The sequence below is a fragment of the Equus caballus genome, chromosome 14, assembly GCF_041296265.1.
Source record: "Equus caballus isolate H_3958 breed thoroughbred chromosome 14, TB-T2T, whole genome shotgun sequence".
In the NCBI taxonomy this organism is placed as follows: Eukaryota; Metazoa; Chordata; class Mammalia; order Perissodactyla; family Equidae; genus Equus; species Equus caballus.
Genome location: NC_091697.1, coordinates 37,305,827 through 37,362,786, shown reverse-complemented (window position 1 = coordinate 37,362,786; position 56,960 = coordinate 37,305,827). Strand labels below are relative to the sequence as shown.

Below are 56,960 nucleotides of genomic sequence, written 5' to 3'. Positions count from 1 at the left end.
TCACTGCTGTAGATATCTTGAAAGTGCATCTGGCTCAGGGATGGTCACCAGGGACCACTTAAGCCCATCATTTCCTCCCTGCCTCTTGAAGCTTATTGATCAGTATCAGTTGCAAAGCCCTTCCCACATGTTCTCTGTAACCAACGTTCTCTAAGTAAACAGCCAAGCCAAGGAAAAAACTTTAAAAGGTGCAGTTTGCCCAAAGATTAGCAATGCTAACTGGCGCTGAGCAATGACTTCCTCCCAGTGTCAATAATCCTGCAAAGTTTAAGGACTCAGATCTCATTTGAAGAAGGGCTTGTCAGAAGAAATAATGATTTCCTGTCTTTTTCAAAGAGCCAGAAACCTTCATGATGGATGAAGTCGTCATTAAGGATCTTTAGTTCAGGATTGCTCTAACTGTTTAACAGTTATAGATGACTGGCGGGGGGCGGGGGGGAGGTGGTGGAATTTCCAATACCAATCACACTGAGACTTTTTCATTCAACAAGCAAGCTGAGAATTAAGACCATGTTCTAAAGAGTCCTTAGGGTTCAAGATTAAGGGACTTTGGGAACACACAGACCTGGGCTGGATTCCAGTCTCTTCCCTGTGCCTTTTAAGTAATCACTTTGGTCATGTGAGCCTCAAATTCCTAAGCTATAAAATTTCAAAATAAAATTTCTGAAGATTAGAAAAAAAATATGGAAAAGAATTTAGCACTGTACCTGGCACATCGTAAGTGTTGAATAAATAGTTGCAGTGGTGGTGATGATAATGACGATGATGATGGTGATAATCCTTATTATTATTTTGCTTTAAAGAAACATAAGCTCAGGTTCATATTCCAAATCCAGTTGATGAGTTGGATTCCCAAATAATCACAATGCTAAGCCGTATTTGAGAATGACTAGTACATTCCTATCCTCTAGCCTTTGTCTAAGCTGTTCCATCTACTGGAAAAGACCTCTCACACCATGCTCACCTTCTCAAATACAGCCAGACTTAATTTCAAGTGCTGTTATTCTACTGGGCTCCCCTTGGTTGCTTAAGTCAAGCAAGTTGTCCTGCAAACCCTCTGCCCCCCACCCCCACCCTTTGTTTGTGTAAGTCCCCCTGTAGCCTTTCAATAAACACTGCTGTCTACTTGAGCTAATTTGAGTGAGTTTGTGCTTCTTGCAAACCAAAACAGGTTTGATTCAGGTACCACCAATGCATGTGTTTTTAAACATAGTAAGTGTGATGCTGTTGGAAACACAAAACAGGATGGAAGCAAGCCAGGAAGAGGGTGAGATGTGAGTCACAGACTGATTACCCAGAGACCTCTGTGGAGAGAAAGAGAAATGAGAGAAAAGACTGGAAACATGACCAATTTCAAGAACTTAGATAAGTTCTTCTTTCATTAAAAGAAACCGCACTACTGTTGAGCATCCGGTGTGTGTGGCCAGGCACTATGGAGGCTTTGAGAGAGGATACAAAGAAGAACAAACACAACCTCCGCCCTTTGGGAAATTACGGTTCCACCTAATCGACTATTGAGTACAGATTAAGTGCAAGGACGATTATCTTGCAGTTCTTTCTCTCAGGGGTCCTAAAGCCTAAGATGAATGAGTCACACAAGATCAGATCAAATAACATATTCAAAAGTGCTTGGTAAATGGAAAATAGCTTTGTAAATATAATTGACATTAGTATTCAGACCAGAAATAATAACAGTCTACAATTATGGAGAAACTACTGTACCAATCAAAGTAGCAAATCTTTTATATGTATTTATTCTTTGAAAGAAAGTAGGTACTATTATCCCATTTTACAGATAAAGAAATGGAGCCTCAGAGCAACCAAGTATTTGTGCAAAGTCATGAAGCTAGTAGCAGAACCAGGAGTAAACCCGCATTTATGTTTAGCAGATTTTTGACAGAAGTGTGAAGTTAATTCAATGGGTAAAAGATGATCTTTTCAGTCAATAGTAATGAAATAACTGGATATCTAAATAAAAAAGCAATCTTGACCTCTACTTCACATCATACACAAAAAGTACCTTGAAATAAATCAAAGAGTTAAAAGTAAAAGCTAAAACTACAAACTTCTAGAAGAAATCATAGGAGAAAATATTCATGACCTCGAGATAGCCAAAGATTTCATGGACAGAACACAAAAGCATATACCATAAGAGAAAAAAACTGATAAATTAGACTTTGTAAAAAAAAAAACAAAAACCAAACTTCGGAACTTCAAAAGACGCTTTTAAGAAACTGAAACAACAAACCACAATCTGTAATATTTGTAATGCAAATACTAGATAAAGGGCTTTTAACTAGAATGTATAAAGAACTCTGAAAATTCAAGAAAAAGAAAGTAACTCAATAAAAAATCAATGGACTGAAGCTTTGAACGGACCCTTCAAAAAAGATGCCAACAAGCATATGAAAAGATGTCCAACATGATTAGTTATCAGAGAAATACAAATTAAAACCACTGTGAGAGACCATTTTGCTCTGAGAATGACTAAACTCAAACTACTGACGATACCAAATATCAGTGAGGAGGTGAAGCAACTGGAACTTTCAGATATTCCACTTTAGGAAATGGTTTGGCAGTTTCTTATTAACTTAAACATACACTTATTCTACGTCCTTTCACTTGTAGGTATTTGCCCAAGAGAAATGCAGGCAGATGTCCACAAAAAGATTTTTACATGAATGCGCACAGCCACTTTATTCATAATAATCAAAAACCACTAAACTCAAATGTCTAGACAGATTGTGGGACATGCATACAGTAGCACATTACTCTGCAGTAAAAAAGAGCTATTAATATGTGCAGCAACACTGATGAATCTCAAAAACTTTAGAATGAGTGAAGGAAGTCAGGAACAAAATACTATATACTCTATGATTCAATCTATATGAAATTCTGGAAAAGGCAAAACTAAGTTGTAGTGACAGTAGGTAGATCAGCAGTGGCTCAGGGTGGGGTGGGGGAAGATGATTGGCTGGAATGGGGAGGTAAGAATTTTTACAGTGATGGAAGTGTTCTAAATCTTGATTGTGGCGGTGGTTGTATGATGGTTGTATGGGTGTACACATATGTCAAAATTTATCGAGCTGCGTGTACTCTTAAAATGGGTGCATATTAGTACATGTAACTCACACCTCCAAAAGTGATTTAAAGTAGAAAAAGAACCTTGAAGCATGGTGAATTTTTCCACAGGTGCTGTGGCAGAGAGGGCCTCCTTGGGTAGACATACTGTGGAAGACGTGGAAGTAGGCAAGGGCTGGAAACCTTCAGGGAACAATTTAGTTTATAAAGTCACTCTCCACTTTGCAAAGACCATTCACGCACTTAGAGTTTGCAATCCGTCCTCAGGTCCCCTGTCAATATGAAGTGCTGGCCTGGCAGGAAGAGAGCTGTCCAAAGGACAACAATGTGGAGAAAGAGGCCTTTTTTTCCCACTCGCTCCCTGGAACCCAGGACAGATAATTTGATTTAGTTCTGAGTTCTCCATAAAAACCTTCATGGCCTCTCTCCTCCTGCCTCACGTCCCTACCTCCCTTCCTTAGGAGTCTGTCTCTTTGGCTCTCACTCAGATGCCAGGGGCCCCTCCCCAGGTTGCTGGGCTGCACAGAGACTGTAACAGCCATCCAAGTGCTGCGCCTTCTTCTTCAGCGAGGCCATAGGAAACACTGGATGGAATGAATCTTGCCAGTCACAAGTGGTCAGACATTGTCATAACTACTGTTCTTTTAAAAAGCTGGAAAGTTAGGTTGAGGAGTTTGGGGCTATTATTAGCACCAAACACTATAAAAAGGAAATGCCACTGACAATCTTAGATGTCTGTATTTTTATATGGGATAAATCAAGCTCGTTTCTTAGAATTCCCAGTCATAAGAAATCCTTTATAAAAATACTACCTCACATCATACCCTCAAGCCCAGCTTAACATTGCTGAAATCCTTTGGGATTATTCAAGTCAGGACTGACTGGGACAACTAAGATTGTATATTTAGCCCATTCTTATGGCTGCCCCCTTCTGAATTGCTCAAGTCTGTCCTACCAGAGGAAAATAATCAGTTATTCAAACTACATGCAAATATTTATTTGTAGTCACTATGTGGAGGCAGCTTGGCAAAGGGGTTGGTATGCAGGCTCTTAGACTTAGTCAAGGCTGGTCCCTGTGTGGCATCAGGCAAGTTGCTCAACCCTTCTGAGCTTCCCCTACAAAATGGGTTGTTGTGAAACCTTTGAGCTAATGCCTGATGTCTGGCACTTAGTAAATTTTCAGTAAATGTTAATTCATTATTACTACGTGTTTAGTCACGTCTCATCATGGGGACTGCAAAAGTGTGGTTTTGTCTTGGGGAATTCTACACTTTATCTTCATACACAAAGCATGCAGACAGGAAAATAAAACAACAGAAATAATGAGATCTTGTGTTGGTGGAGGTGCTAAAAACCCTGCACTTTAGTCTTTCAGACGCCGCTGGCCCAGAGCTTCGAGCTGTATTGGTGAGCAATTTGTCAGTGTGTGTCAAAAGTCTTTAAAATATGTTTGCTCTTAAGGAAATAATTAAGCTTGTGAACAAAGATTTAGCCTAGATATTACTTAGAGTAGCAAAAATTTGATAACAGTCTAAATATCTAGCAACAGAAGTTCACTGCACATTTAGACATTACAATTGATGAAGATTTACACAGAGCAGGTCACAAAACAATATGCACAATACGGGTCCATTTCAAGGGCATCACCTGATGTAGTGTTTTGATGAAGAATTTCTTGTGACCGAGAAGGTTGAATTATTCCCATATAAAAATACAGATATACAGGTATCTGTATACATATATAGAGAAAAGATCTATAGACTTTGGCTTAACACAATGGTTTCACATGTGTGTGGCACTTTTGAGTTGCTTTTTTTTTTTTTAAAGATTTTATTTTTTCCTTTTTCTCCCCAAAGCCCCCCAGTACATAGTTTTATATTCTTCGTTATGGGTCCTTCTAGTTGTGGCATGTGGGATGCCGCCTCAGCATGGTTTGATGAGCAGTGCCATGTCCGCGCCCAGGATTCAAACCAACGAAACACTGTGCCGCCTGCAGCGGAGCGCGCGAACTTAACCACTAGGCCACGGGGCCAGCCCCTTGAGTTGCTTTTTTGTTTCGCTTATTTGTATTTATATGGAGGCCCATTGCTTTCATAAAAGAAAAAAATCCCCCGAAATTAGAAAAATAAGCAGATCCACCAATTTAGAAAACAGAAAGAGAGAACAAATACAGCACAATAGTTAAGTAAGAAGTGACCGATTTTTTATTTGACATTTCTGAGAATTTTGTGCCTTCCCACAAATACACTGATTCACTGGGGCAGGCTTTTCTCCTCTCTACTCTCAGTTTTCCTTCTGTAAAATGCATGAGTTGGGCTAGGTCAGGGGTGGCAAATGACATTTACCTTGAGTGTCAACTTCATATTGTTGCTAGGAACTGCCAGGACCACCTCTGTGATGAGAAGGCATGTCTGAAAGAAGGCAAGAGCTCTGCAACTAACAATATCTGCCATGGACAAAAGAATGAGGAATAACAGAGGAGAACCACGCAGTTCATACATGGAGACTAGAAAACTTTAAGATCTCTTAGAATTCTATGAGTCTGGGGTTCTGAAAGCAAAAATATTAATCTGAATATGTAAAGTCATAGGGGTTGGGGCTACCTCACTCCATGTATTCATTTTCTTTAGGTTGTACCAGATCACTAATTTTCCATCTTATTTCATAGAATTCAACTTGGGATTTACTGAAGGAGAAAATAGTCATGGCAGTTGTGTCTCCATTGTATTTCACCCATCACCTTCCATCCCAAGAACAAGGAATAAATCTGCAGTTGTTATTTCAACTTCTTCAATCTGAAACAATTTGAAAATGACAGCTGTTAGAGGCATAAACCTGATCCCAGCTTTGTCCTTGGTCCATGTCTCACGTTTCGTGGAATTCTCTAAAAGCCACACTTCTGGGGGTTGAGTTAGAGAAAGCCACTTCTCCTAATCATCACGCTCCCAGGAAGCAGAAATGCTGCGTGCTCATTCCCAAGGGGACTTCCCAGGGTGAAGTACAGCCTGTTCATGTCTTGAGTCAATGGAACCAAGCCCCTAAGAGGGGTGCTGACATTCCTAAAGTCATACAGTAAGTTCAACTACTATCCAGCTTCAACCACTGCCAAGCAGACATGGATACTTTGGCAAATACCAGCATCTGGCTCCAAGCAGCTTGGCTATTTGGAGGAAGGGGCAGTCTGGGAGGCTTTACTGCATCTCAAGTTAACTAAGCTAATCTCCCCAAGCTTCCACAGAGGACAGCAGGCTGTATTCAGGGATCTCAGCAACAGCTGTGCCTTCCAAACCAAGACTGTTCGGAAAGATGAGCCAATTGTGGGCTGTGTGTTTCAGCAGGATTTGGTGGGCCTTTCCTAGTCAAATGGCCCTTTGTGTGCTTCTAAAAGGCAGGGCATTAACCTCACACGAGGCTAAAGCATGATGGATGACTTGGAGTTCTCAATTTACATTTGGCTGGTGGTCAGAACTGAACTGTCAAAATGCCTGGATATCTGATGGACAGTGCCCAGCTTGTTCAGACTTGTTTCTGATGGAGTGGGTTGATCTTGGGGTTTTTGCTCCATCCAGGTTTGAAAAGAGAAACAAGGCTGGACTGTTACAAAGCCTGACTCCAGAGTTCCTCTTGGGGCAGCAGAATTCAGTGTCCTGAATTGGTAGCCTCTATTATTATCTTCATTTATCTTCAGCATATTTTCCTACTTCTGGGTCTACTCCCACATCTACCCATCTGTTGCAAGGTGTGGTCCTGCCCAAGACTGGGGCATCCGGAGCACAGGGCCTGTGCTCAAGTCACTGCTAGCCAGCTTCATAAAGTCATCTTCTTGGTCCTGTTGCCTTCTCAGTAAGATACTTTCTAAGTGTGAAGTGCTTCTGGATTCTATCTGTGCTCTGGACTGTCTTCTCAGGCTAAGGGGAATCAGAAGTTGACCTGCTGTCATCCTGACTGTCACTGGCTTGTGCCATTATATGAGAGAGTTCAACACTCCCAAGCTGGAGCTAAGGGGTGTCTCACCCCATCCCTTCTCCCTCAAACCGGAGTGGAGAAGGGGCTGCTTCACCTTCTGGTGAAGAACTGAGCTTTGAGAGATTACAGAATGCTGCAGGAGTCTTGGTTCCCAACAAATGCTGTGGAGGAGACTCAGGGTGGCCTGCTGCACTCACCCCTTGACTAAGCCCAATGGGAAAACAAGTTATCACATGGGAGGAGCTAAGCTAAGTACCTGTGGTGTCACAAGAGGTTATGAGCCAAGAATCTAGGCATTATAAACCTAACAAAGGATCCAAGGGAACGAGCCCATATGGGTTCCCCTGGCCTGGCAGACCCTTCACTCCATCTGGGTGTTAAACCTGAGATGTTGTAGGCAGCCTCCCAAAGAAGGGAGGCCTGGGGTGGGGTGGAGTGTGGCTGCATCTGCCATCATGGATCCCCAATTCTATGTGCAGCCTTTGCACTGCTTGTGGACTTAGACAATAGTAAATCAAAGTGAGAGCAACCCCACTAGAGTGAGATATCCTCTCACTTATCCTCAGACCCAACCAGCCTTTGTGCTCTGGCCTAACTCAGAGTAACCAAGAGAACCTCTTAGAAAGTTTAACTCATTGGAATCTTTTAAAAGATTCATGTCTTTTGAGCTCTGGCAGTGAATTTACTTGCAGAAATCTATCCTAAAGAAAAAAACTTGTCTTGGCTGTAAGGATGTCAGTGTTGGTAGTCACAATACATGTCAGAAACAATTCAAATCCCAATAGTAAGAGATTGGTTAAAGAAATTATAGTGTATCTATATAAGTAAACCATTAAAAGTTGAATTCTAGATTAATACTTCCTCGTGGAAGTACAACCCACCACCTAGGAAGTGTTCTGATCAAACCTGTAGATTTAACTAGCAATTTATAGGAAATTTAGAGGCCAGAGGAACACGTTAAATGACACCAAGGGAGTGTGATCAGGAAAATCACAATCAGAATATAAGTATTCCACAAAACAGACCTAGGTTCACCTTTAGCAACAAAAAAATACAAGAAAAAAAAAAGACCTAGTAGGAACACATAGAGAAAAAGAGACTTAGGATACATCTGAACCAAATGCAATGAGCAGAACTTGCTTGAATCCTGATTCAAACATACAATTGTAAACAAAAAGGTCATCTATGAGACAATCGGGAAAGTTGAACGCTGGATATTTGATGATATTAATGAATGGTTGCAATTTTTGGTTATTTTTTAAAAGAGTCCTAATCTTTCAGAGATATATACTGAAATATTTATGGATAAAATGATATAATATTTGCAATTTTATTTAAAAAATCCATTGAGTGGTGGAGTAGGGCATATAGAATTGGTAATTCTTGAATGTAGGTGATAGGTACAGAAAGTTTATTAGAGTATTCCTGCTACTTTTATATGGTTGGAAGTTTTTCATAATAAAAATTTTTTTAAATTATGTTGTAGAGGAAAATCTAGTGTCATGGAAAAGTGTTTATGACATATTACATAAAAAGAAAGAGAGGGAGTCTACAAGGGAGTCATAGCTTAAGTCCCCCTGTGACCCCATTTTTGTAACTGTCTGGGTAGATATGTGAAAAAGCCTGTAAAATATGAATCAAAATGACTGATGAACTATGATTAATTCTGAATGACTGAATTACAGTGACATACTTTTTTATGGTGTTCACTTCTATGAATTTTTTACAATAATCATTGTTACTCTTATAAGCAGAAAACAACAAAAAGTCTATTTACAATCAGAAAAAATATATGCATAACTATATTTGCATAGAAAAAGTTACAGAAGGATAGTGCTTCTGGGTGACGGGATTTGGGGCATTTCTTTGTTTTCCTATTGCAAAGAGTACAATTTGTCGCAAAAAGAAATTTAGAAGAGAGAAAACAGCTTTAAATCATTTTAAGAAAGTGTTTAAATACTTCATAACTACAGATTTGTACATTCCATCTCTGTGCAAAATCAAGCTCTGCTCTGGCAGACCTGAGTTCTACTTTTCCAACAAGGAGAAGCTGCTGATGTGGGACAAGTCAATTGCTCCTTTCTAGGTCTCAGTTTCTTCACCTTTCACCTAAGTTTTTTGTGAAGTTCAAAGGAGAAAGCAAAGTGTTCTGAAAGACTTTATCAAATGTGAGGAGTGGTAGTAGCTAGTCTTCTGCTGACCATTGTACCATCACATCTTAAGGAGAGAAAGAGAAGCTAAACCCTGGGGCAGGTGGACACTTGAGTGCAAACTTATTTCCCTCCCAACCATTTTCTCAAGGTTGGCCTTGTCCTAGCAACTTGGAGGATTTAAAATGGGTGTCCCAGAGACATTATAAAGTAGAGTGGGGAGGGGATGATGTGTGCTGTTGCTAAAAACATAAGAGGGAAACACGAGGACATAACTACTGCTCATAACATGCACCCAACACTGTGTATAATGGTTAATCCTCCTCAACAATTCAATAGGTTATGTACGATTATTATTATTATTGTTCAGAAAAGAGAACTGAGGCTCAGAGAGATGAAGTTACTTGTCCAATGTCACACAACTCCAAAGTGATGGAGCCAGGACTATTTCCCAGTTATTCTTGACCCTAAAATTGATAGAAATTTCTAAACATTATTCTATACAGCATCACTAGAGGTGAAAAATGTGCAGTGTAAAGAGTATTCACTGGGTTTCAAGATGTTGGCTGGCTCCTTGCACCACATGAAGGGGTCTTTTCATATGTCCCTGTGTTTGTCCAGAGTAATTTGTAAGAAATAAAAACACACTACCACAGCAAAAAATGCTTCCACTAGCTAACTGGCTCAAGGACCAGTGTAGATGTGAAGTTGAGCTCTGTGGTGAATGGAATCAGAGACTCAACGTCTGGATTCTCTGTCTGTCTTCCTGTCTCTGCTTCTGTGTTGGCATCATTTGCTCCTACGAAAGATGAGCTTTGCCCAAAAGAGAGGGAACATGGCCATAGGCAGCTCCAATGTCACATTCTTAGAGAATCATTTTCTATAAGGAAAGCAAAGTTGCACCACCATGTGTACTTAGAAAAATCCTTGTGAAGGTTCTGATCAGCCTGAAGAATAGTGCACCCAACCCTGGAAACTTCACTGTGTACAGAGCTAATGTGTACAGAACCCCAGAACTAATGGCTGCAAAGGATCCCCAAAAGGAACAGGTGGGGAGTGGTGGTCACAATAGAGGGAAAATGTAGGGGGCCCCCCATTATGCTCTGGAAGTAGTGACAAAATTAGGAATAAGTTGATGGTCCCTTTAACCTTGCAGATTCCTTTTATGTTTTCTTCCATCCTAAGCTAGCTCAGCCTTCTATATCTGATGCAAGAAAATCTATCAATCTTAGAGTTCCAGTTGAGGTGGATTTTACCCCAGAATTGTTTGTCAGCAAGGGCAATGTGGTGAAGCAGAAAAAGTGCTGAGTTTGGAGGCAGAGAGACTTGAGTTCAACTGTCAACTCTTCTGCTCACTTTCTGGTGGCCTTGGATGAGTAACTTCTTTAGGTCTCCAGTTTTTTCATTGGTTAAGTAGAGATGATAACCCCTATTTACAAGCTTTTTATGAGGATTGAGTGGAATAATCACTTAAAATATCAGATACAGGGGCACACAGTAGGAGCTCAACAAAGTGTAGCTTCTATCTATTAATAAATCCAACAAATATTTATTGAGCATGTAATACACTGCAGGCACAGTGCTAGGTGTTAGGGTCCATACACCAAGCAAGAAAGACAATGTTCCTATTCTCTTGGAGCTTCTAGCAGTGGGGATTGTTGGGGAGAAAATAAACAAGGAAACAAACAAGATGACCGTGATAAGCACTTTGGAAAAGTGAAATTATTTCTATGCTTATATTTATTATTAGTATAAAAACTCTCCTGTTCAATCTCTCTCCACCCCTTCATCTGTGTGTTGGGAGCCACTCTCAAAGAGAGTTCAGTAATTACATTATGCTTGAGCTTGGAAACGCATTGAGCTGTTGGCTGTTATGGTGATAGAAGAAGAAAGAGAGAGGAAAGGAAAATGGGATGTTGGTGGGAGGAAAATTCTGACACTGTCCTTTGGGACATCCACATGCCATTTTGTGAATCATTGCCTGATGGGCTTCAGACTCAACTGCGGAGCCTTTAAAAGATCTAGACTCCCAGTTCCCATCCTTGAATATTCAAATTCTGGAGGCCCAGGCTGTTTTTTTTTTTAAGTTCCCTAGTAATTCTTATGGGCAATCAGACATGGGAAGCACTGCTTGTCAGCCAGCCTGTAAATTCCATTACTCACTGAGGCTGAGAATACAGGGCTGAGTCTCTTATTCGGCCGGCACTATATGTTTATTTTTCCAGTTTCTAGGATATTTGCCCCAGTTGGCCCTCAAAAAGTTTAGAATCTAGTGGGAGACATAAATGAAGGTACTGTGGGAATATAAAGCAGGAAAACTAACTTAGTCTTTGAAGGTTAGAGAAAACTTTCTGTAAGGGAAGAATTCTGGATGAGTTAGAATTCAGTTCAGCTGCATGTGACAGAAAACACAAAATTATAGTGAATTAAACTAGATAGAAATTTGTCTGTCATATGAGATTCTTGAGGAAAGTAATCTCATGCTGGTATGGTGCTTTAGACTCCTCTCTTGTTTTTTTTGCCATCCTCAGCATGAGGCCTATGTGGTCCAAGATGGTTGCTCAGATTCCAGTCATCATTTCTATATTCCTGCCAGTAGCAAGGACAAGGGGCATAACTTCTCCTTTTAAGGGTACATACTTTCTGGAAGCTGCACATGAAGCTTCCTTTGACATTCTACAATCTAGAACTTAAGTATTTGGCCACACCTTGCTTCAAGAGATGAAGTGTAGCTGAAAATCTACAGTCCTATTACCAGAAAAGAAAAGGAAAACAGCCATTGGAAGACTACTGGCAGATCTCTAAGCTGAGATATGAAGAATAACTAGCAATCAGGCAGGGGAAGTTACAAAGCAAAGACTGTCGAGAATGGGGACTGGTGTGTCCCCTTCAGCAGGAAGGGACACAATGCAGCACTTTTCTTTCTAAATGCTCTGCTCATCGTCCTTCATATTGTGTCCCAAAGTCCACCTAGAAGGAGTCTGCCTGCCCTAGCTATTCAGCGATCAGATCTAAAATGACCTCTAAAATGACATCAAAACCCATCATGTTGCTGAAATTACGGCTGCTCAGAGATACTCCCTTCCTTCTAGTCTGTAAGAGAGCTCACTCTGAAATCTTGTCATTGAAATTTACTAAGACAAATTACTGACAGCAATCTGGAAGAAACTAGAATCCTAACACTTTCATATGATTAATTATGGCACATTTGTCTGAAGCAATATTATGCAAACATGAAAGATGGTCAGTTGTGAAGCTGTAGACTATGAAAAACAGCTCATTTAAAAATACTGAAGATATGCACAATTGTGTATATACAAAATTGTGCAAGTGTTGTGTTTATAATCATGCGGAAAAAAATGTATATGGACAAATACTAGAAAGACCACAAAATAAAAACAATTATTGGATGGATTAAAGGTTTTTCTTCTCTGAAAACCAGTGTATTATACTGTTTTCATAACATAAAATTTCTAATAAGTCTCACAAACTTTACTTACTGTGAAAAGGTAGGTGTGCCTAACAATCACCTGAGAAGCTTATTAAAAATGGAGATTTTCAGACTCTAGCCAAAGAGGGTGTGATTCTATGATTCTATAGGCCTGGGGAATGGTGGCGTTTGTAGCAAGCACCCCAGGTCATTTTGTTGGAAGTAGTGCAGTGACCACATTTGAAAAACACCACTGTCACTAGTGTTTCGGAGACACCTAAAAAAGCATAGAACGTGGAAATTATTTGTGTCAAAGCAGCCTAGCTTTGTGTTGGGCTAAAGACTATGGCCAATATTCCTCTACCATTGTTAGGGAAAACAGTACGAAAGTTTAAAACAAAGACTCTATATTAACAAGAATGCTTTCTCTCCTTGGCTTGTAAAGTGAAATATCACTAAAAGGTACAGATTTGATCATTTTTCTTTTAGTCTTCCAAGTAAACTTGAAACACTCCAGGTATTGACAGTTAATGTACGTCCAGTTCTCTTACAGTCCCTGCATGTCTGTAACTTAACCCAAGCCCTTCTGATAGGACTGACACAAGTTCAGCGATAATCTGCCTTTGTGAGTGAAGAATGACGATTTCAAACTCTATATCTGGATGACAAAGTCTGCATAAGCCAGCCCTCTGGATGATTCTATACTAGTTTTATTTGCTAGGGTGACCAGCTTGTCTTGGTTTGCCCAGGAATTTTCTGATTTTAGCACTGAGAGTCCCATGTCCTGAGACTCCTTGCCCCTCAGTACTGGGCAAATCAGGACAGTTGGTCACACTACACCTTTCCTTTGCCTATGACCCACGTAATTATGTATAGCTTAAAAGAGACAACATTCTCCAGGAAGGGTTCTCAGCCTCCATAGACAGTGTCCCAGAGAACACAGGCAAAAACTTAGCTTTCTGAAGATCTTCCTTTGAAAAGATCACATGTAAGATGCTGTTCATTATTTTTAGAAATAAAACATTTCCCTGAAGTGGTTTCAGAGCCAGAGATATAAAGATGTAGCAAACAGCCCTCTCCCAATTTCCCTTTTTTCCTATAATCATCCATTACCTAGTGAAAAGTTTACTAAGATTTGCGTGTGTTTTAACATCCAAAAGGACACATGTAAGGTTGGTTCAGGTAGTTAGAATGCAGAACATAGAGATAAAGGGTAAATATGTCTAGAGGATATGGAATTTTTCATCAAGCAGAATTAGATAGAAAGTAACTCCTTCTACACCTGTTTTTAGAGAAGCGGTTTTATTGTGAAGCCTTTGAGATTTCTCTAAAATCCTAAAATGTTAAGATGATTCAGAAGACTAAAAAAGGATATGCCTCAGCAGAGTCTGTTCCAAAACATAGGACAGAAATTTCTCAGAATTACCCTGCCCACAGCAAAATTATATGGCTTTAAAATATTGCAAGTAGTTCATAGGATCCCCAGAATTTAATTTCAAAATCAGTTTCAAACTACAACTTTCCAAAGTAGCTTACAATTTTGGTTTAGGAATAATCTTACTGACAGCTGGCTTACAGTTAGAAAAGTATACTTCTATGGGAATTTAGCACATTTGCCCACTTGAACTCTTGGGTGGAATATCAACTTTCATTAAAAGGCCAGTTTTGTAAAGAATGGCAATTCACAAGGGCTATAAGTTCCAGTTCTTCAATCTTTTAAGACCATCAGGTATTTAACACAGAAAACAGTTTATTTAGCCACTGCCCTCTTTCAGTAAAGGCTTTAAGGTGATCAATGTAGAAAACAGTATGTGAAGTCAACAATTGAAAACCAAAGCCACCAGCTATGATTGTATTAGCATTTTCCAAAGTGGGTTCTGTGAGATGTTAGTGGACATCATGTTAAAACAAAATGGAGGGGGCCAGTCTCAAACTAAATATGTTTGGGGAGCACTGCAATAAGCAGAGTTCCACACCTTTCTTCACTGCAAGACTTTTGAGAACCTTTACAATGATAATGGGCACTAACAGTGTCCAAGTTCGGGGCATAGCATGTGTTTCCCAAACTTATTTGACCAAATATTGTCAGAATATCTAGAAGGCTTGGGTTCCAACTAACATACTTAGAGAAATACTGCTCTTGCCTTTCTAAATTTGATAACTTAGCTACTTGAAAGTTGGAACCAAATCTATTTTTAGTTTATTTGCAATGAAAACAGTTTTTATTTACAAATAGCCAAAGCAGCTTTGTCCAAAACACAGAACAGTTTGACATTCTAAAGACATTAACATTTCAACATACTTTTAAAGGGGGCTATTGTTATTACAAATATCATTACTTCCAATTTATAATAAGAACAAACAGGGCAGTGAGACTATTAGAAAGTGATTATGGCTTCAAGCTTAGAGAATTTCACTTTGATGACTTGGAGAGGCAGATGAATCAGTGCCAATGGGGCAGGGTTTTGTTTAGTCTGTGGATCTCTAGTCAAAGCCAACAGTGGTTTGAAGAGCTATAAATGAGCACGCTTGTCTGCAATTGGGTCCTTTTCTACATAAGAGCTACCCATATATCCCAGCCCAAATTATACTGTATCTGTAAAGCAATTTAAACTTCTGACTTCTGATCCCAGCACTGAGGAAGAAGATTAAAGGAGCTGCCCACTCTCAAAAGCCATTGAAAAGATGATTTGGGAAGGAATTGGTGGTGCAAGGCTAGACTGAAGATAGTTAGGAAACACTGACCTTTGGTCTATATCGTTCCACTTTCTTACACAGGGATCCCCCAACCAAATTGTCTAAAAGAATAAGGTCTGTGATCAAAACCCAGTTTAGCCACTAAAGTGTTATTAAATTGAGACAGAGTAAAATAGGTCAAATTGTCGCATACTTTTTTCCTTCGTGGTGTAAACATTAAATGTGAAGACAATCAATGTTGCTTTAATTCCAATGTGAAGTTAGGTGTTTGCTCTTCACCAAGAAATTCAAGTGTTGCTCTATAACTACATTGAAATGACATTGCACAGAGTAATATGGAATATGAAATATGAAAATAAAATTTTTATTGGGAAGAGGAAATGTTATGTACATTTAAGTATAGGATTGATGAAATTACATTAACAACTTTTACTTAAGGAATAAATGTAGATTTAGTAAAGGAAGAAGTTGGAAGCTTAGAACAGGTTTTCATACACAATTTCCAAGCAGTTTTAAGTAACAAAATCTCAATTTGCATAAATTATACAGATCATGAAAGGAAAAGTGTATTGGTTTGTGGCTATTTCCCGTCATCAATTCACTTCATGCCTTGCAGATCTCTTTTACCCTGATCTTAACTCTGCTGGTCCTGATCCTGCTGTAAAAAGTTCTCTCCATCAAGAAGTGGGCACTTACCAAGAGGTCATTTCACAAACAGGATTTTTTTGCTCATTGTGAATTAAGTAAATTCCACCTGCTTTTATACGAACTCCACGGTTTTAAAGACAGCTGCTTGAAGCACATCTGGAAGAGCTCTTCCATTTTGGAAAGTGCCTATGTCACATGTACACATGTGTAAAGAGTGTGGAAATTGCATTGGAATATGTGCACAACATCTTTGTTGACAGTTTTAAGTCTCATGTAAGCTAATATGATCTGTGCAGTTCTGCAGACTATTAGGTAAAAATAAATACCTGCATGTGGCATGAAAACCACTCTCATTTTAACAATATTCGTTTTGCTTATTTCTATGCCCCAAACAGAAAACATCCAACAAGAACAGTTTTCTCTATGTTTATTTAATTAAAGCAAAAGTAGAACAAAGCATACCAAACGGAAAAAGATATCCAAAAAAGATGATGAAAATGTTTAGGAACAGAAATGACTAATTTAGCTGAAGGAATTACCCAGGTGCCATTAAAACACATATGCAACTTATAATTGTTATTAGTGTGAATTAAATTTAGTCACTGAGTCCAAATTCACTAATAAAAGTTATCAAAATATTTTCAAAATGTTACAACTGATAACATCTATAAGTATTACATAAAAAACACACAAAAAATCATGTAATAAAATAAATAAATGTATCTTGAGATAAAATACAAGTGAGGATTCTGTATTTTGCACGTTCCAAGGTAAAGTAATGATAATATATGTTGATGCAAATTTCAGCCATAAAAATAAACTACTTCATATCTTAAATATTCCTATGATGAAACATCAGGACTCCAGTTTCACTAATCAAAAGTTTATGAAGGCATAAATTGCAATTGGTTTGACTCCTCAAATCATGGCTGAAAACTCTCAGCGAAGCATTCTAGGCTTTTTTTTCTCACACCAACTGACCCAGAATATATTTTAAGAAATGTTTATTTTCTGTGCATATTTGTTTTAAAATTATAAATTCCTGAGCACTTTTTCTTCTTCCTCCTCATCACTGTCAGTGACGTGGACTTGCTGGATGCTGGAGGGAGTTGATGTTGGGGCTGTGAAGACGTTTTCCAAGGCTCCAATGTCCAGCTGAGGTACGGGATTTAAGTACTCCTCCCCACCGTGGCTATGACTGTTATAGTAAGAGGTCCCATCCACGCTCTCACAACTTCGAGAATCTTCGCTGTGCGTGCGTTCATCCGGGTAGTCTCTAAAAGGATAGTCTCTATTTAAAGCTGAAAACATAGCCTCGTGTTTTTGGTACCTGTCTTCATAATAACCAAGGCATTCTGGCATTGAACTTGGAAAGTTTCCATAGCCAAAAGGAGGCCGACTATAAGGGCACGTGCTGCAGCAGAAAGACAAAAAGGAATTAGATCATACCTTGTCCACATGTTGCCTTGCACACAGACTAACAGAGCAAGTTTAACTGCATCCTCTTTGGGGCCTGCAAAGTTCCCAAGATAACTTTCTGCAAACACTTCATGTATTCATCTGCTCTTCTCCTACTACGTAATCCTGACATAAAATAAGTGGCAGAGTAAGCTTGTGACTGGAATACTCACCAGCACTATTATTCCATTAGCACAGTCCATTCCAGCACATTACTCCACCCCAGCCTTAGGCTTCTTACCTTTTGATAGCCTTGATAAAGAAAAATTGCTTATCTGGGCCTTTCTCTCACTATGCCTTACACCATGTAAGGTTTTAGAAACGCAGGCATATGTTGTTCTAAGCTAACAATGGACAAAGTAAGCAGTACAGCAATTGTTCTTACTAGTATTTGAAATAAAGCTTATGAGGAGGAAACTGGGTTGAGATCAAGAGCTCCTGGCGGGGGCACTGGAACAGAAAATAACCACCTAACTTTTTAATTGACACTAATAACAAAGTAAATTAAAAACACACTAACTACTAGAAAGATTTAGAACTGATACTAAACTGTAGTTTTTAAAAGATCTTTTCCAAAAAACTTTTGGAGGGCAGGATTGTGAAAAACTGAAAAGATTATTTTGCTGTTTTAAAAACTGATGATTTTTTTAAGGGAAGTCTAAAAATCCTGGCTTTCAAACCCACTTGTCAATTTTTTAAAATATTATCCTCTCTTTGAAAGGCACAGAACAGGAATCATAGGAACAGGTATATAGAAAAAGTCCAACCAAGAGTTCCCTGGGCTCACGGACTCCATCTAGTGACAGATAACATAAAGATAATGACCGCACTCATTAGCAAAACCCATTACAAGTCGGGTATTCTATTTCATGCTCCCACATTTTTTTTAAAAAAGGTCAATTTCACTTCCTCCTCTTTAAAAACATAAGTATGATCGACACGGTAGACCATACTGTCCCAAACTCTTTGAAAATATGGGGTGTATCTTTGTGGTTTAATGCCCCAGCCCCAAATCTCCAAGTGCTAGGGACCTTGCCAATGTTAAATATCAAATATGAGGAAAGGTTTCTAAAATGTTTCAGGTTTCCATTCCTACTGTCACATTCTCTTCCAGGCATTTTTAATTTAATACATATGTCCTGAATACATTGTACCTTCAGCTACGACTTTGCTCCTGTAGGTCCTTCACCTTCAGGGCGCTCCATCCATTAAATTCCACAGATGCTTTAAAGAGGTGCTCAAATCTACCTCCTCCACAAAGCCCTCCCTTCAGCTACAAACAACTCACCCAATAACTGTTTTTTTCAGGACTCAGTGTAGGCAAGACACTCTGCAAGGCTTGGTGGAGAATTAAAAAAAAAAAAAAAAGATCTAAAATCTAGGTATATCTTAGGCATGTGCTAAAGCCTACAAAGCAAACACCACACAGCTACTATATTGGTGTGGTAAAGGCAAGTTAGTGTCATATCCAGAGAACAAAAAGCTCAGTTAAGACAATGGTCACCCTAGAAGGTTACGTGGATGAAAATGAATAACTACAAAAGCATTATGGTGTAGTGAGAAAAGCATCAATTAAAATTATTAGAATAATAATATTAGGTAACATATAATAAACATTTACTATGTTTTCCAGGTGTTGGTGAAGGAGTTTATAACATATCTCAATTATTCCTTAGAACAACCCTATGAGATAGATACTATAATATCTCCACTTTACAGAAAAGCAAACAGAGACTTAAAGAGACTAAATAACTTGCTCAAAGTCACATGATTAGTAAGTAGTAGAACAGAATCAGGCAATCTGACTCTAGAACTTGTTCTCCTAACTACCATGCCATGCTACCTGGGCACTAGATCTAGCTGTGCCACTTACAAACTTGATAACCTAAGTGAATCTTAATTTATCTCAGCCTTAGGTCCTTCTTACATGAAATAGGGATAATATTGCCTGTTCTGCCGACTTAAAAGGTCTGTCATGAGGAACCTGGAAAAGGATGTATACAAGTGCTTTGGAAACTAGAAACGTTTTCAATGTATGATTAGTCCTACAAGAAGTTACATTTAATAATATATTCATAAATACACACATACATGTACATTTTGCTTTTATTTTTAAAAAGAAAGAATACAGGGGCTGGCCCCGTGGCCGAGTGGTTGAGTTCGCGCGCTCCGCTGCACGCGGCCCAGTGTTTCCTTAGTTCGAATCTTGGGCGCGGACATGGCACTGCTCATCAAGCCACGCTGAGGCAGCGTCCCACATGCCACAACTAGAAGAACCCACAACGAAGAATACACAACTATGTACCGGGGGGGCTTTGGGGAGAAAAAGGAAAAAATTAAAAAAAAAAATCTTTAAAAAAAAAAGAAAGAAAGAATACAAATATAGAACAAAATCTAATTAAAATGGTTATTTATAGGAGGAGAGAAGGCAGAGAGGAGGAGAGAAAAGAAGCTAGACTTCTCAGAATGTACTTTGTATTATGGTTTTGACTTTGAAACCATGTAAATATTTTACATAACTTTAAAACAAATTTGATTTCTTAAAAAGTAATCCCTAAAAATTGAAAGCAAATGAAAATAAATGAACCCAAGTTTATATCAAGTTGTAGTTGCCTTAACTAGACAGAGAAAAATTACTTCAAGATCATTTAAATCCTTCCTGATAAGATATACCCGAAAGAGAAAGAGAATCACAAACAAGTCTTAAACTGCATTCAGTAATTTTATTGTTTGTGATATTGCTGCACTGAAACTATTGATATCATTGTTTTGAAACTATACTCTCTCTCTCTTCATATTTATATACATGTATGTATATCAGAAACAAAACATGTTTAGTAGGATTAAGCAAATAAGTAATTATGTTATTATCATTAGGAACCAAGATTTTTAGGAGGAAAAGATACTAGAACATAAAATCAAAGATCTCCATTTGAAACTCTATAATATCACAATTTATTTTGGAAATACTAACAGACACACAAACTATTTTTCTCATTCAAAAAAACACATATTATCTCATATTTTCCACTGAAAAGGTCTAGATAACTCCATTAACTCAGTAGCAGTAAGCACTCCTATTGTCCAAATTGTGATTTCTAAACACCACCTTTAGTAAAAGGAACTTGGACTTTTGGGTAAAACGGCTGATTCCAGCTTGGCATAGATAATGAACAAGACGAGCCTGGGACATATTGTGCCAGAAAGCAAAAAAACCATCAAAGATTAAGGACATAGTAGCCAACTTGTAGCAAATTGGACAAAAAAGGGGAAAATTTGAGCATCAAGTGATATAATAAACAATGACTACAATGTATCAAAACATACCAAATATGTAAAAATCCACTTCTTCATAATGATATTCCCAAAACAAAACAAGACTCACTGATATGGGCAAAGACTCAAGAGTTTACCCTGCCCTTCCCGTATTTTAGAGTAACCAAATAGTTGATGAGGGAAAGTTTTCCTTCGTGAAAGAATTCCAGCTAATGAATGAAAGCACATCAAATCAGAAAATTACCATTTTGCAATCTCGTGGATCTAGGCAACAATAACTATAGCTACTAAAATCATTACGCTGGTATTTCTCAACCTTAGCTGACCTTTAGAATCACATGGGGAAACTTTTAAAGAATACTGCTGCCCAGGTCCTAACCCCCCTACAGATTCTGATTTATTTGGTCTGAGCTCTTCAAGTGATGCTACTGTACCACAAAGAATTGAGGAGAAACACTGCTTTAGATGAAAGGTTGATGGGGAAACTTATAATCAGACTGATAATACCTGAACCTCCAGACCATTCTTAACATCACTAATAGAGAAAAACAGACTTACGTACCTCTTGATGTGATACAATACAAAGTACACAACACCACCTGTCAGGTATCATTGCCAAAAAAAGAAAGAAAATAAAGAAGAAAAAACAAATCGAACCTGACTCTAATCAAGTTGCAAGATCTAACTACCATTTTACAGGAAAGTTGGGTGATAGGGAACCATGTTAAACAATACCCAAGAATGTAATACGCCAAATCCAGGATGTGGATAATTTCTTGTTCCTTCAATAAATACATAGCATTAAAAAAATAAGAGTCTAGAACACTATTGTAGCATAAAAGAGGCTTACAGACATAACCACATCCAATGTGTCCTTGGATCCTGTTTTACACAAACCAATTGTGCAAAGACAGTTTTGAGGCAATGGAGGAAAATTAAACAGACTAATTGTTGAACAACAATAAGAAATTATTAATTTTTCAGGTATGAAAATGGTAGGAGGTTTGTTCTCAAGTCCATAAGTAGTAAGTATATATACTGATATATTTGCAGGTGAAATTAAACGACATCTGTGATTCACTTTAAAATAATTAAGACACTTCCCCTCAAAAAGTAGTGAACCAAGAATAGCTAAAATGTTGACAATTATTGAAGCTGGGTGATGGGTACATGGCAATTCATTATACTATTCCATCTGCTTTGCATATGAAAATATCTATAATAAAATGGTAAATAAGGCAAAAATAAAATACTATTTATGGTTTCTCTCACTTAGTGATATGCATGTAAGGTTCCTCCACGTCTTTTCACTGCTTTATAGCTCATCTCTTTTCAGCTGAATAATATTCCATTGTTTAGATGTACCACAGTTTAACTACTCACCTACTGAAGGACATCTTGATTGCTTCTAAGATTTGGCAATTACGAATAAAGCTACTATAAAGATCCATGTTCAAGTTTTTGCGTGGACACAAGTTTTCAATTCACTCTGGTGAACACCAAGGAGTGTGATTGCTGGATCATATGATGAGTATTTTTAGTTTTGTAAGAAACCACCAAACTGTCTTCCAAAGTGGTTGTACCATTGTGCATTCCTGCCAGCAACTAATTCAAGTTTCCTTTGTTCCACGTCACTGTCAGGATTTGGTGGTGTCAGTGTTTTGGATTTTGGCAATTCTGATAGGAATGTAGTAGTATCTCATTGTTGCTTAAATTTGCAATTCCCTAATGATACATGAAGTGGAGCATCTTTTCATATGCTCAATTGCCATATGTACATCTTATTTGGTGAGGTGTCTGTTCAGGTCTTTTGTCTATTTTTAATTGGGTTGTTCATTTTCTTATTGTTGAGTTTTAAGAGTTCTTTGTGTATTTTGAATAATGGTCTTTGATCAGATATATCTTTTGCAAATATTTTCTCCCAATCTGTGGCTTGTCTTCTCATTCTCTCGATACCCCATTGTTTAACATAGTAATTTTGTAGTAAGTTTGAAATCAGGAATTGTGAGCCCTTCAACTTTGTTCTTTGTCAAGTTTGTTTTAACTATTCCAGGTCACAATTCATTACGAATTGTAGGATTAGCTTTTCCATTACTGCAAAAAAAAAAAACCACTGGAATTTTGAGAGGGATTGTATTGATTCTGTAAATCAGTTTGGGAGGTATTGACATCTCAACAATATTTTCTTCCACTGAATGAAAACAGATACCTTTCCATTTATTTTGGTCTTCTTAAATTTCTTTCAGCAAACTTTGTAGTTTTCAGTTCGCATGTCTTATACCTCCTTGGTTAGATTTACTCTAAGTATTTTATTCTTTTTGATGCTTTTGTAAATGGAATTGTTTTCTCAATTTCCTTCTTGGATTACTCATTGCTAGTATATAGAAATACAAGTGATTTTTGTATATTGATCTTATACCCTGCAACTTTGCTGAATTCATTCATTAGCTCCAACAAAGTTTTGTGTATTCTTTATGATTTCCTATATATAGGATCATGTGCTAATAAAAATAATTTTATTTCTTTTCTATGTTGGATGTCTTTTTTTTTCTTGCCAAATTGCTCTGGCTAGAACTTCTGGTACAATGTTGAACAGCAGTGGTGAAAGCAAGCATCCTTGTCTTGTTCCTGATCTTAGGGAGAAAAGTTTTTGGTCCTTCATCGAGTATGATTTTAACTGTGGGTTGTGATAAATGCCCTTTACCACATTGAGGAAGTTCCCTTCTATTCCTTGTTTGCTGAGTAAGCTTTGAAATCAGGAATTGACTTTTATCATGAAAAGGTGTTGGATTTTCTCAAACGCTTTTCTGCATCAATTGAGATGATCAGGTGGTTTTGTTCCTTCATTCTATTAGCAAGGTGTATTATGCTGATTGATTTTCAAATGTTGAACCACCTTTACATTCCTGGGGTAAATTCCACTTGGTCTTGGTGTATAATCCTTCGAATACACTGCTGGATTCAGTGTGCTAGTATTTTGTTAGTATATTTCACATCTATATTCATAAGATATATTGGTCCGTAACACTCTTTCTTGTGATATCTTTGTCTGGTTTTGGTGACAGAGTAATGCTGGCCTTAGAAGAATTCCCTCATATTTTTTGGAAGAGTTTGAGAAGGACTGGTGTTAATTCCTCTTTAAACGTTTTGTAGAATTCACCAGTGAAGCTATCTAGTCCAGGGTTTTCTTTTTGGGGAGGTTTTTGATTGCTGATTCAATCTCTTGATATAGGTCTCTCTTCTTGAGTCAGTTTTGGTAATTCATGTATTTTTCCATTTCACCTAGGTTATCTAACCTTTTGGTGTACAAAGATTCATTGTATTCTCCTATAATCATTTTTATTTTTGTAAGGTCAGCAGTAATATACCCAATTTCATATCTGATTTTAGTAATTTATGTCTTCTCCCTTTTCTCTTAGTCAGTCTAGCTGAAGGTTTATCCATTTTGTTGATTTTTTCAAAAAGTCAACTTTTGTTCACTTGGTTTTCTCTATTTCATTAAACTGTCTATTGTTTTTCTATTTTTATGTCATTTATCTCTACTCTAATCTTTATTATTTCCTTCCTTCTTCTAGCTTTGGGTTTTGTTTGTCCTTCTTTTTCTGGTTTCGTAAGGTCTAAAGTTAGGTTGTTGCTTTGAGATCTTTCTTTTTAAATGTAGGCCATTGCAGCTATAAATTTCTCTATCACACTGCTTTTGCTACAAAATCCCTTAAGTTTTGGTATGCTGTGTTTTCATTTTCATTCATCTCAAAGTATTTTCTAATTTCCCTTGTGAAGTGTTATTTGACCCATTGGTCATTTAAGAGTACACTGTTTAATTTCCATATACTTGTGAATTTTCTAGTTTTCTTTCTGTTATTGATTACCAGTTTCATTCCATCATGGTTGGAGAAGAAACTTTGCATAATTTCAGTCTTTTAAAGTTTTTTGAGATTTGTTTTATGATCTAACATATGGTCTATCCTACAGAATATACCATGTACACTTGAGAAAAATCTATATTCTGGTTTTGGGTGGAATATTATATATGTGTATTAGATCTAGTTGATTTACAGTGTTGCACAGTCTATTTTCTTATCGATCTTCATCCATTTTTGGATGGGTATATTCACAGCTAACATTATACTAAATGGTGAAAAGCAGAAAGCTTTTCCTCTAAGATCCAGAACAAGCCAAGAATACCCACTCTTGCCACTTTTATTCAACATAGTACTTGGAAGTTCTAAGCAGAGCAATTAGGCAAGAAAAAAACAATAAAAGATATTCAAGTTGGAAAGGAAAAAGTAAAACTATCTCTAGTTATAGACGGTATGATATTATATATAGAAAACCCTAAAGACTCTACCAAAAAATCTATTAGAACTAATCAACAAATTCAGTAAAGTTGCAGGATACAAAATCAATACACAAAAATCAGTTACATTTGTATACACTAACAACAAACTCCCAGAAAAAAAAATTAAGAAAACAATCCCATTTATAATGCATCAAAAGAATAAAATAACTAGGAATAAATTTAACCAAGGAGGTGAAAGACCTATACACTGAAAACTATATGACATTGATTAAAGAAACTGAAGAAAACACAAATAAATGGAAATATATTCTGTGCTCATGGACTGGAAGAAATAACATTGTTAAAATTTCCATATTACTCAAAGAAATCCACAGATTCAATGCAATCCCTATGAATTCCAATGGCATTTTTCACAGAGAAAGAACAAACAATCCTAAAATTTGTATGGAACCACAAAAGATCCTGAATAGCCAAAACAATCTTTATAAAGAAGAACAAAGCTGAAGACATTATGATCCTTGATTTCAAACAATATTACAAAGCCACAGTAATCAAAACAGTATGATATTGGCAAAAAACAGACATATAGATAAATCAACAGAATAGAGAGCCCAGAAATAAACCCACACATAAATAGCTAATTAATTTACAACCAAGGAGTCAAGAATATACAGCAGGGAAAGGATAGCATCTTCAATAAGTGGTATGGAGAAAACTGGCCAACCACAAGCAAAAGAGTGAAACTGGACCCCTATCTTACATCATAACACACAAGTTTACTCAAAATAGATTAAAGACTTAAGCATAAGACCTGAAACCATAAAATCCCTAGAAGAAAATATAGGCAGTATACTCCTCGATATCAGTCTTGGCAATGATATTGTGGATTTGACACCAAAAGCAAAGACAGAAAAGCAAAAATAAACAAGTGGGATTACATCAAACTGAAAAGCTTCTCCACAGCAAAGGAAAACATCAACATGAAAAGGCAATTTACTGAATGGGAGAAAATGCTTGCAAATCACGTATCTGATAAGTGGTTAATATCCAAAATATATAAAGAACTCATATAATTCAATAGCAAAACCCAAACAATCTGATTAAAAAATGGGCCGAACATCTGAATAGACATTTTTACAAAGAAGACATACAGATGGCCAACAAGTATGTGAAAAAGTGCTCAATATCACAAATAATCAGAGAAATGCACATCAAAACCACAATGAGATACCACTTCACCCCTGTTAGAATGGGTATTATGAATAAGACAAGAGATAATAAGTGTTGGTGAGGATGTGGAGAAAAGGGAACCCTCGTGCACTACTGGTAGGAATGTAAATTGGTGTAGCCACTATGGAAAATAGTATGGAGGCTTTCTAAAAAATTAAAAACGGAACTACCACATGATCCAGCAATTCCATTTCTGGCTCTTTATCTAAAGGAAATGAAAACACTAACTTGAAAAAATATTTGCATCCCCACATTCACTGCAGAATTATTTACAATAGCCAAGACAGAGAAGCTACCTGAGGGTCCATTGACGGATGAATAGATAAAGAAAATGTGTATATATACACACACACAATATAATATAATATAATATATATACACACACACAATATAATATAATATAATATATATATACACACACAATATAATATAATATAATATATATACACACACACAATATAATATAATATAATATATATATACACACAATATAATATAATATAATATATATATACACACACACAATATAATATAATATAATATATATATACACACACACAATATAATATAATATAATATATATATACACACACAATATAATATAATATTATATATATACACACAATAGAATATAATTCAGCCATAGAAAAGAAGGAAATCCTGCCATTCACAACAACATGGATGGACCTTGAGGATATTATGCTAAGTGAAATAAGTCAGCAAGAAAGACAAATACCATATGATCTCACTTATATGTGGAATCTGAAAAGAAACAAAACCAAACTCATAGATACAGAGAACAGATTGGTGGTTGCTAGAGATAGGGGATGGGAGATGGGCAAAATGGGTGAAGGTAGTCAAAAGGTACAAACTTGCAGTTATAAAATAAATAAGTGCTGGGGATGCAAGGTATAGGAAAATGACTATAGTTAACACTATATTGTAAAGTTGCTAAGACAGTAAATCTTAAAAAGTTCTCATGACAAGAAAAAAAATTATGTTGTATACCTGAAACTAATGTAACATTATATGTCAATTATATCTTAATAAAAAAATAAATAAATGGGGCTGGCCCGGTGGCACAACGGTTAAGTTCACATGTTCTACTTCTCAGCGGCCTGGGGTTGGCGGGTTCGGATCCCAGGTGCGGACATGGCACCACTTGGCAAAAGCCATGCTTTGGTAGGCGTCCCACATATAAAGTAGAGGAAGATGGGCATGAATGTCAGCTCAGGGCCAATCTTCCTCAGCAAAAAGAGGAGGATTGGCAGTAGTTCGCTCAGGGCTAATCTTCCTCAAAAAAAATAATAAATTAATTAAATAAATAAATAAAAATTAAATAAAATAAAGTATTGAAGTCTTCAATTATTATTGTAGAACTGTGTGTTTTTCCCTTCAATTCTGCCAATTCTTGCTTCATATATTTTGGGGCCCAGTTGTTGCATATGTATATGATTGTTAAATCTTCTTACTGTATTGACTCTTTTATTAATATATAATGTCCTTTTTGTCTCTTGTAACAATTTTTGACATAAAGTCTATTTTGTCTAGTATTACTATAGCCACCACACCTCTCTTTTGGCTACTGTTTGCATGGAATATCTTTTTATATTTTTTCATTTTCAAGCTATTTGTGTCTTTGGATCTAAAGAGAGTGTCTTGTAGACAGGATATATTTTAACCATATTTTTAATCCATTCTGGCATCCCTGCCTTTTAATTAGAGAGTTTAATCCACTTACATTTAAAGTAATTAGTGATAAGAACTTACTCTGCCATTTTGCTATTTGTTTTCTATATGTCATATTTTTTTGCTTCTCAGTTCCTCCATGACTGCCTTCTTTTGTGCTTAATGGATTTTTCTAGTGTACTATTTTGATTCCCTCATTTCCTTCTCATATGTTTTTAAGTTATTTTCTTAAATGGTTACCATGGGGATTACAATTAACATCCTAAATTTATAACAATCTATTATGAATTGATATTAATTTACCTTAATTAGCAAAAGAAAACTCTGCTTGTATATGGCACTACTCCCCCTTTATATTGTTATTGTCATAAATTAAATATTTATACATTTTATATCCATTAACATAGATTTATAATAATTGTTTTATGTATCTGCCTTTTAAATCATACAGGGGGAAAAAAAAGAGAAGTTACTAACCAAAAATACAATACTGGCTTTTATATTTACCTAGGTAGTAACATCTACCAGTGTTCTTTATTTCTTCATTTGAATTCAAGTTACTGTCTAGTGTCTTTTCATTTCAGACTGAAATACTCCCTTTAACATTTCTTGTAGGGTAGGTCTACTAGTGATGAACTTCTTCAGCTTTTGTTTATCAGAGAATGTCTTAATTTCTCCCTCATTTTTTGAAGGATAGTTTTGGCAGTTATAGAATTCTTGGTTGATAGTGTTTTTCTTTCAGTACTGTTATCCCACTGCCTTCTGGCTTCTGTGGGTTCTGATGAGAAATTGGCTGTTAACCTTATTGAGACTCTCCTGTACAAGAGAAGTAACTTCCTTCTTACTGCTTTTAAGACTCTCTCTTTTTCTTTGGCTTTCAGTAGTTTGATTATAACGTATCTCAGTGTGAATGTCTTTAAATTTATTCTACTTAGTGTTCATTGAGCTTCTTGAATTCATATCTCTCTTCAAATTTGGGAACTTTTTGGTCATTATTTCTTTAAATATTCTTTATGCTCCTTCTTCTCTCTCCTTTTCTTCTGGGACTCCCATGATGTTTATCTTGGTACACTTGATGGTGTCCCACAGGTCCCTTAGGCTCTGTTCACTTTTCTTCATTCTTTTTTGTTTCTGCCACTCAGACTGGATAATTTCAATTAACCTATCATCATATTCATTGATTCTTCTGCCTATTCAAGTCTGCTGCTGAATCCCTGTAGTAAATTTTTTATTTCAGTCACTGTAATTTTCAGTTCCAGTATTTCTATTTTGTTCCTTTTTGTAATTTCTATATCTTTATTGATGTTCTCTATTTGGTGGCATACTGTTCTCCTGGTCTCACTTAGTTCTTTGTCCACAGTTTCCTTTAGTTCCTTGAGCATACTCAAGGCAGTTGACTTAAAGTTCTTTGTCTAGTAAGTCCAATGTCTGGGCTTCCGCAGGGACAATTTCTGTTAATTTTTTGTGAATGCCATAACTTATTGTTTCTTTGCACAACTAGCATTTTTTTGTTGTTGAAAATTGGACATTTTGAGTATTAAAATGTATCATCTCTGGAAATCAGATTCTTCTTCCTCCCCAGGGTATGCTGTTATTGCTTCTTTTGGATTGTACTTGTGTGTTTGGTTAGTGACTTTTCTGAACTATTTTTTGTAAAGACTGTATTCTTTGTTATGTGTGGCTCTTGAAGTCTCTGTTCTATTAGTTTAGTGGTCAGCTAGTGATTTGACAGAGATTTACTTAAATACCTAGAGATAAAACAAAAAATACTCACTCAGTCTTTGCAGATTGATTCTGGGTTAATATACTCCTTCAATGCTTAGCCAGGCCATTTACAATTCTTCCTTAGCCTTGAGTTCCTACTTACACAGAGGCTAAAGATCAGTCAGAGGTGAAATCTTACGGTCTTCTCAGGTGTTTGCTGAACAAGCATCTGGTCCTGGAAACGTGTGTGCACTTCTGGATTCCCAGGATACATGGGATATTTTCGAAGCCCTTATTCCCCTATGTATCTCTCTTCCCAATCTCTTCTAGGCTTTTCAATTTGTCTGCTGCTTGCCCCATCTGTTGTCTTTTACCCCAGGAAGCTGTGGGTAGTAAACACCTTTAAATATTTTCCACAACCACCACCTGGGAGGCCACTCCAGCCCTGAAAGAGTTCTGAGGAAAGTGAAACAAAGGTAAGCCCCTGAACCAATTCTTCAGGAAACCACCAGACAGGCCAAAATGCACAACCATAATACTTTGACAGCAAAATCTGTATTGCCTCCTCTAACAGCAACAAATCATACCAGGAACATGGGTCACATCCCCTTGTCCATCACTGAGCTAGAAAATGGCGGGTAGTTGTAGCAAAAATGCCACAATACCTCTCTTACCAAAATTTAGTAGCTGCTTCTTTTATTAAGCACCCCCCTCCAGTTGTTAAACATTTTTTAATTAAATTCTAGAGTTTGAAAAATAAGTTGATTCTGACCATTTTTGCCACCTTAATTTTTCCTTCAGTGGAGGGATAGATTCTTGGAGATCCCCATTCTGACACTCTCAGTGACATCCTAACTCAACAGTGTTTTGTAGTTTTTAGAGTATAAGTTTGGCACTTCTTTTGTTAAATTTATTCCTAAGGATTTTTATTCTTTTTGATTTTATTGTAAATGAAATTGTTTTCTCAATTTCATTTTCTGTTTATTCATTGCTATTGTATAGAAATGCAATTGTTTTCTATATATTGGTCTTGTATCCTGCAAACTTGTTGAATTCATTTGTAATTTATAATAGCTTTTTTGTGGATTCCGTAGGATTTTCTATATACAAGATTGTGCAATCTACAAGTAGAGAGAGTTTCATTTATTCCTTTACAACTTGGATAACTTTTATTTCTCTTTCATATCTAATTATCTGGGATTAAATCTCCAATAAAATGTTGAATACAAGTGGCAAAAATGGACATCCTTGTCTTGGTTCCTGATCTTAAGTGGATCTACCTGATGTTCAGTCTTTCACCATTACATATGGCATTTGTTGCAGTTTTTTTGTAGATACCCTTTGTCAAGTTGAGGAAGTTTCCCTGTATTCCTACTTTATGGAGTACTTCATGTTCAACATGAAGAAGTGATGAATTTTGTCAAATGCTTTTTTCTGTGTCTATTAAGATGATCATGTGGTTCTGTCTCTTATTCTATTGATATGATGTATTATATTAGTTGATTTTCAGACGTTAAAACTCACATTCTTGGGATAAACCCAACTTGGCTACGGCATATAATTCTTTCAGTTTGCTGCTGGATTCAGTTTGCTAGTATTTTGTTGATGATTTTTGCATTTGTATCCATAAGAGATATTGGCCTATAGTTCTTCCTTCTTGTGTTGTCTTTGTCTGGTTTTGGTATCAGGGCAATATTGGCCTCATAGAATGAGGTCCTCCTCTTCTATTTTCTGGAAGAGTTTGACTCTAAAGTGTGTCTCCTGTATATAGCATATGGTAAGATCTCAATTTTTATCCAGTTTGACAATATCTGCCTTTTGATTGTTTAATCCATTCAAATTTAATGTTATTATTGATATAGTTGAATTTATGTCTGCCATTTTATTTTTTGTTTTCCATGTATCTCATATTTTCCTTTTGGTCTTCTATTCCTCTTCAATGCTTTCTTTTGCATCAAGAAAATATTTTATAGTGTAACTTTTTAGCTCCTTTAACAATTTTTCACCTTTTTTTGGTTATTTTCTTAGTGGTTGCTCTAGGGCTAACCATGTACTCTTATCAGAATCAATTTCAGATTTATACTAACATAATTCCAGTAAGATACAGAAAAGTTGCTTCTATATATCTCTATTCCCTCTTCCCCTTTATTGTACTATTACTGTTATGCAAATTACAGCTATATATGTTACAAAACCAACAATATATTGTTATGATTGTTACTTTATATAATTTTATGTCAAATAAGCTGAGAAGAGAAAGGAGAGCAGGTATATATTTATGAAGTTTGTTATACTCAACTTCTTATTTACCATCTCTGGTTTTCTTCATTTGTTCCTGTGGATTCAAGTTACCACCTGGTAACATTCCCTTACTCCAAAACAACTTTGATTCCACCTACCTCTTGTGCTTTTATTGTCAAATATACTAGATTTCTATATGTTATAGGTCCCAAAAAGTAATTTACATATGGTTTTATACAACTGCTTTTGAAATCAGTCAAAAGAAAGAAATGTGCATTTATACTGTCTTTTATAATTACATATTTGCTTTTACTAGAGCTCTCCAGGTTTTTGTTTGTTTGGATTCCAATTTCTATCAGGAGTCACTTACTTTCAGACTAAAGAATTTCCTTTAATATTTCTTATAATGCAAGTGTCCTAGCAATCTCAGTTTTGGATTATCTGATAACGTCTTTATTTTGCCTTCATTTTTGAAAGATAGCTTTGCTAAATATAAGATTCTTTTTTGACAGGTTTTTTTCAGCACTTTATGCATTCTGGCATCCACTGTCCCTGATGAGAAGTCAGCTGTTAATTTTATTTGGATTTCCTTGTATATGATGAGTCTTTTTTTTTTTTTTTTTTTTTTGAGGCTTTCAAGATTTTTCTCTTTGGCTTTAGCTTTTGGTATTTTACTATGACATGTTTGGCTGTGGATCTTTGTGTTTACCCTCCTTGGAATTCAATGAGCTTCTTAGATGTGTAATGTTTTTCACCAAATTTGGGAAGTTTTCAACTATTATTTCTTCAAGTATTTTTTTCTGCCCCTTTTTCTGTCTTCACTCCTTCTGGTACTCATATTATGTGTATATTGGTGCACTTAATAGCGTCTCCGTTCTGAGGCTCTGTTCATTTTTCTTCATTTTTTTTCCTCTCTGTTCTTCAGATTGTATAATCACTATCAGTCTATTTCCAAGTTTTCTGATTCGTTCTTGTGCCAGTTCAGTTCTACTGTTGAGCCTCTCTATGAATTTTTTCATCTTGCTTATTGTTCTTTTCAACTCTAGAATTTCCATTTGGTTCTTTTTATAATTTTTATGTCTTTACTGATATTCTGTCTTTCAGGAGACCTCATCATCAAAATGTTCTTTACTTCTTTAAGAATTGTTTCCTTTAGTTGTTTGAATATATTTATAATGGCTTTGAAGTCTTTGTCAAATCCAATATCTGGGTTGGATCAGATCCAATCCCTTCCACTTCTCCAGGGCTAGCTTTTGTTGTTGTTTGTTTATTTGTTTAGTGACTCAACTAGACTATTTTATTGAAGTCTATTTCCTTTGCAGTGAAAAACCTTGAGTGTCACTACTTAGATGGCACGGACTTAGACATGAATACAGTCACCCTGAGATGACATTCATTTTGGCAAGACTCTCTTTGACTACTTCTTTCTCTGGTTTTTCTGTTAAACTGTCTGCCTCACAATTGCTATACATCCAGCTGTTAGACTCCACCAATTGCTGGCTGATTGCTCTATTATTTTCAACTATGTCCTGGGGCAGAGGTTGCTCCACAGTGTGATCCAATTAAATTCAGGCAGGGGTAATTTTTGGGGAGTCTTTGAGGTTTGTTGTGACTTCAGGAGGGCTGTTCTTAGCTGTCTCTTTCCCTAGTTCTCTCTGGTATACTAGCTGACCTGTGGTTAGCTTGTTACTCTTAATTAAGAGAAGCCTCCTCTTATTTTCTTACCACCAAAATATTGTTCTTAAGAGAGTCCTTAGGCTTGAACTTCCCACATTGTTTTAAATAAAGTCAAATTCCTCTGAAGAGAGCTTCTGAGCTCTCTGTTCTTATGGACTGACTCTCTCCCTTGGCAAAATCTCTGGTCTTCTTAGCTTGCCAATCCCAGCATGGAAAATCTCCCCTACAAAACCTGGGGCAAGGATGCTCATGGTTACAATATTCTCTGCCTGTCATCTTTGGGGTTGAGCTGCTGTCCTATGAGTAGGGGGTGGGTGAAGAAAAGGAGCGCCCAACCTCTTAGTCACACTCACCACCAATTTAGGCTCTTCAATTAAGACCTGGAGAGGATAAGAAGTGCTGCCTCTCCCTGTAAGATACTGTATCTCTTGATTAGGAGCTGAGGGGACAGAGAACTGTCTTCTTGGCCATACCTGCCCAGAGTGGGGCTTCCATCAAGCTGAACTGGGGGTGGGGGTGGGAATGGGCAAACAGTTTGATCACTTTAAGTCTTAATTTTAAGAATTTTTAGATTGAACTATAGCCACATTTAATCTAGGGCTAGCTGAAGCAAGATCTTCGGAGTACTCAATGCCCCATTAAGGTTTTCCAATCTATTTGGTGGGAACAGGCACTATTCCCAGCTCTGTATGAGTGCTGGGCACTGTTATCTCTAATCTTTCAAGTGGTTCTTTCAGCAGCCTTGAGTAGTTTTCCTCACAATCATACAGTGATCAGTGTTCAGTCAAATACTCAGGAGGGAATCTTTACAGAAATCTGGAGTTCTTGCTCTGTGCAGCTTTCTTCTCTCAAGTACACTCTCCTGAGAATTCTAGCTCACTTGGTTTCACTGGACTCTCAGCTCTGTCTCCTCAACTCAGGGAGTCTGCCAGGATCTTTCTGTTTCTCCTCCTTATGTCACTGTTTCCAGGCCAGTAAGCTGGGTAAATTGCAAGGCTTACCTTATTTGTTTCCTATCTCTCAGGAATCTCTTTCCTTGATTACCTGAAAAACAGTATCTTGAAAATCATATCTTCACATATTTTGTCTGGCATTTTTACTGTTTCAGATGACGGTAGATTCAGTCCCTGTTACTGCACACTTGGCTGGCACAGAGATTCTCTTTAATCATTTGAAATATTGATATTTAGTCTCTTCTTGACTTTCAGTTATTTCAAGTTCTTGGGGGTGTTAATCTTCCTATTTGTAAGGTCTAGTGACTCCTGTTCTTTTTTTTCTGCTTTATCTCCCCAAATACCCCCGGTACATAGATGTATATCTTAGTTGCAGGTCCTTCTAGTTGTGGCATGTGAGATGCCGCCTCAACGTGGCCTGACAAGTGCTGCCATGTCCGCACCCAGGATCCGAACCTGCAAAACCCTGGGCCGCCGCAGTGGAGCACACAAACTTAACCGGCCCCTAGTGACTCCTGTTCTTAATGAAGCCTTTCCTCATATTCTACAATTTTTTAAAGCTCATCTTTAGTGACAATTTTCCTCCTTTGGAAATCCTAAGTGTCCTAGATGGTGGAAGTGTTCCTCTGGAATAGGTGCCCAAGGTAAGTCAGCGCAGAACTAATTTGTATGTTAATTTCTCAGTTTATCAAAGTGAATAGGATGATTTTAGATTCTGAACCAGTCTATAGTGCAACTTGGGGTTTTGATTTCTAATAGAAGACTTTTTTTTCCATATACAGCCCTAGGTAAAAACAAATTCCTCTTTGTGCTTTCTCTGGGTCAGTGATAAAAATTTTCTATTCCTTTACCAAGGTTGAGAAGCTCTTCCAGGGTTTTGGCTTTATGGAGAGATTTTAGTTTCAGCTTTTCACCTTGAGCAGGGTCAAGACCTCATTTCCTCTCCTAATGTAGGCATTAGAACCCAAGGTTATAAAGGCTGAGACTATTTCTGAGTCTGAAAACCACCTCCAGGACCACAGTACTAGTTTTCAGCTTGTTGGTCATTTTGGCACAGGGGGATTTAGTTTCCCTTCCAGCGAGTTTAGTGAGGTATTAAATTGTTCACACTTAAATTCAACATTTCTAGACAGTTACAGAGAAGGTATTCCATGTTAGCTAAGTCTATAATGTTTTGGGGCTATAAATTCCTTCCTCCATAAGGGTTAGGTAAAAGATTGTATATGTATGTGGATGTGCATTATTATAGGAGGTGGGTCCACAACTTCAATCACATTCTTAAATAGGTCTATAACCCAAACAAAGGTTAAGAATATTTGTTTTTAAAACAAGAAAAAAACCAAATAAGCAACCTTAAAGTACACCTAACTGAACTAGAGAAAAAAGAACAAATAAAGCCCAAAGTCAGCAGAAGGAGAGAAACAATAAAAATCAGAGCAGAAATAAATACTATTGAAATGAAAAAGGCAGTAGAAAGGATCAATGAAACAAAGAGCTGGTTTTTGAGAAGATAAATAAAATTGACAAACCTCTAGCCAGACTAACAAAGAAAAAAAAGGGAGAAAGCTCAAATAAACAAAATCAGAAATGAGCGAGGAGAAATAACAACAGACTCTGCAGAAATACAAGGGATTATAAGAGAATACTACAAAAAACTATATGCCAACAGAATGGATAATCTAGAGGAAATGGATAAATTCTTGGACTCCTACAATCTCCCAAAGCTCACTCAAGAAGTAGCAGACAATTTGAACAGACCAATCACAAGGAAAGAGATTGAAACAGCAATCAAAAACATCCCAAAGAATAAAACCCCAGGACCAGATGGCTTTCCTGGGGAATTCTACCAAACTTTCAGAGAAGATTTAATACCTATCCTTTTCAAGCTATTCCAAAAAATTAGGGAAGATGGAACACTTCCTAACACATTCTACGAGGCCAACATCACACTGATACCAAAACCAGACAAGGACACCATGAAAAAAGAGAACTACAGGCCAATATCACTGATGAACATAGATGCAAAAGTTCTAAACAAAATTTTGGCAACCAGAATTCAGCAATTCATCAAAAGGATCATACATCATGATCAGGTGGGATTCATACCAGGGACACAGGGATGGTTCAACATCCGCAAATCAATCAACGTGATACACCACATCAACAAACTGAGGAATAAAAACCACATGATCATCTCAATATACACAGAGAAGGCATTTGACAAGATCCAACAGCCATTTATGATAAAAACTCTGAACAAAATGGCCATAGAAACTACCTCAACATAATAAAGGCCATATATGACAAACCCATAGCCAACATCATACTCAATGGGCAAAAACTGAACGCCATCCCCCTGAAAACAGGAACGAGACAAGGATGCCCTCTATCACCACTCTTATTTAACATAGTACTGGAGGTCCTGGCCAGGGCAATCAGGCAAGAAAAAGGAATAAAAGGAATCCAAATAGGGAGGGAATAAGTGAAACTCTCGCTGTTTGCAGACGACATGATCTTATATATAGAAAACCCCAAAGAATCCATTGGAAAACTCTTAGAAGTAATCAACAACTACAGCAAAGTTGCAGGGTATAAAATCAATTTGCATAAATCAGTAGCATTTCTATACTCCAATAATGAACTAACAGAAAAAGAACTCAAGAACACAATACCATTCACAATCGCAACAAAAAGAATAAAATATCTTGGGGTAAATTTAACTAAGGAAGTGAAGGACATATATAATGAAAATTACAAGGCCTTTCTGAGAGAATTGGATGACGACATAAGGAGATGGAAAGACATTCCATGTACATGGATTGGAAGAATAAACATAGTTAAAATGTCCGTTCTACCTAAAGCAATCTACAGATTCAACGCCATCCCAATCAGAATCCCAATGACATTCTTTACAGAATTATAAAAAAGAATCCTAAAATTCATACGGGGCGACAAAAGACCCCGAATTTCTAAAGCAATCCTGAGAAAAAAGAACAAAACGGGAGGCATCACAATCCCTGACTTCAAAACATACTACAAAGCTACAGTAATCAAAACAGCATGGTACTGGTACAAAAACAGGTGCACACATCAATGGAACAGAATTGAAAGCCCAGAAATAAAACCTCACATCTATGGACAGCTTATCTTTGACAAAGGAGCTGAGGGTATACAATGGAGAGAAGAAAGTCTTTTCAACAAATGGTGCTGGGAAAACTGGAAAGCCACATGTAAAAGAATGAAAATTGACCATTCTTTTTCACCATTCACAAAAATAAACTCAAAATGGATCAAAGACCTAAAGGTGAGACCTGAAACCATAAGGCTTCTGGAAGAAAACGTAGGCAGTACACTCTTTGACATCAGTATTAAAAGGATCTTTTCGGACACCATGCCTTCTCAGAGAAGGGAAACAATATAAAGAATAAACAAATGGGACTTCATCAGACTAAAGAGCTTCTTCAAGGCAAATGAAAACAGGATTTGAAACAAAAAAACAACCCACTAACTGGGAAAAAATATTTGCAAGTCATATATCTGACAAAGGCTTAATATCCATAATATATAAAGAACTCTCACAACTCAACAACAAAACATCAAACAACCCAATCAAAAAATGGGCTGGAGACATGAACAGACATTTCTCCAAAGAAGATATACTGATGGCCAATAGGCACATGAAAAGATGCTCATCATCGCTGATCATCAGGGAAATGCAAATCAAAACTACACTAAGATACCACCTTACACCGATTAGAATGACAAAAATATCTGAAACTAATAGTAACAAATGTTGGAGAGGTTGCGGAGAAAAAGGAACCCTCATACACTGCTGGTGGGAATGCAAACTGGTGCAGCCACTATGGAAAACAGTATGGAGATTCCTCAAAAAACTAAAAATAGAACTACCATACGATCCAGCCATCCCACTACTGGGTATTTATCCAAAGAGCTTGAAGTCAGCAATCCCAAAAGTCCTATGCACCCCAATGTTCATTGCAGCATTATTTACAATAGCCAAGACCTGGAAGCAACCTAAGTGCCCATCAACAGATGATTGGATAAAGAAGATGTGGTACATATATACAATGGAATACTACTCAGCTGTAAAACAGAACAAAATCATTCCATTTGCAATAACATGGATGGACCTTGAGGGAATTATGTTAAGTGAAATAAGCCAGGGAGAGAAGGATAATCTGTGTATGACTCCACTCATATGAGGAATTTAAAATTATGGACTAAGAACAGTTTAGTGGATACCAGGGGAAAGGTGGGGTGGGGGGTGGGCACAAAGGGTGAAGTGGTGCACCTACAACACAACTGACAAACATTAATGTACAACTGAAATTTCACAAGATTGTAACCTATCATTAACTCAATAAAAAAAAATCTATATATATATAATTCATAATAAACTTATTTGGTTTCTGAAAAAAAAAAGAATATTTGTTTTTAACCTTTGATGTGTTTGTCTAAAAGGTTACAGTTAAGATGCTATATATTCCCACAAAGCCAGGAATTCTTTGCACTTACCTTCTCTACTATGTGTGTCTGATTACATTTTCTACATATTTTAAGCTAATAAATCCCCATTTGTCTTTCATATGCTTTCGATATCCTTAATTGCAATAGACTTTTAAACACATTTGTTTACCTAATGGCCAACAGGACATAGATCCTAGATATCTCCTTTGCATGCAAAAGTATAAATACTATAAGAAGGAGGAGGAAGAAGAGAAAGGGTGGGGGGAGAAAAGAAGAACTAATCTAAGAAATTAATGTAGTACAGAAAGAGAGTGTTTCATTAAGCACAGTATGAGGATGGTTAAGTTTTGAAGACAATAAGAAGATGTCAGCCTTCAGAGCTAGGGATCAGCAGTTTTGAGTGTCCATCTGTTTCATAAAAATGACTCCTTGATTAAACTGCCTGATCCCCTACCAGGCAAAATACACTGTTTGGCAAACATGTATATTTGATATATATTTATATATTTGAGATATATATACATATATATATATATATATATAATGTCATTACAATTACGGTATTGAAATGGTTGAATAATTCCACACATAGATTATATTAGGGAAGAAATATTCTTTATAGAAGATTTTGTTATCAGTTGGGAAAACAGACAAAAGAAAAATTGAGACGGTATCAATTAATTTTGTTATTTAGACAGGCTGGATTTTACTGAAATATACTATCTAAACAAGCATAGATAAGATTATCCATTTCTCTGGGGAAATTATCATCACACACATGCAAGTAGAAGCTACAAAAACAACAAGACAATATTATAATTTATAAGGCTGGTCTTCTGTTCTGGAAAACTATATGCAGCTTAATGTTTATAGCTGATGTACTGCTTTGACATTCTTTTTTTCTTTTCTGCTTTTTCTCCCCAAATCACCCCAGTACGTAGTTGTATATTTTAGTTGTGGGTCCTTATAGTTGTGGCTTGTGGGACGCTGCCTCAACATGGCCTGATGAGCAGTGCCATGTCCACTCCCAGGATCCGAACTGATGAAACCCTGGGCCGCTGAAGCAGAGCACGTGAACTTAACCACTCAGCCACAGGGCCGGCCCCGACCTTCTTAAATGAAGTAAAATACAGTATAATATTCCTAATTCACTTCATTTGCTTCCTCCAGTAGCATTATTATTAACTAGAAATAATGGTATTAAAGATAAAGGTATAGTTTCTGTCTTCTAAGGGCTTACTTTCCAGAGCTTCCTTTTAAAATAGTCTTTAAGTTATCTGACGATTTGTACATTAACAGCCAAATCCTGTAAGCCTTATCATGAGTAAAGAAGATAAACTTTCTATGGTTTTATCTATTTATTATCTAAGGAAACATTATCTTCCCCAAAGTTCACTAGACTGCAGGAGTTTTCCATTCAAAAGCATGTGTTTTCCATACGTTTCTCTGCTGGCAACTAACAGCTCTGCCTCCTCTGCCCATCAAGAGGAGCCGTTATATTGAGAAGCCTCACTGATACAGTGAAAATAACAAATATGGAATTCAGAACCAGACAGGCAAACCTAAGTCTGACTACTGGCTCTGCCATTTACTAGTGTGACCTTAACAAAGCAATTTAACTTGTGATCAATTTCTTTATCTGAAAAAGTGGGGGAGTATTATACTCAAGTCACAGGATTGCTGTGAGAATTACATGTAAAAATGCCTAGCTCTCAAAATGCTAAAAAGAAAAAGCAGTAACAACCAGGATGAGATTGCGAGGCACGGCCTCTTCTAGATGCCTCTTTTTCTCCGTCCCTGTGAGTAAATACTGTCCAGGTCTTTCCTGTTCTGTGAAATGAGTTATGTAACACAGATAAAATTTCTGCAGTTCTAGTTTGTGGACCTCAAGCTTCTAACTAAGGTTGATCTTCTCAAACCTATTAATTTATTAAATTTCAGCTATGTCCTTAGCACTCTTCTTATATCTGGAAAAGACTAAAATTCTCTAGAATTCCTGAAAAATCTCACATCTTGGCAGATAGCAATGAGAATATATTATCAACCCCTGGCCTTAGGAGTCTCGACGTTTGATTCCTTGAACTAAAAGACTTCTGAAAGCTGCTAAGATAAAAAGAGCCTACAGAGAAAAGTAAAACCTCAGAGAGCAAAATCTTCCTTTCTCCTGATCTGATCCCCTGGTTCCACTTTCTTTCAGTTCTGGGTTAAGGATTTGAAAGCAAGCAGTCCCACTGTGAATTGAAGCAACGTAATATACACCTTAAAAGTTCTTTCTCTGAGGCTTTGGTATACCCAGTGGGGAGTAGTTTTACTTTCTAAATAAGTAACAATAGAAGATGGATGCTAGACATGTAACTCCAATCTCAACAGAAAGTATCTTTGTCTACACACTTAATAGCAATTGAAAAGTAGAGGTTAATACCACTCTATTAGGACGTTTGCAAGGGAGTTAAATTCCACCACTCTAAAATGAAAAGTGACAAATTAGTTTTCTCTAGATACTTCCCTACGAAAATCAATTCCTTGACTGATAATTTATATGGGAAATTTTTTGGTTAAAAAGGGCACTGAAAGGGAGTGTTACTTTGGACAAATCACAACCTCTCAGACCAAGTGCTCTCCTCTATACCCTTGCTGTTCAAAGTGTGGTCCACATAGCAGAAGGATTGGCATCACATGGGAGCTTGTTGGAAATGCAGAATATCAAGCTTACTATACTCTTGTATAGGATACCACTATACCCAGACCTCCTGACTCAGAATCTACCTTTTAACAAGATCACATGTGATTCACGCATACACATAAAAGTCTGGCAAGCACAGCTCTATACAAAAAGGGGGTTTGACTACATGATCCTAAGGTCCCTTATAACTGATTCTTCTCATGAAAACCAGACCTGACACTGTTGGAGCCCATATTCTCATGTGGAAATAGTTGGCTAGAGCTGAATAGCAGCTCCCCCTTTAGACGTAAAAAAGAGATGCCTTCAGAGCTAAAAATTCACTGGCTATATGTATTTTTAGGCTAAAGGAAAAAAAATATTCATTTACCTTGATGGGAAGTAGTGAGGTCCAGGTAGGAAGTAAGGGTGATGAAAAGAGAATCGCGGTGGTGTCCCAAACAATGTGGCTGGATGACCAAGGGGAGGGGGCTGGTAGACATGTGAATGTGGAATAGGAGGAGCCTGGGGGATTGGAGCACTTCTGGGACAAGCGGAAACGCTGGGATACTCCTTGGGAGGCTGGATGGTTGAGGTTGCAAATCTGGCATGGGCAGTACTTGCACTAGTTGGAATCTTGTTAGTGCTCTCCAGAGAGACAGGAGTGGCTCTCTTCACAGAGAGACTGGCTCCGGAATGCAGCCGATGAGTGTCCGTTTGAGAGGGCCCAGAAAAGTGCTGGGGTGGGAGTGCTGGACAGAGGGGCAGACTTGGAGCCTGGACAGCCACCGGGGCCGTACTGGAGACGCTGGGCTGGAAAAGTGGGATGGGGTTTGGGCGCTGGACTGCAGGGGTGGGCAGCTGGATGGCAGGTGGGGCTTCACCTTTAGAAATAAAAATAGCATAGGTCAGGCATTAAGTGAGTCACTCCACGTTTTTCTTTTTTCAGTAGAATTTAATAAACAGTACAACCAGAAGTTTTCACTAACCACCTTACCTAATAGCATCACCACATCAAAACACTCTTTTTCTTTTATAGCATTTTGAACAAACTGAAGTCATCTTGTTTACTTATTTTACATTTTTGTCTCTCTTTCCCATCCAGATTCTCAGTGCCATGACAAGAGAGACCCTTTCTGTTTTATTCACAGCTGTATCCCCAGGGCTCAAAATTCTGCCTGGCACAGAATAGGCCCTCAACAAATATTTTTTTGATGAATAAATAAATGAATAAAATTATTGAGTGATTGAGTGAAAGACGAATCCCACAAATGCTGGTACGTACACACAAACATTTCAGAAAGAAATAATATGAAACTACTGACTGGTTACTTTTAAGGAACAGTCATTTGGGAGAGCAGACAGGGCAATAGGGCAATAAGAAAAGCTAGACTTTCATTTTAGACCTATCGGTACTGTCTGAATTTTCTTTTCTCTAAATATATTAATTTTATCTTAAATATTAATAGAAGTTTCAGCTTAGCGATATGGGTCTTTTTTTTATTTTGTAGACTTCTCTATGTTAAACTAAATTATGAATGACATTTAATTTTTTAATTGAGAAAAACTAAAGAAACAATCACTAAAATTATTTCACTTTATTGTATCCATTGTGAATACAGAAGGAAATTCCAAAGTGACGATAAGACTTGCCACAGGTCAACAATTTGTGACAGATATGAAAGGAATATTATTGCAGCAGGGCATGACAGATAAGGCAGAATTTTTAAAGGTAGGTGAAATGATCATGTATTTGATCTTTCTGTTCCTGAAGAATAGAGGACTGCCGATTGAGTTGCTGAGTTATCCAAATGACACAGCCTAAATTTAACTAAACTCTCCCAGAGAAATACAGAGAGAAGCCAGAGCAATAGATTCCTGGTCTAGTTCATTCCAGTGTAGTTGGATCTCTGTTAACACAGAAGACGTAGTCCAAGAACAGACTGTACGGTTAGAAACGTCTCTGTCAGAGGCTGAAAGGAGTGTGGATCTTCTCTCAGCCTTGTCCAGGAAAGACCTTCCCCTCCTTCCTTCTCCCAGATAAGGCAGATAATGGCCCCTCTTAAACCCGGAGGTAGGGCATCTGTTTCAAGATGGCCTCTGACCCAGTGCAGAAGAGGCAGCACAGGAGCAGGGTGTAAATGAAGCTGTCCTGATTCTCCTTTGGTGGGGTTACATGGACTAGCCCTCCCATCTGTGAGCCAAGGCCTTCATCAGGCCCTTCCCGATTAATCAAGCACAAAGTCATCTCCCTCCTCTACGCTCCCTCAGAACCTGTAAATCTGTCACTTATCATGAAATAGTGTAAATATTTGTTATTTGCATGTCTGCCACCCCTACCACAATCATGAAACTGGGTGCTTGAAAGCAGGAACAGTTTTTTGTTGTTGTTGTTGTTTTTTAAATTGGCACCTGAGCTAACAACTGTTGCCAATCTTCTCTTTTTTGTTTTTTCTGCTTTTCTCCCTAAATCTCCCCAGTACCTAGTTGTATATTTTAGTTGTGGATTCCTCTAGTTGTGGCATGTGGGACGCCGCCTCAACATGGCCTGACGAGTGGTGCCATGTCTGTGCCCGGGATCCAAACCGGCAAGACCCTGGGCCGCCAAAGCGGAGCACGCGAACTTAACCACTCGGCCACGGGGCCGGCCCCAGGAACAGTTTTACTCATGTTTGCATCTGCAGTATCTGACACAAAACCTGGTTAATAATACTTAAGAAAAGTATGACTAGATGAAAGAAAAACAAACTAGCCAATAAGCCTCTAGCTGACAGCTCTTCTCCCACTGATCTGGTAAAGGAGAACCTTCTCCTCCAAACAACTACGAAGCCAGGCTGACTCATAAAATCTCTCAAAGTTGTTTTAATTGAATAATCACTGTACTCAAGACCTCTGCTCCTAAAATCTACCCTGACGCAGATTTCTTCTCCCTACATCCAGTACAAGAAGCTCTTAGTCTTCAGCAAAGAAGTATGGTTATTCTAGGCAAAGGAAACATAAATTACAGGAGCTATACAGACCATTGATATTACTTCAGTTACTGAAGAAGGAAGAGGAAGAGACATCTTTCAGCTGATGCCAAATGCTCTTCTCTACCAAAGATATCTCCATAAAAGAAGGGGTACCGATGAGGCATAGGGTAATAATCATGCACTCATTTAATTCAAGAATATTCACTAAGCAGCTAACATGTGTCAGGCACTGTTTGGGTCTGAGGTAAAAAATAATTAGACGCATAGAGCGTGATACGGAAGTATAATGAAGGTGTCCTAAATGTCAAAACTCAGGTTGCTTAGCAGGAGGTTAAAGTCGGCAGCATCCAGCCATCACTGATAAACTGTCAGAGAACAAGAAAGACTTGTGGAAAGCACAGAGCTCTCATGTATCAAACTGTAGGTAAGGTATGGGAGAGACTAGCCAGTCACCCATTTTCTCTTCTTCTAGCACACAGATGATTACATTTCCCAGCCTTCCTTGCAGTTAGGAGTTGTCATGTGGCCAAGTCTCCCCAGTGGAATGTAAGTAGAAGTGATGTGCACCACATCTGAGACTGGCCCATAAAAACCTCTTGTGCATGATCCTCCATGCTCTTTCCCCTTTTGCAGGCTCATGCACACTAGTACAGTGGCCTTAGATGAGACATATTAAAGATGGCAGAGTCACAGCATAGAAGAAGCCTATGCCCATGAATCAACCCTTGGAAGAGAACCATCTACCAACCAGAAATACCTATTTTGGACTTTAAATGAGTAAAAAATAAACCATAATTCTGTTTAAACCATTATGTTTAAGTGCTTGTTAAAGCAGCTAGCATTATCTAATCATTATATGAGGTAAAGAGCAAAAGTTTAGATCTATAGTATAGCATGACAATCACAAAAGAAAAAGTTATTAATAGATTCAAGAATTCTTGAAAATCTCCCACCACCTGCCCCCAAAGAGGAAGAATCCACCGCCTGTGCTGAATGGATGAAGGGTGCAAGAGGCTTGACTTGCATGACTTGCATGACTGGGATGAACAGGGAAGGAGTGGCAAATGGAAGACACTGAGGACAGACCAAATTTCTCTACAAGAAAAAGCTGTATGGAGGTAGTAAGAAGGAGAGGACGACCAGCATCTGTGGCGGAGCAGAGAGAAAGAGAGACAGAGAGCGAAGAAAAGGAGAGAGAGAAATAGAGTAAGAGGCAGAGACAGAGGTGAGGACAGAGAAATCAGAGGAATAGTTAGGCAACTTCTAAGAACAGTGGGACTCTGGGGAGAGACAAAGGTAATGAGAAGCCCCAAGAAGACTTACAATATGTTGAACCATAGGATTCCTCCTTCCCTGTCCCCTCAAGAAAACCTACAATAAAGCACTACATCACTTTTCAAGGAATTTTCAAGCCAGATTTGTGTTTCTTATGGACATAACACTTTGCTGGAATGGACCATAAGGCAGGGACAAGACTAGCTTTTTTCAGATTATAACAGTATCAGAGTGATGGAGGGTTTTCTGTTTTGTTATAGTAAACAAGAAGAGGTGGGTAAACCCAAATGGTACCATAAGTCTACTACAAAAAATTAAAGCAGTAGTAAGCATTTTTTAAATCAAAACTTTAGAGAAAAAGTATGAATTCAGAAGAGTGAAAGATGTCAAATGAGTTAAAATGTAAAAAGGAAAACTCATTCCAGACATGGGAAATAAAATGTAGAGAACAAAATAATATCACCAGAAAATTCACATATGTATAAAGTGACATTTAAAGGCCAGTCTAAAATAAATATAGCTTCTACCAAAGTTCCAAGAGCCTTTAAAATAAACAAATTTGAATGCTTAATATAAAATGAAAATGCTAGCATAAGTGGCATCAAAGACATTTGATAAAAAAAAATCTAAAATAATTCTGGACTATGATGGTGTAAGCACTTTCAGAAACTAAAAGCAGGAGAAGAGACTGAGATGTGGCATTGAATGTGAGAGAAAGTAAATATAATGCACTGCTTATAAAAATAACACCAAATAAGAAAAGCACTATAGATTCTATCAAACAAATAGTAAAATTAGTTATATTTGTATCTATGCTTTCTACAGCTTCCTTATGAACTCTGACAGCAGAGACTGTAAAAAGGTCTTTGCATTGTGTCCCCGGCACCAAGTTTGATCCATAATCAGTACTTAATAAACATTAGGTAGTCGGGGGCACGTAGGCAGATATGCAAACGTGGCACTGGAGAACACTATAAATACTGAGAAAGCATCTAAGATGGAAACATTCACCAAAACAAGGGAGAATACCAAATTACATTGGCAGATTTCAAATAGATTGACTAATGGGATAAAAATGTACTGGGACGATCTGGTACAGGACAAATAATTGCTTATTAGAACAAACAAGTTTAGTAGAATACACAGTAAAATGAAATAAGCTTGACTAAGAACCAAATAACGGATAAAAATTACTAGAAAGTGCATGAATTCTGTTTGTGAAATATTGGGCAGTAGTGATCACAACATAAATTTAATTTTAAGATTCTAACAAAAAAATATCTACCCTGGGGTTATTAGATTTTTGGAAGTACAGATATTGGCTAGGAAAAAAAAGGCTGATAGAGATAACTCAAATTAAAAGTTCATAGACAAAGGAAGGTTACTTTATATGATAATGCTAAAAACCCAGAAGGAAAAAATGTGTCTCAAAAATCAGAAAGTCGTGGTTAACTGACCAAATCAAAGAGAACCCATCAAAAGGGGAAGACATCATTTGACAATGAAAAGCGTGTCCAAACGTGTAAGACAGAGAAGCCCAAGTGCGAAGTCAGATGCAAATAAAAATTAGGAAGTCCAAAGGAAAACTGAAGGAGTCACAACTGAGGGACCTCAAAGTCAATACTAAGCAACTCTTTAAATACTTTTACAGAAAGAAGAGACTCAGTGGAATAGTCATTACAGTATAAAAGGCAACTGAAATAACAGAGAGACTCAATAAACCCCTTCCTACTAAAGAAGACCTTAAGAAGATTTCTGAATCCTAATTCATCTTCACAGCAGGTAGGTTAAGAATATTAGATCAACTGCGGTACAATGGCAAGTTCACAGAGTGTTCAAACCCAAATTGACAAAATGAATATAACTAGATCTCAGGTGGCATTCGCCTAAGAACTGCAGAGAAACTCAAAGTTAGAACTGAGAAACTATTTGATAAAGTAGATACAATGGTCTCTCTGCCAAAAATGCCATGCCACAGCATTTTCGGAAAGTCAATATAACTCCCAGTTATTAGAAGTGATGACCTTGAGAAATATAGCTTGGTGAGTCTGTTTTCTACATCTGAAAGCCTGGTGAAATCTATACAATATGTTAGTGCACAAAGCTTGCTAGAAAAAAAAACAGAGCAAATTGTTTCTCTAAGAGAAAAATCATACCTCACTAACTTGATATCTTTCTTCCATGGGAATAAAGAAAACAAGTTTAAAAAATAAAATTACCCTGACTTTATATTTAGTATATAATGTAAAATTAGTTGAATGAAACAAAAAAAAAAAGGGAAGATACAAAAACTTGCATCTGCAGATGATAAGTGATTAAAAGTATGATTCCCCTAGGGATTTGTGCTAAAATTTGTTCTTATTTAATAGTTTCATAAATGATTTAGAATATAAAATATATAGTAAAATTTCCAAATTTGCAAGTGATACCAACTCCTCTAAGTAATATAATGCCAAGCTGATGAGAACAAACTAAAAGAACATATTCCAAAGTTGCATGATTGGGCAACACAGTAGCAGATAAATCTTATCATAACTACTAAGGTATATACCCGTGAAAATAATTCCCTAACTATGCTTATAAGATAAAGATCTTGTTTATCATTTGAGACCCAAGAAACGAATCTTTACTCATACCACATGTCACCAGAAATAAGAAAAATTGGAAAAAAAAAAAAGCAAACAAAAACAAAAGATCATTATCTTGCCTTAGATTTGATTACTGCTGTGTATGGCTCTGAAATGCTTCCTACAATTCTGCCTGTCATACTTAAATAAAATATCATGATGCAAGAGCTCTGCCAACATTAGAGGAAAATCTTTCTATCCACCTCAAATCTTTGTGCAGAACTGCATAAAATTAATGTTTTGTATAAAACTGTCAGCTGCCTCAAATGAGAACATTGATAAATCTGTTCCTGGAAGGAGAAAACAAACAGCATTTAACTCTAGGTAGAAACAGATGGAAGAGAGGTGTTGGAAAAGGGATAAAAAGAAAAAATATTGATTATGAAAGCAGAGATCCTATTTAAATAAGCATAACAGACAAAACAAAGTAAGTTAACAAAAGCATAATTAAGCCTAGGTTGAAACATAGGATTAAACGAGATACTACGAAATAGTGAAGGGTGAAAGTCCCTGACTGTGCTGGGAGAGAACAGGGTGACAGGATCAGCTTTCTGCATTCTTCTCTTGAGCCTAGACATCTTGAATGCAGCTTTGTTGCTATCAACCGCTGTAATGATATACAGGGGGAAAAAACCATCACAAACGCATAAGATTCTAATCAGTCAATTTTTAAGATACCTAAACCTCTCAGCACGCAGAGGTGGCTTTATTACCAGAAGGATCTGAGCAGGTGGAAACTGGAAAGAGCAGTAGTTTTAAGACAAGTGGTAGCAAGTAGCAAATGTATAAAGCTCTGCCTAAGGAATGGTTAAAATAGGTGCTGGAAGAACAAATCAATGATGGACAGCCTCATAACAAGTTATTAAGATACTAGATTCTCAATTTGGGTTTCTTAAAAGCAACAGCCAGAAATGTTGTAAAGAACTGATAATAGAGGAGAAATTTAGGGAAAGACAGTAAAATGAATCAAATATTTGGTAGAAAATAGATTACTTCCATTGCTTTTCTAGAGCAGCGAGAGAATGGGCTTCATATATCAATCATCATTACTAAATTCCAGGACAGGATGCCTCATACACCATTAGCAAGGCATTCTTTTATGCTGATAGTGAAGAGACACTCCTATTTCCTATTGAATTACCTCAGTCATTTCCTGCATTATCTGCCTAATCTATGGGCTCATCCTGATTTGCTTAAAAGGTCTGAGGTTTTACACATGGAATATTTGCTACTCTGGCAAACCAAGTGCTTTGAACTCTACTGAAATTTTTCCTTCCTGATTTTATGTTTTCACTTTTTCTCTTCTTACTTTTCTTCTTTAATGTTGTTGTTCTAAATTCTTAAGCTAAGAGAAACAAAATTTCAACTAAAAAGGTAAAATTTTCACATAGCTATTAAAAAATTAATAATCTACATTAAAACCAACTCACCAACTGGATGAGTGATGGTGTTCTGTAGGCTGGGAATTACCACAGAGTAGGTAGGTGAGCGATAAGGATAAATTGTTGTAGGATTCGTAGAGATGATATTTTGTGTGGTACCAGAAAATACATTGGAAACACTTAGAGGGAAGCGTTTTCGCTTCCCTGGACGAGGCTGATAAACCCAACCTATAGAAAAAGATAAACTGTTTTAAATTTGAACATATAGACCCTATTTAGCCTTTAAATAGTTCTTTTCACATTAAAAATCCAAAACATTTCTAAATTTAAAAAAATAAGTGATGTCTAAAGTGTCCTTTCCAGCTCTATGATACTATTTCTGTGCATTTTAGCATATATATCTACATAGCTCCTAACTAGTGGGCAATGTTGTAACCCATAATTCAAAGGAAGAGCAAGCTCAAATGTCTTATATCCAAAGACATATATTGAATCTGTAGTAAAATCAACATTAAAGGCATTGAGTTTGAATCCCAAAGCTTTTCCTTTTCCTGTAAAACAATGCCCCAGTAAGATAGTATTTGTCTCCTCCTGTTTCCTCACTTTCCATAAGATACAATTGTCCATATCTTACAATGAAATGGTCACTAATGACCAGTCACTATTTTCATGCCTAGTTCAGGAAGAGTCACTCTCCTAGACTTGGCAATCTCCAAGTCCACAAACAACTCAGTTTCCTTCCAAAGTCAGAAGAGAGAAGTTAAGGCAGTTGTAGCCACTGTATAACCAGGAGAATCACTGGTTCCCTGTAATTGCTGCCTCTGACCAACCCCCTAGACCCTCACTGCTCATACTTCAGAAAAAAAATGATTCTTTTCTACCATGCAAAGTCATGTCAGCCATACACTGTGCATTTACCCAAGCTTAATCTCAACGTCCTCACTTCTGGCAAGGAAATCAGAATTCATTTCAAATGATATCATGATAAAGATAAATCTATCAATCAGAAGGCAGGACTATGTTCTGATAACCATCCAATATTAAAATGGAACATGAGAATCCCTGCATTCTCATTGTCTTTGTGTGCACTGCATATTTTTTTCTGTTGCTGTGATTTTAACACTTCATTTTCTAGCATATCCGCAAAATTATAGCCTAGAACTCTGGAGATTTACCTTAAGTTCATATCTATACATTTAATCAAAACTACAGTAGAACTGTATGTCTCCTGGTTTGCATTGTTTGGCAAATATGAGACCAGATATCCCTCTACTTGGTTCTAAGGAAACTGATGCCCAGTATCAATTCAATCACTTCTATAATATTAGCCATTATTCTCTTTATTGTACATATCAGATTAGAAAAAAATTATGCATATTCGTCCTTCAATATCAACCTAACCTAATCTTTATCTAAATAAATTAATTTAAAAGAAATTAGAAAGAGCCTTTGTTCATTTCATTTGATTACCAGGAAATTCCTCTCTGTGCTTTTCTTTAATCTTTTGTGCTTCATCATAATAGGGTTTCTTTTGTTCTTCACTAAGTTTGTTCCACTCTAACCCGAGCTGGACACTGATTTCTGCATTGTTGGCTGCTGGGTTAGCTTTGGCTAGTGCTGGCCGGTGGATCCTTGCCCAAACCATAAATGCATTCATGGGTCGCTTCACATGACCATTTCTGTCCTTACTGAAGGGTGTGTCTGGTATTCCTACATGACAAAAATTAAGAGACTAAATTAATGTGCCACACACACACAATTTTAAAGTGAAGTGCACCTCCATCTATATTTATTCTTTAAACATCTGGAGAAAATACACACTTCAATATAGCCAAAGAACTGCCAGTATTCCAGAATTCCTCATAACCCCTGAACTCAGCATTCTAAACTATAGCTTAGAATGACTATTCCTTTCATAAAAAAGAATAATATGGTTGAAGATCTAGTGGAAGTAATAATGCTGAAGACACAGTAAACTGCTGGCATATTACCTCTCTGAGCTTTATTAATACCTCTAACAATAATTAATATTTTTTCCCATTAAAAATATTCTATTACTGGGGGACAGGAACTATGACTTATTAATGACTATAGCCTTGGGTAGGCATCCCCTAAATGTTTAAAGGAACTCATTTACATGCTGATGTAGTGGCCATTCAAGCAAAAATAGTTATAATATTATAATGCTATATTACTTGTATTTCATTATGAAGGTGGAGGCCTGCAAGGGGGGTCATCAACACTAGTCCCATGTCCAGGGGAAAAATAACAAAAGTGACTTTTTGAGAGTCACAGAGCCAGTTGAAGTTACAATAAAGGAAGTTGGCCAAATTCACATCTCTTACATAATTCATCACAAACAACTGTCTATAAACTTCTTATACTGTTTCTCTTTATTTTAGGGTTACTTGATATGCAACATTCTAAAAAACGCACAAAGAATGAAATGAGAATTACAAAGAAAGCTTTCCCTTTCTCTCCTCTAGAAAATGAAAACAAAGCTTAAAAACTATTGAAGATAAAAGCAAGATGGGGAGATAGGGAAGAATAATCAGTAAAAAAAAAAAAAAAAAGGAACAAAAACAATAAAAAGTTTACAAAATCATGAAGATTAATACGACTTTCCATGACATTCATTGGCATAGTATTCTGTCTGAATTAAATCTTAAAATAAGAATCTTCTAAGTATATATTTGGAAATAATGGATAGAAATAAAATATCTACTTGTAGTTGTTACTGCTGTAACTATAGTCGTTTCTTTGAAAACAATTTTTCTAGCTTATTCTACAACACTTTCATTTTCTGTAAGTCCTTAGCTTCTAGAATACTAAAATGTTACATTTAATCATGTACTGTTTTCTCCCAGAAAAATGTTTACTGTTCATTTTTACAGAAAACAAATCCCCTTTAAATTCAGTACAAACTTTCCTGTTTAACCATTTATCGTTAAACACCATTTTTTCTTCTGTTTCTTGATACACATAAAAATACTGACCTACTACAACACAATATTTTAAAATGTTGATTATCTGCAGCATGTAAACTGAGGGCTTTGTGTTACCTAACAAAATATTTCTATGTTTGTGTATAACCATTAATCACATCTAAATCTCATTACGCACTGGGCCTAAAAATAGATTTTTTTTTTTTAATGTTTGGGAATCTTGAAGGTGTTAGTGTATTTTACTGGTCTATGTACAAATCAATCAGAAGTGACACCTGTGCAGACTTTGCCCTGAAAAGAATCGGTTCCATGATTTTATTTTCCTAGTTTAGTATCAGTTACGGGGCAACACAGATGAACTTTGAAAACCAGATTCCCCTGCCGTCTAATACCTGCATCTGAGGGAAGCACGGTGAGCGGGACATCTTTGGTTTCAATTTTTACAGAAGGCTCCAGTAAGGACTGCATTTTAATAGGCACTGGTGTCAAGGGGACCTTGGTCAACCGTATCAGCTCTGACGGAGGAGGTCCCTGAAACTGAATCCGGGCCCCAGGGGGGACAGGGTGGAGAGTCAAAGGGATCCTGAGGTCTTGCTGATGCGGACCAAAGGCGTTGGACGGCTGGGCCAGGATGACCTCCTTGCTGCCGTGGACCAGGCCATTGGACGCGGGCTCCGCGCCGAGCCTGCAGTCCTCGCGGAGACTCTCGGGCTGCTCCGTTTTGATGACTCTTTCTCGGAGGGCCGCCAGGCTTTTGCCTTCCCCGCCTTTCGCCGCGTCCCTCATGACCTCCTCCACCGCCAACTTGCCCTTCTTCTCGTCCCCTCGGCGGCTGCCGACGGCCAGTCCGGGGCCTTCCGCCTTGGCCGCCCTGGAAGCCCTGGGGCCCGCCTCGACGGCCCTCCGCGGCCCCACCGATGGCTCCAAGCCGGACCCCGGCTCCTGCTTCTCGGCCTTGACGTGCAGCGCCCGGGGCTGCACCGGGTGCAACTCGGGCCTGCAAGGGGCGCCCTCGGACGGGGACGGAGGCGGCGGCGGCGGCAGCAGCAGCAGCTCGGGCCTCAGCTGCAGCAGCCGCGCCTGCGCGGGCGAGGCGGCGGCGCCGTCGTCCCGGGCCTGAGGCAGGGATGGCCCTGGCGGCAGCAGCAACACCTGCTCCGGCTTCACCTGCAGCAGCCGCCGTGCCGCGGGCTGGACGCCAGACGCCGGGGCCTCCCTGCACGACGAGGCCATGGCGGCCGCGCCCGAGCCGGGCGGCAACGGAGGGGGTTCGGCGGCCGCCGCCCGAAAGGAGGAGCCCTCGACCGGCAGCGGGGGCGGAGCGGGGCGCAGCGGGCGCGGCGGGGTCGCCCGCGGCAGTTGGCGCGGCTGAGGCGGCGGCTCCGGCCTGGCCCTCTCCATGGGGGAGGGGGACGCTCCGGCTTGGTCCTGGCGGGGATTGTGAGCTCAGCCGTTTGTTGGCGACCTTCCCCCTCCCCCTTTCGGTTAAGACCCTTCCAAGGCCTTTGCTACCCAGCACCCCACGCGGTTCAAAAAGCCGCCCTCCCTCTGGGCCTCGCCCAATCACAAGCGTCCCCGGGCCTCGGCCCGCCCTCCGCTCTCGCCTCGTGCTGAGCCCTCGAATCACCCGCGACGGCCGGGGCCGCGGCACGTGCTGCCCATTTTTCCCTCTGACTCTCCCTCTCTTCCGGAGTTCTCTTCCGCTGTAGTCCTTAGTTACCCCGCCCCCGCCTGGACCGGGACAATGGCGTTGCCCAGGAAACAGTGCAGTTCCACGCTACTGACCTCCAGGGGATAAAATCCCGTGAGTCCTTTGCACTTACTGGGGAACTGGATGTGCTGTTTGCGCTGCCAGAGTACGCGATCGGCGCTGAGCATCGACTGGGCCTTTGGCTCAGTATCGAGGGGAAAAAGGGGACATTTTGCAACTTCTCAATAACCCCATTAGTTGATCTTGCTGGGAAGAGTGTTCGACTTTCACTTAATCACCAGTCCTGTGGGCCCTACTTGCAAAATACATCCCAAATTCATCCACTAGTTTAGGTTTCCTCCACCATTACTGTTCCAAGCGTCCATCATCTTTCACCTGGATACTGCCCTGTAGCTGATCTCCCTGCTTTTCACACTTGTGCCACTACACTGCAGCTGCCAGGGATCTTTCAAAAATACAAATCTAGCCCTGTCACACCCCACTCTCCTAAATCTTGCAATGGCTCCCCATTGGCCACATGATAAAGGTCTAATACTCTTGGCAAAGCCTTTAAAGCCTCAAATGGCTTGGGCTCTACGAACTGCTACTGCGCAGCGTTTAGCCCTGATTCTGTGTGGCCTCTCATCATTCTCTCTCCTACCTCAAGGGCCTTTGAATATGCCCCCATAGATCGTCGTTATTTCCGTTAAATATCACCAAGATGAAGAAATGATAGCCTGACTAAAAGCTATAGATTTATCTTGAAGCAGATGATTTTTGCAACACAAGTCACCTCTCAAAGAAGACCTGCCCCAATTCTCCTTCTGATCCCTTGTTGTCAAATGTGGAAAACCAGAGTTCTCACACCTGGCAGGGAGACGACGGCAGTGGTTCTCAAACGTTTTTTTAACTCAGGAGCCGTTTATGCCCACAAAAATGATTGAAGAGTCTCAAGAGTTTTTATTGATGTGGTTTTATCTATTAATAAATTCCACATAAATAAAAACTGAGGACATCAAAAAATATTTAGCTATCCATTCATTGAAAATGTCAATAATAAATCCATTACATGTTAACATAAGACATTTTCATGATAAAACTATGTTTTTCCCAAAATTAGAAGTGTGGCATTGTGAATCTAATATCTAGCTTAGTAAAGAAATCAGTTAGATTCTCATGTCTGCTTCTGCGTCCAATCTGTTGTGATTCGCATGCCACATAGGCTCTGGAAAGCTTCGCTCATGAAAGAATGAAGTGGAAAAGGCAAATATTGCCTTAGAATTATTATGAAAATAGCTGTGAACCTAGCAGACTCTCTGAAAGGAGTCAGTCCCTGAGCCACACTTTGAGAACCACTGAACTAGAGTTTAAACAAAAGAGCCAAATATGTGCATGAACAAAGGCTGGTAAAAGAAGCAGACATATCAAGTTAGTATTGATTTGTTCAAGACTGGTTCATATTCCAATCTGAGTTAGTAATTCAATAAAAGTGATGTGACAGTCCTTTGTAATAGCAATGCAAATAGTATGCGGGAGTGTATTGTATGCAGAAAGCAACCTTTTTTTCTGTAAAAAACAGCTTTATTGAGGTTTGGTTTATATATCCTAAGTTTAAGTTAAATGTACAATTTGATTTGTTTTAATAAATTATAAAGTATTGTAAGCATAACTGCAATCCAGTTTCAGAACAATGCCATTAACCCTCCAAAATTGGGAAAGGGAACCCATTTGCAGTCAATCTCTGCCCCCACCTCCAACTCCAGACAGTCACTTGTATGCTTTCTGTCTCTATAATTTTGCCTTTTCTAGAAATTTCACATAAATACGATAATATAATATGGAGGCTTATATGTCGGGCTTCTTAGCATAAGGTTTTGAGGTTCATCCAGTTTGAATTTATCAGTACTTCATTCCTTTTTTATTGCAGAGTAGTATTCCATTGTGTGGAAATACCAAATTGTACATGGATATTTTATTGTGTCTCCCACTCATTTTGCTATCCATTCACTAGTTGGTGGACATTTGGGTTATGCCTAGGTTTTGGCTACTATGAATATGACATCCATTTGTATACAAATATTTTGGGGAACATAGTTTTGTATCTCTCTTGGGTAGACAACTAGGAGCAAAATTCTACGTTATATGGTTAAGTGTATGTATAACATTTTACAGAAGTGTCAAATTGCTTTGCAAAATGTCTGTACCATTTTGTGTTTCCACCTGCAACATGTGAGAGCTACAGTTTCTCTACCTCTTCTCCAACATTTAGTATCTTCAGTCTTTTAAATTTTAGCCATTCTGGTGGATGGATAGTAGTAAATAATCGTGGTTTAAAATTGTGCTTTCACAACGAATAGTGACGTTGAGTGTCTTTTTATGAGCTTTGTTGCTATTCATATATCTTCATTGCCTGGTGTCTATT

At 37.8% G+C, this 56,960-nt stretch overlaps 1 protein-coding gene across 2 annotated transcripts; it reads right to left on the bottom strand.

Annotated features, from left to right (window-relative positions):
- Positions 1-16,382: 16,382 nt before the first annotated feature.
- Positions 16,383-54,580, bottom strand: SOX30 (SRY-box transcription factor 30). 2 transcript variants are annotated; one of them, XM_005614964.4, is made up of 5 exons: positions 53,241-54,580; positions 51,374-51,613; positions 49,952-50,131; positions 42,039-42,531; positions 16,383-17,386 (listed from the first exon to the last, which is right to left on the bottom strand). In XM_005614964.4, the coding sequence occupies exons 1-5, from the start codon at positions 54,247-54,249 to the stop codon at positions 17,005-17,007; spliced, it is 2,304 nt and encodes a 767-aa protein (XP_005615021.4). In that variant the 5' UTR covers positions 54,250-54,580; the 3' UTR covers positions 16,383-17,004. The 2 variants fall into 2 exon arrangements, with proteins under 2 accessions (XP_005615021.4, XP_023473089.2); XM_023617321.2 differs by lacking the exon at positions 42,039-42,531 and having other exon boundaries at positions 53,241-54,533.
- Positions 54,581-56,960: the final 2,380 nt, after the last annotated feature.

What these genes read in the sequence shown, in the direction of transcription:
- SOX30 (XM_005614964.4), bottom strand. Translation starts at nt 54,249, where the DNA reads ATGGAGAGGGCCAGGCCGGAGCCGCCGCCTCAGCCGCGCCAACTGCCG. An exon ending in CGTGCTTCCCTCAGATGCAG is followed by an intron (nt 51,614 to 53,240) that starts GTATTAGACGGC and finishes TTTGTCATGTAG; the next exon opens with GAATACCAGACACACCCTTC. An exon ending in CCTCACTACTTCCCATCAAG is followed by an intron (nt 17,387 to 42,038) that starts GTAAATGAATAT and finishes TTTCTGCTGCAG; the next exon opens with CACGTGCCCTTATAGTCGGC.